Genomic DNA, 72089 nt, shown 5'->3' on the forward strand with positions numbered 1-72089 from the left:
TGAAAACAGATGGGGCTTTGACCAAAGCAATAGTTAAGAATGTGGTGAAAAATGGTAATAATTGGTTTGTTGTTGTTGTTGTTGTTTTGTGTTTGTAAAGACAGCATGGAGTTGAACATCCATAAGATTAATGAGCGTGGGGCCTGAAGAGATGGCTCAGAGGTTAAATGCACTGATTGCTCTTCCAGAGGTCCTGAGTTCAATTCCCAGCAACGACATGGTGGCTCACAGCCATCTATAATGAAATCTGGTGCCCTCTTCTGGCATGCAAGTGTAAAATGCAGGCAGAGCACTGTATACATAATAATAAATAAATAAATCTTTTTTAAAAAAGATTAATCAGAGGTACACAAGATGTGGGAGAAGAGACAGGAGGTTATAGATACCAGGTCAAAATTCCAACCACAGAAGCTTAATGTCTATCTTATAGGCAACAGGGAATTACAGAATTCTGAGCATAGGGGGGATTATGTCATATTGGATATCAGAACTGCCCCCCAAGAGCTAATATGGAGAACAGGCTGCATATCTAAGTCACAGATAAAATATATAGCCCAAGGTGGTTGGGATATATGAGTGTAAAGGAATTTTAATTTAGAACATGGCTGCTCTGGCAAGAGATCACGTTCAAAGACCTTCTAGGTCTATTTGATCCTGCTCAATACAGACATGCCTTTAATCCCAGGAGACAGAGGCAAGCAGATCTGAGTTCAAGGCCAGCCTGGTACAGAGCAAATTTCAGTTAAAGAAAAGCTTAGGGGCTGGAGAGATGGCTCAGAGGTTAAGAGCACTGTCTGTTCTTCCAAAGGTTCTGAGTTCAATTCCAAGAAACCATATGGTGGCTCAGAACCATCCATAATGAGATCTGGTGCCCTCTTCTGGCATGCAGGTGTACAGGCAGGCAGATACTATATAAATAAATAAATCTTTAAAAAAAAAAAGAAAAAGAAAGGAAGGAAGGAAGGAAGAAAAGCTTAGCTTAAAAAGACAAAGAAGAAGAAGAAGAAGAAGAAGAAGAAGAAGAAGAAGAAGAAGAAGAAGAAGAAGAAGAAGAAGAAGAAGAAGAAGAAGAAGAAGAAGCCGGGCATGGTGGCACATGCCTGTAATCCCAGCACTTGGGAAGCAGAGGCAGGTGGATCGCTGTGAGTTCGAGGCCAGCCTAGTCTACAAAGCAAGTCCAGGACAGCCAAGGCTACACAGAGAGACCCTGTTTCGGAAAGAAAAGAAGAGAAAAGCTTAGATCTAGATGTGGTGGTACACACTTTTAATCCAGCACTCAGGAGACAGAGGCAGGCTAATCTCTCAGTTCTAGTCGGTTCTGTTCAGGCAGTTCAGTGGAGTCAGTGAGCTGAGGGCAGTGCAGTGGAGTTGAATTTGTGGCACTTCAGTTCATGGAATTCAGAGGCAGTTTTACCAGGAGAGTTTTACAGAGAGAGATGGAAGAGAGAACAAGCTAGACACTGGTGAAGACAGAATGAGCCAGAGTGAGAAGGAGCCAGAGGATTATAACAAATTTCTAGTCAGTTTGAGGCCAAGCAGAGCAATTCCATGAGAAGTCTAGAGACTCCAGATTTAATCCGTCAGCTTGGAGAGGAGTTGAGCCAGAACAACAGAGTTGAACCAGCCAGCCAGAGCTCAGAAAAAGCTATAAATGGTGAGTTTATTCAGCAGTAAGTCTCAGAGGCTAAAAACATTCTAGGCCTGGATTAGATTGTAAGGAGGCTAGAAGTTTCCAGGACTAGGCCTAGTTTGTTAGCAGATGGAGGCAGTAAGCCTCGGAGATGACAATTAGATCAGGTGAATAAAAGTTACCTTTACATACAGGGATAAATGAAAAGGATACAATTTGCAAGCTCTTAAATAGACAAAATGGACCATATTTGGTGAGACTATATGAGATGAAGATTTAGTAATCTTTTATTCATTCAACACATTCCAGCCTTCAAATACTCAAGTTAAAATAGTATACATTTTCTGTTCTTCTTACCCTGCTTTATTTTTTCCATAGTATTCATGACTGTCTTATGCAATATTATCAAGTCAGGCCTCTATAGTTGCAATTTTCTGTATTCACAGGTTCACCCAACCACAGATTGAGAACATTTGAAGAAATGTATAAGTGCTACACATGTATAGATCTTTCATCCTAAACAATACTGCTATTTATATAGTATTTGTATTGTGTTAACTAGCATAAGTAAATTTAAAATGATTTGAAGTATACCCAATAGCTGAGAAGGACGGCACACACTTGTAGCCCTAGAAGCCTAGAAGGGTGAAGCACGAAGATCACTTGAGGCCATGACTTTGAGAGTGTCCTGGGAAACATAGCAAGACCTTGTCTCAAAACTAAATTCATGGGGCCTGGTAACTCAGACCTTCAATCTCAGCAACTTAGGAAGTTGAGGCAGAAGAATCCCAGATTCAAAGCTTACCTGGGCTACAGTGAGTTCAAGGTTAGCCTGGGAACTTCCCTGAGACCCTGCCTCAATATAAAATGTCAAAAGGAGGCATTTGTATAGCACGGGCAAGGAAATAGAATAAAAACAATGAGTGTCATGCTTTATATGTGAAGCTTGGTTTATATGACATGGAAATAGAAGAGGAACTATTTGGATGGAAGAAAGAGAGAACAAAATAGGGCAATGGGGGCAGATATGAGGAAAGTATAGTTAATTGTATACATGTATGAAGAGATCATAATTGAATCCATGGCTGGACGTGGTGGTGCACGCCTTTAATCCCAGCACTCAGGAGGCAGAGGCAGGTGAGTCGCTGTGAGTTCGAGGCCAACCTGGTCCACAAGGATAGCCTTGGCTGTTACAGAGAGAAACCCTGTCTCAAAAAACCAGGAAAAAAATTGAATCCATTGTTTTGTATCCCAATTAAAATAATAATAAGTACACAGGAGAATATGCAAAATCTATATGCATATACTATCCACTTTTATAAAACGGCCTTGAGCATGTATAGAATTTTATATCTGTGCCTTTAATTCCAGCACTCAGGGAGGCAGAGGCAGGCAGATCCCTGTGAGTTCGAGGCCAGCCTGGTCTACAAAGTGAGTCCAGGACAGCGAAGGCTAACACAGAGAAACCCTGTCTCGAAAAGTTAAAAAAAACAAAAGAATTTTATATTTGTGAGAAGCTCTGGAATTAATTCCCCATGGATTCCAAGGGACAACTGTATTGTATTAATGACTATTGTCAATTTTTGTCAACCTGTGCAGATCTTGTCTTCTGGGCCGGGGATCTGAGGACCTGAAAGAATGGGTGGGCTACCGTCTAATACTGCAGACAACCTTCCTTCAGTTTTAGTGCACTATTACACAGGAGTGTAATGAAGAAAGCAATGATCCACAGGAGCTTGTCTAAGTTCAGAAAAACATGATCAGAAAACACGGAAATGAATGCTAGTAAGCACATACGAAATATTAACAGAGCAGCCCCTTCCCAGGACTGTCTCAGGACAGACCAACTTAAACACAATTGTCTGGCACGAACTATAGATTATATCTGGGAAAGCAGGAAAGCAAGGCAGGAGGAGGCCACGTCCAGATTCAGAGCGACTGACCAGATTGGGTTATGTAGCTCTCTTCTGACAGCCAACAGGAACAAACATACCTTATAAGTTGAAGGTAGGTGTTTAACACAGGATGCATGAAATCACGTCCAAGAAAAGCCAGGGAACAAAATGCACCCGAGGTAAAAGGCCCTCTGCTTTTTCTCCTGGAGCCTCTCTCACAGTTCCCCAAGGCACTGCTCACCATGCGTCATTCTTTTGACTCTGTTCTGACATCTCCCACTTTTTTTTAAACATTTTTTTTTTAAATCTTAGCCTATTTATCCTTTTTTGGAGCCACTAAAATCCTAAGAGAAATACGAAAAGACATATGATGAGTGTGACACTTGATGCAAGAGCCCCTTGCATGACGCTTTACCACCAGGAACGAGGGCCCACGCCTTCTGTAAGACGTCAGCATCCTTTCTGTTATTGCTTGTCCTGAAATTGCAGGCAACTGTTTAGAAAATGTCTGAAAAATTTCATCCTGGTACCCAGTGGTCTAGTTACTTATACCATATGGGACAGGACAATGGCTGCCTGGCTGAGCATCCTGAAAATGCAGAGGAGCTCAAGTAATAGATAGCCCTTGGGGCATAAAAAGAAATAAAGTAAATAAGCTAATAGCAAGGGGAATATCTTGGGGAGTAGTTCCCTCCCTTTTTTAAACTTTCTTTTTCTTCTTCTTTTTTTTTTTTCCTAGAAAGGGTTTCTCTGTGTAGCCTTGGCTGTCCTGGACTCACTTTTGTAGACCAGGCTGGCCTCAAACGCACAGAGATCCGCCTGCCTCTGCCTCCCGAGTGCTGGGATTAAAGGTGTGCGCCACCACCCCCGGCTAAAAGTTGTGTCTTAGGGGTGGAATGTGTAAAGTCTACAAATCTTTGACCTTGTACATTATAAGGGATTCCAGTGATGTGTTGATTTTTCGATTCTTCATAGAATTGTTTTTTTAAAAATCCTACTAGTAAAAAGCTGGACCATTATCATTTTTAACTGTGTGGGAATATCTATAATACCCTTAACACAAAATGTCTGCAATAAGGTGGAAATAAGAGCATTGGAGGAGGGCAATTTATGTAACTTCGAATGTTGAATAGTTAATATTTTATCATGTAAGGCTTGACCATCAATACTTAAATTGTCAGTGACCATCTTTTCTTGGGGAACAATAAGATGAGCAGAGGGGGCACCCAAGATCTCACAGTCATTGACACAAACAGAAATGGCATTCTCTTCCCAATTAACAAAGGGAATCACAGAAGGATCAGGCACCCATGCCTCATATAGACATACCTCAGCAGTAACAGATGAATTCAACAGAGACAGGAGAGGACAGCAAAAACAGCAATTCATCAGTCACACCCTTCCCCTGAGATTTCACCAATTCTTGTTCTTGTTCTTGTTGTTGTTGTTTTATGAGGCAGGGTTTCCCTGTGTCGCCTTGGCTATCCTGGACTTTCTTTGTAGACCAGGTCGGCCTTGAACTCTCAAAGATCTGCCTGCCCATGCCTCCCTGAGTGCTGGGATTACAGACGTGCGCCACCGTGGCCATCTTTCACCAACTCTTTTCCCTCAGTCACAAGGTTCTCCATCTGAGTCATTTTTGGTAGGCAGGCTCTGCTTTTCGTTTGATGACTCCTGTCACTCACTGTTTCTTTTCTTCAGGTATAGCCTCTTGTTAATGCTTTGAAACCTCTTTGCCCATCTTCCATAGGTCGAGCCAGTCTTTCAGATACTCACACTAGCTTTACAGTACCCTGAGAAAAAAACATAAAGACAGCCTCGGCCCCAGTGAATTCCTGGGGCCATTCGATTGGCCAGACATAGCATCTCTCCAAAGGGCCCTGAATGTTTTTCCAGATGGACCCCAAAACATTCTATAGCAGTAAGGCCATCTTTGCCCATTCTTTTTTTTTTTTAATATTTATTTATTTATCATATATACATGGTGTTTTGCCTGCATATACACCAGAAGAGGGCACCAGATCTCATTATAGATGGTTGTGAGCCACCATGTGGCTGCTGGGAATTGAACTCAGGACCTTTGGAAGAGCAGGCAGCACTCTTAACCTCTGAGCCACCTCTCCAGCCCCGCCCATTCTTTTTTAATTTAAATATATAAAATAGAAGACAAACTACTTTGAGGAGTAGTCCTACTACCCTATTCCCCATACTTTATTTTTAAATAACAGCTAAGTTATCCATTAGTTCTTCCACAAAAGATTGACCCTGAGGAATATCAGTGATGTGAGTTACAGCATACTGCTGAAAAGGCATGGCAATGTATGTTGGAGCATTGTTAGTTTTTAAATATCTTACAGGGGCATAAAATAGCAGAGGCCAGTGTTAAGTCACCCAAATTATTTAACAAAATCTTTATTTTTTATGAGGAATGCAAAAGTAAAGGGCTAATCTAATTTTTATTTAGTTAAGTTTTATTTACTTTTTTGGGTTTTTGTTGTTTTTTTGTTGTTGTTGCTTTGTTTGTTTGTTTTTTGTTTTGTTTGGTTTTTGGTTTTTCAAGACAGGGTTTCTCTGTGTAATAGTGCTGGCTGTCCTGGACTTGCTTTGTAGACCAGGCTGGCCTCAAACTTTTGTAGACCATGCCTACCTCTGCCTCCCAAGTGCTAGGATTAAAGGTGTGTGCCACCACACCTGGCCTAGTTTTTATTTTTGAAAACATATTTCTTAGAATTTTATTTTTTGTAGAAATCAGAATATCATCCATATAATGTATAGTAAAAGCAAGAGGAAAGACCCCTTTAGGTCTTTTCAAGCAGTAGCAAGAGATTTTGCACATAAAGTTTAGCCATTTGTCATCATTCTTTTTTTTTTTTTTTTTTTTTTTTTTTTGGCCTTTTCTCCTGGAGCTTCTCTCACAGTTCCCCAAGGCATTGCTCACCATGCATCATCCTTTTCACCAGGTCCCAACAACTATGGCCCCATTAGACTGTACATTCCACAAGGACAGACTGGGCTTCTATCTGGTCCACCATTTTATCCTCAATTCACAGCCGAGTATCTAAAGTGTAGGAAAGTCCAGAGAGGGCCTTTGGAAAATTGGAAAGCCACATGAGGAGCTCAAGCTTATTTCTGACATCCCTGAATCTCTACATGATCAGTTGTCACATAACACAACCACATGATTAACACAAGCCAACAAGTCACTCTGTTTAGATTTTGGTTTTGCTTTTTGGAAACAGGATCTCACATAAGCCAGGCTAACCTCAAACTTGCTATTTAGCTGAAACTGGCCTTGAACTCGTGATCCTCCTACCACCACCTCCCAAGTGCTGGGATTCCGGACATGTGAAGCCACACCCAGCATCATCCAGCATCATTTCATTCTGAACATAGGGAAGCATTCCGAGAGCAAGTTGGAGTGCAAATCTCAAGGCAGGTGTGGGGGTAGCTCACACCCAGCACTTACACGGCGGAGGCAGGAGGATCACTGAAACTTTGAGGCCAGCCTGGTGAGCACGGTGAGATCCAGGCCAGCTATAGAGAAGATACAGTCATAACAGGACAAAGAAAATGAGTCATTTTGACCACCCACCAAAAAATATAACCAAAATGAAAGGGATCGGTGTGTTTCTTTAAACAGTTCAAGGTGCTGCAGTCCTCAGCCATTACGTAACTATGTAAGATGTTATTTGAACAACTATTTCTCACTGATGGCTCTCTTCTTCATAAAAATATGTATGGCCTAAATATAGGATAAGACCTTGGCTCAATTCAGCACTGCAGTGTCTATCTGCAGCCGAGAAAAACAGGGCTATCTTCTCAAATACTAACACCAAATCTAAAAGAAAACAAAACCAAAAAAGTAAGAAAAAAAACCCCTGCATTTACCAACAATGGAACAAGGAACACTATCACGTTCTGGAAGAGCATTTCTCACAGCTGTAATGTGTCCTTCTGCACCCTAAGCACCCATGTTCCCTGATTAAATGGGGATCCAGATACTCTGTTGTCCAACTCACAGTTTTGGGGAAATTATTCAGGATATGCTAGTGGAATCCCTGAGACATTACTGAGAAATCCTATAAAGAAAAAAAAAAGACCTAATAGGATTATATTTTCTTTTAAGTTGCCAGTTCGATGCTGGTGACCTCAACAAATGGAATCTGGGTTTCACTCAGGTTTGGCCCATAGTGTCCACTCCCACTGGACACTCCCGTCTGTGCACAGACAGAGGCTCTTGCTGAGAAGGAACAATTACCTTAATTTATCTTACTAAGCATGGTAGTTTGAACAGGTATGGCTGCCATAGACTCCTGTGTTTGAGTGATTGGCCCATAGGGAGTGGTACTATTAGGAGGTGTGGCCTTAGTGGAGTAGGTGTGGTCTTGTTGGAGGAAGTGTGTCATTGTGGAGACTTTGAGGTCTCCTATGCTCATACTCCACCCAGTGTGGCACACAGTCCCCTTCTGCTGCTTATAGATCAAGATGTAGAATCTCAGCTTCTCCAGCACCATGTCTGCCTGCACACTGCCATGCTTCCTGCCATGATGAAAATGGACTAAACTTCTAAAAGTGTAAGCCAGCCCTAATTAACTGCTTTGCTTTATTAGAGTTGCCATGGTCACGGTGTCTCTTCAGAGCACTGAAGCCCTAACTAAGACACCCAGTTCCCAGGCACCTACTCCTTATATGGGAGTCTGCTATAGCAGTTGATTGCACAGTTACACTTTGATGAGTTAAAAACAACTTACATCAATGTAGATTAAAGAGAAAAGCATTTCTCTGACCTTATCCTTCTATAGGGCTCTGGTACACAGAATAGCAAGCTGTGCAATTATACTTCACCTTCCTAAACAGGAATCACTGAAGAATTCTCATCATTAGTGTTTTCTGTTCATGTTACCCATGAGGCTGTAGTCAAGGAGACCCGATGGCTGACTTCTGAACTTACACTAGCCAGTAAAAAGTATCTTGAGCTCTCATTTCAAACCAATGGCCTACTCCATGGTGTACTACATCCTGTAGTGCACAGTGGTGACAAAAAAAAAAAATCATCAGTCTTGCAAATGCCTATGACAAAGCCTGCCAAGATGTCTTTGGATGGTTTCATTGCCTGTTCTCTTCCTCTAATAAGTGAAAATCTGCCCCAACCTTCTTTTCTATGAATTATATAGTGGTAGTAACTGTGTCACTCTTGCATGTTACAGTGCTAACACATGCACATATCCCATGCTAAGGATGCATGCTACCATCACACAGCTTTCTTACCTTCCGGCTCTTTGTTATCTGTAACGTTTTGCCATGGCCTCTTAGACTGACCCTTTTCTCAGGCACTGAAACTACTCTCTTCTACATTGTCCCTTCTGTGGGTTCAAAAGCAGTTAGGAGTCTGTGCCCCAAACCCCTACCACCAGTTAGGGTGACTCCTAAGAGGGGATAGTGAGGGACTAGGAGTCAGACAGTCTCCCTGGCAGGCAGACAGATGGGAGCAGGTCATGGCTAGGTAATAAAGGTGCTGCGCTTCTAATTGGCTGCTCCGTCTGTTTAACAGTACTTATCTGTATGGTTTTGGGGCTGACCATTTGGTATTGGATAACCAAGTGGTGTGCTCTTCCTAGGGAAAGCTGTTTCTCCCACTCTCTGCACTCTTTTGTTGCCTCTAGTTCTTCGTGTAGGATTGAGGCCTCCTGGGCTTTATCCCCCTGTCCATGTTAGCAAGTCTATTGCTATGGTCCTTGTTCATCTCAAAGCCACAAACCACAGTGTAAGAGACCTTCCTAATGAACTTTATATGGCTGGGTGTTTCGTTGGGAATAAGGCAGGACAGAGAAGAGACAAGTGGGAGCTATCCAGAAAGTCTCTAAGGGAAATTGTTTGTATGGAAATTTCTTCATGCTATGCAAAGTGCCAAGGGAGGAAAGCAATCAATAATCTTACTCAGCTATAAAGCCTATGAACCATAACAAAAACAGCATGGCAAGATCCTCAAGAGTACAATAGTGGCACTTATGTCTTGGGATAATTAACAGTCATCTAATTGGACTTAAGACCCACTCAATAGGAGGGAGTTCATGCCTGGTACTGAAAACCTAGTCAGCTGCCTGTGCTTGTCAACTCAGGGACCTAGGGTGGAACTGACTACTGCCACTCTCCTAAATCAGTATAAACCCCAGTGCTCCAAATGCTTACCTTTACACACACACACACACACACACACACACACACACACACGTCTCGCCCTTCATCAAAGATGCTTCCTTTGCAGCAGAATGGAGGCCATTATAGATTCAGAGAACTGACTGTAAGGTACCCAACCCAATTGATACATCTACAATACAATCTGTATGTGTGTGTGTGCATGTGTGTGTGTGTGTGCGTGCACACACATATGTATAGGTAATAAAGAAGAGGTCATGATTTTGGGATGGAGTAGGGGCATTTGAGGAGTTGGAGGGAGAAAAAGGATGGAGATGAGAAGAAAAAATGTCATGTTTGTGAAATTCTAAGAGAACAAACTGCTTCTCTCTGGCTTGTCCCATCTCTTGAGCTTCATGTATAGCAGATCATTTTTGGCTAGGTCTGCTGGCATAAGGGTCTCGTATGAAGACAATACCACAAAACCATGAAGCTTTGCTTCCTGTCTTAAAATATTAAAGGCTTATTGCTTAGCTTCCTAATTTGAAGGTTTGGTCAAGAGCAATGGCATCATTTTACTGAAATAGTACCCCACACTGAAAGTTCTGGATACTTTCTGAAAAAAAAAAAATCTGAAGATTGTTGCATTCATGTGGTTTTCCCGTTCTAATGTATTTGAGCATACTTCATGGTTCTTGCCATCAGTTGAGAAAAGTCTGTCCTTAAGCCCTGGGTTTAGGAGTATGGTATTTGCAATAAAAAAAAATATGATCGGGCATAGTACATGCTTATAGACTCAGCACTCAGGAAATGGAGTAAGGAGGGCCCGGGGTGGGAGGTGTTTAAGGTTATCTCTGGCCACATAGTAAACTTGAGTTCTGGGCCAGGCTGGGCTACATGAAACAGTCTCAACTAGCACTTCTTCCAGAACATTGTAGGGAATTTATCTGTGAACTTCCATCCACATAACAGGTCCTATCATGTGTACATTGATTCCACAGACTACCCTGGGGAGAGATGACTCGGATCTTGTAGGACATTCTTGTCTGGTTTCTTTTCCAGCACTTTCTATTGTGAGTGTACATATGTATTTATACTTCAAATGGTGGAATATTAATAAATGAAATGTAAAATAAATGAGGGCTGGGTGGAGAGATGGCTCAGTGGCTAAGATCACTTGTTGCTCTTACAGAGGACCAGGTTTGCTTCCCAGTAGCCATATGGCAGCTGTCAACTACCCATAACTCCAGTTTCAGGAGATCTGAAACCCCCTTTGGACTTTTGATGGCATCAGGCATGTGCATGGCAGGAAAAATACTCATAGATGTGAAGTAAAATTAAGAACAACAAAAAAAATGAGTTCTGGGAGTGTAGCCTAGTGCTAGCACACTGGGTTAGCATGTTTAGTGGCCTGGATTTCACCCCCAGCACCACCATTATAATTTACAAACTTTTTGTTTTGTTTTGAGACAGTGTATTTTTCCCCAAGCAGTCAAGAAAAGCTTTAATCAGGCACGAGGAAACACGCATGAGCACACAGAAAAGACCTTTGACAAAGCGGTGGGGGTGGGGAGGTGGGGGGCGCATCTTAGGGAGCTAAAGCTTCACTTCTCCTTGGACCGGGCTTTTTTTTTTTTCCAAGCCTCAGAAGGGTCTTTCTCGTTTGTGTCGGTTTAAAAAAGGCAGGATGGCTGATTGTCCTGACTATTGTAGAAACATGTCCTGATCTGGCCTTGACTGTGTAGAGCCAGTCCATCAGCAGGCGCAATACTGGCAGGAAGAAAAGCCCACAAGGCCTTTGTTTTAAGCTGTCAGGCTTTTGTCTCAGGTCAGGAGGTTAGGTCGGAATGTATCTGTATCTCTACATACATATGTGTGTATAATAACAATTAATGAAAAAAAGAGGCCATAAATTTGAGAAAGAGCAAGGATAGGTATATGCCAGGATTTAGAGAGAGGAAGGGAAGGGCAAATGATGGCATTATATTACAATCTCAAAAAAAGAAAGGAATTTTTAGATTTGGGGGGGGGCTTTTTGGTTTTGTTTTTTGTTTGTTTTTGTTTTTGTTTCTTTGAGACAGGGTTTCTCTGTGTGGCCTTGGCTGTCCTGGACTCACTCTATGGATTAGGCTGGCCTGGGACTCTCTGTCTGCCTCTGCCTCCCAAGGGCTGCAATTAAAGGCATGTGCCACCAAGCCAAACCTTGCCCACCCTCTGCCCTAGTCTGAGTTTCTATGTGTCACCTTGGCTATCTCAATTTGTAGATCAGGCTGTCCTTGAACTCAGAGATCTGCCTGCCTCTGCCTCCCAAGGGCTGGGATTAAAGGTGTGTGCCACTGTCACTTGGCTGTGTTAGAATTGAAATTTAGATTAAAAATTTTCTGTTTGAGTTGATGGCCTGAGTTTCCTTTAAAATAAGAGCTCCATGTACCCTAAGATCCCAGGCTCTTTTTCCATCAGCTGTAGCTGCAGTCTTCCGTGGCCACCAGCAACACCCTAAGGTTGTACCATGTGTATCAAAGGTGGTAGTATATCCCAGAGCCTCTTTCTCCTGGGGCTGCACAACAGGAAGGCACATGGATGGGGAAAGGAATCAAGATAGTTTGCAATGGTATCAGCCCATTCTACTAGCACCTGTTGGGTAGAATAGAAAACAAGTGGTCAGACTATCAATGGCCAACGAAGGGGATGTCAAGCTGGGCTCTGATAGGCACATGGTACCATTTGTCTTAGCCTCAACTTTCTTGTCTCTTCATGAGAAAATATGGGTAAAGTACTAAGCCTCTGGCCTGATGCCAGCAGCAAGCAGCTCAGTTAGCACTGGGGACGCTATGCATTGGAGCAACATAGGCTGACAGTGGTCAAGAGTGTGTTCTGGGTGCAAGAGCTACATATGCTCCCTGGATACATGTAGCTCTAACCCCTCATCTTCTCTTCCCTCAGTTTCTCTTTACAGAAAACTACAAGTGACCCAAGGCAGCGATCAAAGGAATGCGGAGACCCCCGCTCCTATGAATGCATCTACATCATAACTCCTGTATCCTTGGCTCAGGGAACATTGTGCAAGACAGGGCAAAGACTGTAAGTGCCAGAGTACCAGGAGCAGAAATGGTTGCATAAACAAGACTGAAATCATCATGTCAATAGACATGCTAACACTGATGGGGGGAATCTCACTTGGTTCTGTCACTCTACAAGGAACCATAGGCAACTCACTAATGGCTACTGAAGAAGGCAGAATTATCCTCTCCCAGGAATGAGCCCCTTCATTGGTTATCTGACACCAAGTGGTCAGCCTTGAAACCACATACACAATCAACAAAAACAGATTCAACTGTCTCTGTCTTTCTCTCCCTAAGAAAACCTACTGAATACATATATTTTCACATATACATATATGTATATAATAGATATAATAAAAGAAAAAGAGGCTATCAACTTGAGAGGGAGCACAGGAGGGGTTTGAGGGAAAGTAACTGGGAGATGGAGAGAGGAAAGAAAGGTGAAGTTATGTAGTACTGTTTAAATTAAAAATATTTTAAAGTAATTTTATCTAAAGAACATGATTAGTCAGCCAGGTGTGGTGGCACATGCCTTTAGTCCCAGCACTCAGGAGGCAGAGGCAGGCGGAGCTCTGTGAGTTCGAGGCCAGCCTGGTCTACAAAAGCAGCTCCAGGACAACCAGGCTACACAGAGAAACCCTGTCACAAAAAAATGAAAAAATTAAATTAAATTAAAACTGTATGTTCTTTGAATAGATGTATCATATATTATCTTTTTTTTTTTTTTTTTTTTTGGTTTTTCAAGAAGGTACCTTAAGACCTTCTGTGAGACCTCTGAAAACCTGGTGAGTAAGGCACGTCTAGACATCAGTGCATCTCTAAAGGAAATGAAACCTTTAATTTGGGGAGGAAGTTTTACCTGGTAGGGGATGAAGTGTTCCATTCTACCTGGCTTATCAGCTATTTTTGACATTATCTTGGAAAATGTCATCTGTACATTTCCTACCAGACCTCAGGCCCATTGTACTCTGTGTCATGTCACTGTGTATGACATCATTGAGCTGCTATGGATACAGATCACTCATTTTCCTGTGGGAGAGGGGAAAGGGTACAAGACAGGCAGGACTCTGTATCCCAGACAAAAGGCAACAACTGGAGCTCAGTGTTCTTTTACGTAAGTAAGTGAGGATGCGAGTGTGCCCGTCTCCTCGTGGCCTGCTCCACCAGGCCTTCTGCACCAGTTGCTCACAATCCACCATCTTCCCAGAATAAATTAGGCTAAAGGAGGCAGGCAGACGGGCAGGAAGGCTTTGCAAGAACTAACCTACAAAACAAGCAGCTGAGGCTGTGTAAAGAAGGTGGCTTTGGCCATGAGTCTTAAAAAGGCAACTACCTAAAATGAATACATTTGTTAAGGGTTATTTCTACCCAAACCTGAAATCTCTAATAAGATTTAAAGGAAGCAAGTAAGCTGATTCCAAAATGTAGGTGAAAATATTGAGAAATGAGATGTCCATGGAGTCATCAAAAATTCCAGCATATTTCTAGAAATCTAGACTGTTCCATGCTTCACAGGGCCATTTTCACACATAGGGATGTGCACACTCATGAAAACCCTCAGCTGTGACTAAGACAAAAGGCAGCATAACCTGAGACAGAGCTGTGAAGTGCATTACAAGGCGGAAGGTATACCCCAACAAAAGAGAGGCACACTGAGAAATGACAGTCACTGATTCGGCCATTGAAGGAAACCTAGGAGCAGCCATTAGTTGACCATTTTGCTCACCAAGGAGAAACTTCAGTGCCACACATGACAAATAATGAGAAGGTTACAAAATGAGTTCAAAAGCCAGGTAGTGGTGGTACATGCCTGTAACCCCAAACACTTGGGAGGCAGATGCAGGAGGACCTTTGAGTTCGAGGCCAGCATGGACTAAAGAGTGAGTTCCAGGACAGCCAGGGCTCTACAGAGGGACCCTGTTTCAGAAGCTCCCCAAAACAGTTTATTAAAGGCAGTAAACAAAAGATCAACAATAGGGGGCTGGAGAGATGGCTCAACACTTAAAAGCATTGGCTGCTCTTCCAGGAATTCTGAGTCCAATTCCCAGCAACCACATAACAGCTCACAACCATCTATAATGTGATCTGATGCCTTTTTCTGCCATGCAGAAAATAAATAAATAAATCTTTTTAAAAGGAAAAACAATAATATAGCAGAAAGAGAAAAATCAGATTATCAGAGCTGTCACATATTTTGTTTTTAAAAAAAGAGGTTTTTGTGTGACAGGGTCTAACTATGTAGCCATGACTATCCTAGAACCTGCTATGTAGACAAGGCAGGCCTCTCACATAAATTAGCTTGCTTCTGCCTTCCGAGTGCTGGGATTAAACTCATACACCACCATGGCCAGCATGAGGATTTTTATCTATTACACTTCAAATGCTAAAAAACAAACAGCACCTTAAAAAGGAAATTATAGGCCAGGTGTGGTAGCACATGCATGCCTTTAGTCCCAGCACTTGGGAGGCAAAGGTAGGCCGATCACTATGAATTTGAAGCTAGACTAGCCTAGGGAGTTCTAGGCCAGCCAAGGCTACATAGGGAGACACTGTCTCAAAAAGAAACAAATTTTACAGACATTTGCACACAACATGGATAAATCTTAAAGACAGTATGCTAAATGAAATAAAAACAGGCAAGTCACATAAGCACCAATGTTGTTACATAGAGAGACCCTGTCTGGAAAAAACAAAACAAAACAACAACAACAAAGACCCACTGTTTATAAAGAATGAAAAGATAAACCACATACTCAAATTTTTTCTTTACAAAGCATGCATCTGCTAAATTGTATCCAGCATAAAATCTTCCAGTAATAAAACAAATACAAGATGTGCAAGGGAGGTGTGGAGTGTGGCTAATGGTAGACCACTTGCGTAGCATGCAAGAATACCCTAGATGTGATATTCAGTCAGCACTGCAAATAAATCATCAAACAACAAATGCTGGCAAATGAACTGCATTCCCATAAGGACACCAACAAGAGAACTAGAGATGCCAGCTCAAGTGGCAAAGCATTTGCCTAGCACGTGTCAGGTCTCTGGTCCTATGCAGAGCTGAGAGTGGTGGGGACCAGTCAAGTGCTAGAGGATGCTGACCTGAACCTTTCATGTCCTGATGGGAATGTTAGTGCCATGCTGGGAATGGTTTAGAAAAGATACACAGACAAATGGAACAGAACAGAGAATCCAGAAAAAGAAAAAAACTCACACAGCTACAGCTAACTAATCTTTGACACTGGAGAAAACACGGTTTCTTGAAACTATGGTGCTGATGAGAGCCTGTAGAAGAATGAAACAAGAGCCTTCTCTTTTACCCTGCACAAAAACCAATTCAAAATGGATCAAAGTCTTTACCATCATACCTGAAACTGAAACTGCTAGAGATACGTGTAGGAGGGGAAACGCTTAAGGTAGAGGGCACAGACAAAGACTTTCTGGAAAGGACTCCTAGAGAACAGGAAATAAGCCCCCCCAAGACTGACAGACGGGATTGCACAGAATTAAAAGGTTTCTGTACAGCGAAGGAAACCATCAAAAGAGACAGCCCACAAAATGAGGATCTTTGCCAAGCACACATCTGACATTACGGCATTCTCAAACAACTAATGAAAATATTTTTTAAAAATAGAAATTGCCAATCATTTTTTAAGGTTCATGATCCTTAGTCAACAGGGAAAATGCCCCTTAAAACTGCTTTGAGACTCCATCTTACCCCAGCCAGAATGGCAGTCATCAAGAAAACAAATGACAATAAATACTGGTAAGGATGTGGGGAAAGAGAAGCCAGTGTAGGCCCCATGGAAAGCAGTATGGAGATTCCTCAAAAAGTTCAAAGTTCGACGTCTGGCACTGGAAAGGTGGCTCAGTAAGTACAAACATTGGCTGCTCTTCCAGGACTACAGTTTCATTCCTAGCACTGCTAGCGCAACCTTTGACTCCAGTTCCAAGGAGTTTGATGCTTTCTGGCTTCCTCAGGCACCCCCACACATATGGTATTCCCTCTCACACACATAAATAATAAGATAAGCTTTTCAAAAGTACCAACCGCCATATAAAACAGCTATACATTTGGATATATACCTGAAGGAATTCAAGTCATCACAGCGCAGGGGCAGCTGCATATTCATGTTTATTGTTATACAGTTTACAATAGACAAGCTAGGGGAACAGCCTAGAGGTCCAGAAACGATGGCTAACGTGTATGTATATAGACATAAATATGTATGTGTGCCCATGTGTGCATAATGTTAAAATGAAAACCAATGTTTTGTACATGAAGTTAACTCAAAGTGTACATTAGGGGTCAGAGAGATGGCTCAGCAGTTAAGAGCACTTGCTGCTTTTGCAGAGGACCCAGGTTCAGTTCCCAGCATCCATGCAGTGGCTCACAACCATCTATAATTTCAGTCCCATGGAATCTGACACCTTTTCTGGCCTCTGTGGGCACCAAGCCATGCACATGGTCCACAGACATACATGCAGTCAAAATAATAATAGAGTTTATTTTTAATGTACACTAAATGAGCAAGAAGTTTAGGCATTTCTTAGAATGGCAATCATATGCTTAGCATATATTCCAGCAATCCAACTCTAGGGAGTAATGCCAAAGAAATGAAAACAGTCACACACAGTTTTTATAGCAGCTTTATTCAGTTTTCTCCTCAACTGTAAAGAATGTCCTCCAACTTGGGATAGAATAAGCAGTAAGACATCCACACAATAAAGTATGAGACAGAAATCAGAACTATTGATACACCCAGTGACACGGGTCTCAAGTCTATAATTTATAGCAAGTTATTCTCAAAAGTTACACAAAAGTTAAATTCCACTTACAATTCTTTTCAAAAGACAAGCCAGAGAGTAAAAGCACAAGTCACTGATTGCCATGGGCTGGGTCTAGAGAAATGGTGGAGGAAAGGCTAATGGAATCCATCTGTTCTTGTGTGGATGACGAGTCATCCTTATCCATTTATCAGAGCTTATACACCTGTATTTTACTCAGATGTAAAGTTTAAAGGTAACAAGGTAAAAGCTTCATGCCACAAGACCAGCCCCTGGGTGGCTTATGACATTCATCCTAAGGAACAGGAAGGAGCCTGGTGCTTGCTGGAATCTGAGGATGGGGCAGGACTATACTATAAGGAGACACAGTAAACTTGGGGGAAATGCCACAAAAAAACCTCTGTACCTTGATTATAGTCGCAGACCATCCCTGTTGACAGGTGTTCAAACTTACAGAACTGAAAATTATAAAGGATGAGATTTATTGTATAAATATTCTTAAGAAGAAAGACCCAAGAAATTCTTTTAAGAATTAAGAAATAGCCAGGCACGATGGCAAACATCTGTAACCCTAGCAGTTAGGAAGATGAGCAGGAGGATCAGAGTCCAAGGGCTACATGGGGAGACCTTTGGTGCATGCCCATGCCCTACCTCCACCTACATTCGAGGTAGGCTACCTGGAGTCCCACACTATTTTGTTTTGCTTTGAGCCTCTTACTCTGCAGCCTAGGCTGGACTCAGATTCACAGCTAGCTTCCTGCTTCAGCATTCTGAGCACTGGAATTAACCTGTGTCACCTGCCCACCTGGTCAGAGCCCTAAATCTTTATCCCAACATGACTGTCTTAGTTCTATTTTATTTTGGCTAGATTATATTCTCAAGGATCTAGATGCTTTTTTTTTTCTAATTCATTATTATCTACCAAAACTTTGATGAGATCGGTGAATTAAGTCGCACACCATTTAGAAAGACCTGGAAAGTATAGTTTTCATAAAAAGCTACCAGTATTTAAAATCAGTGTAGAGGAAACATATTTTAAAGGTGTGACAACAGAAAACACCACAAAGTAGTGCTCCTTTGTTGATAAGGCAATACAATACAAAACAAAAGGCTAGCATAAGATTTTAATTACACTCAAGTTTTAACATTGTAAGAAGCACATTCTGTCAGCTTTCTAAGCCTTACCCCTGCCTGGTAGGGATATACTGAAGTTAAAGGAAATAACTGATTCAGAGTTTGGTAGTTTATGCTCAGCCAGTACCTAACTCTGTCCAGAAAAAATAGGTATGGTCTCCATTTCCTGAATACCCTGCAGCCAATGGCTTTCCAACTTACTACGATAGGTATACCCTGTCTAGAATCATCATCCCTCTACCCTATCCCCAGACTCTTCCAGAGACAGAAGACACCACTGGCCTTCTCTACGCCTACCTATGCAGATGACGACCTACCTATAGAGTTGGAAAATGCATTGGCAAGAGGCTAAGGAATGCCTTGGCACTGAGACCTTGTGGGCTGATAAGAACAAAATGGATGACCCGTCCAGGGACATCCCTGTTCCATTGCCACCACCGCCAGGTTTCTCAGCAGTCTAACCTTTAGAATATTCACCTGTCCAAGAGGTCAATTCTTACCAGCTTAACTCACAGAGTGGGACACAGGAATTGAGAGTGCAGGCTACACTGTCAGCACTTAGACTCTGTCTACGTGCATTTTTAATAATTACAACTTATTTTTCAGCTGCGTAGCCTTGGCTGTGAGGAACTCATTCTATAGACCAAGGTGACCTTGAATTTAGAGTTCGGCTTGCCTCTGCATCTTGAATGCTGAGATTAAAGGTGTGCACCACCACGCCTGGCCCTTTTTTCTTTTTGTTTGTTTTTGTTTTTGTTTTTCAAGTCAGGGTTTCTCTGTGTAGCCTTGGCTGTCATAGACACGCTTTGTAGACCAGGCTGGCCTCGAACTCACAGAGATCCACCTGCCCCTGCCTCCCGAATGCTGGGATTAAAGGTGTGGACCACCAAAGCCTGGACTCTGCTTATTTGTTCTGGGTTGTTTGTTTTGTTGAGAAAGGGTCTTGCCAGATAGTTCAAGATGGCTTATAACTTGCAATCCTCCTAGCTTTAGTCTTCTATGTGTCAGGATTACAAGTATGTTGCCACCATGCCAAGACTCTGATGATATTCTATTTACCTTGTAAAACACAGTGGGAGCTGGCAGTGGTGGCAATAGCCTATAATACCAGGACCCGGGAAGCTGAGTAAACAGACTCTTTCTCCAGTGAAAATAATGGGCGGTAAAGATTACACTAATACAGCTGAGCAGTAGAATGCTTGTCTAACATGTGTGAGGACCTATTAGGTTCAATCCCTGGCACCACAAAAACAAGCACAAAGTCATTTTCAAAGACAATAATAAGTAAGTAGAGGGTCCTGGAGTTTGACAGCTCCAGACCATTGAGGCTTGTAACTGATGAGAATGAGGGCACTGTGGCAGTAGAGACATGGTACGGGAGGTGTTTTGCTATGTAGGTACATCAGGGAGAGTGGAACACCATCTGGATTCTCCCATCCCACAGGAAGCAGTGTCTGCAGTATGAGGGGAAGTTTGACTCATCAGTCACCAGCACAGTCGTCGGAGTTGCCAGAGAGGTCCAGCATAGACATCATGGAGTCAGACAACTTACTGGCGATTTTATCTGTAGATACAGAAAACACAGGCAATCTCTAGGTGGCTAGCTTGGCCAACAGGAGGCCTGTCACAGCCAGTTTATCACTAGCTTGGCCTGTATCAATCTCCCACCTGGCTCAGTTAGCCACCTAATCATTCAACAAAATGAATGGGCCATTAAAACTCTCAACTGTCACAGGGGAATCCATTCACCTGTATGTGAGCACACAGCATAGTTTCTGTCTCACAGTTTCAGGCTCACGGGATTCCAAGTAGTTTTGTGTCTTCTAATTACCAAAAGAGTAACTCCCTTCTACTGTATGAACTTAGTACTCCTCCATTACCCCTACCCACCCCCAACAAGTGCTCACAGCAAAGGGGTACACACTAGTACTAGCTTTGAACTTGACTGCTTACCACTCCCAGCTCTCACCCCCCGAGATACTCTTGTTCCTCAGGATTCCCTGAGACTTTACCAGGAACCCTCTGCTGGTTACCTCTATCTCCAATCTAGGCTAAGCTCCCTCAAAGTGCTCGCCATATGTGCCCTCAGAGTGACCAAGCTGCACTGTCAGTGTCTGCTTTGTGTCCTGTCTACTCCCTAGCAAGACTTGGAGTTTAAGGGCAATTCACACCTGGATTTCCAGGACTCTGTAGAGCCAGATCCACATGGCGGTAAAATGTGGCTTAGTTAAAAAGAACAGACATCACAATCAAGCAACCCTACCTACATCTTTATTTGGTAATCATAGACACTGAGGCGCGAGCAAAGTTACCTTTATTAACACTCTGAGTAAGTGTTCTCTCACTCCTCAGTATCCATAGGGGATAACAAAGCCATGACCTTACTACAAATGCTGTAGCACCTTTCATATAACCTACATATCCTCCTGTGTATCAAGACTTCTTGCCATACCCAATACAATACAAATACTGTGAAACACCTGCTGCACTGTGTCATTTAAAAAACAGTGACTGGCTGGAGACATGGCTCAGTGCTTAGGAGCACTAGCTGCTCTTCTAGAGGACCTGGGTTCAATTCCCAGCACCCACATGGCAGTTACTGGCTGTAATTCCAGTTCCAGGGGATCCAACACCCTCATACAAACATACATGCAAGCAAAACACCAATGAACATTTTTAAAAATTAAGTAATCAAAAAAAAAAAAAGAAATAGCGATGAGAAACAGCCTGCACCTATTTTAACTTTAAAATTGTATTTAGCCAAGTGGTGATGGTGCACACCTTTAATTCCAGCACTTGGGAAGCAGAATCAGGCAGATCTCTGTGAGTTACAGACTAGCCTGGGCTCAGACTGAGTTCCAGGCCAGCCAAGGCAATGGGGTTGGGAAGCAGAATCAGGCAGATCTCTGTGAGTTAGAGGCCAGCCTGGTCTCAGAGTGAGTTCCAGGCCAGCCAGAGCTACAGAGTAAAACCCTGTCTCAAAAAAATTGTATGTGTATATATGTGTGCAAGACTATGTATATGCATCACATGCATGCTAAGTGTCTGCAGAGATGAGTTGGATGGCCTGAAACTGGAGTTAGAGACAGTTGTGAGTCATTATGTGAGGGCCAGGAACTAAATCTGGGTCCTCTGCAAGAGCAATGAGGTTCTTAAGAACTGAGCCATCTTTCCAGCCCCTAGAGATGTAAGTTCTTTCAAATATTTTTTATTTCCACTTAACAATCTGTAGCACAGAAGCCAGAGATATGGAGGGCTATGTCTATCCTGAAAACCTGAATGGGTCAACTACACAAAGGACCACCATTAATACAAAGAAAAGAAATTCTTTTGTGTACTGATGTGGAAATATTTCTAAGACACAGAGTGGAAAAATTATAAAGCAAAAACTGTATGCTCGGTGACAAACATTCATGTGGAAAAGAGGACACAGAATGTGTGACTTCGGCATATATCTATCTTAAGAAGGGCAAGAAATTAAACAGCTACCTGTTGGCATAACGTTCTTGTGGACTGTGTACAGTTTATCCTTGCTCATTCAAATGGTGAGTTCTCTACCCCACTCTCTGGTTTCAATCTGGACATGACTTTGTGACATATAGTCTAAGTATCTCCTGTCTCAAGTTCATGTAAACATGTTACCATTTGTTCTCTGTTCTGCCAATCAAACCCAACTAGCCAATGCTGAGCAATACACAGAATAGGGTGGGACATCCAGGTCCTGCAAAGGGAGGAGAAAGAGAGAGGAAGTAGGAGATGGAGCCATGAGGAGAGGACTGGGAAACATCAGGAGAAATGAATTGGACCTAGGAGATGAGTAAAAAGCAAGTATGATGTGGGAAATCTGAACGGGAGGAAGCTAGACTAGCGGAGAGGGTTTGGATGGAGTGATTATTGCTCAGTATTGTGCTGTAGGCTAACAAGTCCTAGACTTTCTGTGGTTATTTGGGTAAATAGCTGGCTAAAGAGTAACCACTGCATTACTAATAATATGAACCAATATTAAATATTAATAATCATTCAACAGCTGCATATGGCAAAAAGCCTTAAGAGATTTTACTGCGTATCCTCTGGGGTTTTTGGATTCACTGCCTATTGATAAGAGTACAATGATAATATGCATTCAACCTAATAGACAGAAAGCACTCAAGAAACCTGGGACATGATACACAGATAAGGTCACTGGTTCTACAAGCATGGGTCCCAGAAACCTGCCTTAACAAACCCCTTGGGTGGCATTGATGTAAGCTTAAATTTTGAGAACCATTTCCCAGTCCATGAGCTTCCTAACCTCATCTCTCCAACCCTTCCATGGAGGCAGACACATGTGGAGATGCTTATTCAAAGCCCCTAATCCTGGCCCCAATGAGGCATTTTTCAGAGCATAGGAATGGTCAAGTACCCCTACCTGAACGCTTCTGCAATTTTTTCTTATTCTTCAAGGCAGATGCCAGAGCCTGGCCTTGTTGAAGTGGGTCTGTCTCCAGGATCCTCTGCAACATTGGGCGGCGGTCCACTGAAGTGACATCCACCGTCCGGTTGTTTTGGGGGCAATGGTGGTCCACATTGCGCTTAGCCCACCCCATCTGATGGCGGTTTGGATTGGTACAATACCCAGTGAGATTTCCAATCTGGGGAATTGGGGAGAGAAAAGGTAGGGTCTTGATCTCCAAACACTCCTACAGAGAAGCCAAGTATAGACTTGAGTATGAAGAAAATCTGGAGCCAGTTATGGCTCCACCGTATCTTAACTGGTGTTTAGTGAGCCTATGAGCCTCAATTTGTTCGTCCATCAAACAGGGGTGAAGCCTGGGTATGGTAGTTTGCAAGGCATTTTGGTTTGGTTTTTCAAGACAGGGTTTCTTTGTGTATCCTTGGCTGTCCTGGACTCTCTTTATAGACCAGGCTGGCCTCAAACCCAGAGGTCCGCCTGCCTCTGCCTCCCGAGTGCTGGGATTAAAGATATGTGCTGCTCCCCACTACCACCTAGCTACAAAGAAGAATTTGAAAAAGGAAAGGAAGCAGTGGTGATTTACACCTGTTATCTTAGCAGCCAAGAGACTGAGGCATAAGGTCAGCCTGGACTAGATGGCTGAATTCTAGGTTAGTTTGTGCTACAGAGTAACACTGTTTCAAAAGAAGGGGGAAAAAACCCAGAAAATAGTATTTACTTAGTGACCGCTGATATTATAATGATCCTTTGTTGAAGTAACCCTTCAAGGCCTTACTCAGCTAGTACTTTTAACTTTGTATCCAGCCATGTCGGACAATCCTGGCAACTAAAAAATGTCAGACGTAGTTCCACCTTCAGTGAGTAACCAGGCTAACCCTAACCTAAATAAAGCATGTTGTCTACCCATGGGGGTATTACAAAGAACAGTCTGTGTGGTAGGTGAGCAGTAAAGGCAAACATTGCCATGCGATGCCAGCCTCCCTTAAGCATCTTAGCTTATGGAAGCACACTCTAGGATATGCCCGTAATGAAGATCCTGTCAAGGCAGGCATGGTAGCATACTTGTGATCTCAGCACTCAGACAGGAGAGGCAGGGAGAACAGAAGTGCAAAGCCAGTCTCAGCGACATGCTGAGTTTGGATCTAGCTAAGCTTAAGACTGTCTCAAAAACCCTACACCACGGTACATCTTAGAACATAGCCTTGCTTTTAAGTAGCACCATGTGGCTCTATTAACTCCTTTTCTATGTATTAACTGACTTAATTCTTATAAGACTACACCTGAAGTCACAGAGCTAGCGAGTAAACAGCAGAGTAAATTAAGAGCCTCACAGCCTGGCTTCATAGCTTATGACTATAACCAGCCACCACCCTTTAGTAGGGAGAAGGGAAGATGGGGTGGGTTTGAGCAAAGCTACCATTCACTACACAGTATGTCCATGCAATATTTCTTGAGCGTTGTGCAATAGGGTGGCCTGCTGAGGACCCTGGATAGGCTCTGGAACTTGTAACACAAGGATGGGAAACTACAGTCAGTTTCTAAGAAATACACTATATCGAGGGGTCATGGCTCAGTGAAAACTTTTATTTGGGAAGGCAGCCCTAAACAGGCAAGTTTATAGATTTTTTTTTCATTAGAAACAGGAAACTTCTAGCACTATGTGAAGATGGGAATAGTGTGGTTCTTGTCACTGCACAAATTCAGACCTTTCCTTCTATGACATATCAATCAGAGGTGACTTTCCTCCCTGGCCATCCTGAACCCCTTTCTTTCTGAAGGACTATTCTCACTCACTAGCACGGCAACAAGACATGTTTGATAATATTTCCAGATATTATGTCACCATGAAAAACAAAGGAGAGCTCTTGAAGTAATCATGTGACATACTCTCTAAGCAAATTTGTAAATGAAATAAAGTACATCACAATAGGAAAAGTACCCTCTACTTTAATTAAAATAGTTACGTGAGGCTGGATGTGGCTTAGTGACAAAGGGTTTGCCCAGCATATATGAGACCCTGGGTTCAATCCCCAGCACTGACAAAAATTATCTCAGCCAGGCACCGTGGTATACACCTTTAATCCCAGCATCTGGGAGACAGACACAGGTAGTGGCTGTGAGTTCAAGGCTAGCTTATTCTAAAGAGTGAGTTCCAGGACAGCCAGAAGTACATAAGGAGACCCTGTCTCAAAACCAAACCCAAAGTTATCTCAAACTAATTTATATCTACATGTATATGTGTAAATAAATACAGGATAGTTCTGAAAGGACATTCCAAAATCTGGTAATAGTTTCTGTCTCCAAAGAGAGAACAGAGTGACTGGGGGACAGAAATAAGAAACTTGCTTTTCATTGTGCGGCCTTCAATGCTTTTCAATGTTAAGCAATGTGTACATATTAATTACCTAAACATTTATTATTTCAATAAGCAAAACTGGAGAGGAAATTTGGCCCAGAAATGAAAGCAGCCAACCATCAATGCTTTCCTGTTGCCTTCAGGGTCACAGTCATACTTAAGGCATTCTGTGGTCAGAGTCCACATTCATCTTTTTCAACCTGTATTCCAGTCACCTAGTGGCACCAGCAATTTCCTCCAAACACCATAGTCTTTGAGCCCTTTTATGAACACGGACTAAGCCGGAGAACCAGCCTTCAAGATACAGTTTAAGCGTTTCCTGACCAACTAAGAAGTAGTATAGTTTAGGGCACTTAGACATATAGTGTCACCCACCCCTGATCACTCCATCTATGTGTCTGAAACTTTGGAGGAACAGAGATGGGTGACTAAAAAAGAAGATGCTGGGAAAAAACCCAGAGTCGCTGGGTGGTGGTGGCATGTGCCTTTAATCCCAGTACTTAGGAAGCAGGAGCAGGTGGATTTCTTGTGAGTTCAAGCCCAGCCTGGTCTACGCAGAGGAAACCCTATCTCAAAACAAACAAACAAACAAACAACAACAATAAAAAGTCATATGTGAAGGTCTTGTATAGCCATCCATGGAAAGTGACAGGGTCAGACTGGAACCACAGAGTAGCCAGGCACAATGATGCATACCTGTAATCTCAGCACTGGGGAGTTGGGAGGCAGGAGGATTAGGTGTTCAAAGCCAGCCTTAACTACATGAGACCCCATCTCAAACGGCAACAAAGAAACCATGGAGCATGTATTCAGGTACGTTGAAGGTTAGAAGCATGTTCTAGGATTACAGAAATCATACAAATGAGAAATTCTGATCACATCTCAAGAAATATGGTAAGAGCTGGGTGTGGTGGCACACACCTTTCCTACCAGCACTCAGGAAGCAGAGGCAGGTGGATTCTGAGTTCAGGACAGCCTGGTCTACAGAGTGAGTTCCAAAACCACACAGAGAAAAACCCTATCTTGAAAAAAAAGAAAAAGAAAAAAGAAAAAGAAAAAGAATGTGGCTAGGACTAGCCAAGGGATTTGGTGACTAACAGTGTATGAGATCCTGGATACGAGTCAAGGCAAGGAGAGTCATGTGCTATTTGAATAACTGGGTGAGTAAGATGGTGATGCCTCATCTATGGACTGGAACCAGGGCTGGCAAAGCTGCTTGAAGGAGCTCCTTGGATGTGTCACTGCCTGGCAAAGAGCACACCAGGTCAAGCATCCACAAGTCCACAGAAGTGTGAACTACTCATACCTCACCACCCCGGGGAGATATGCAGAAGACACTGACTGCTTCTCAGAACCCTGTGTAGGAGACAGCTGCCAGGAAGCTGTGGAGAGGTACCTTATATACGGTGGTTTTGTTTTCAATGGCATCTGCTATTTTCACCAGTGGAGAATGAAGCCACTTGACCTCCATTTCTTGTGGGTCCGTGTCACCCAACAGCTCATCGGATTCTCCCACGGCCAAGCCTTTAAAATAAACACCACTGTTAGGGTCCCTCTGGTCAGGTCCTGTCAGAAAGGACAGGAAGGTACCACCAGGGGAGCGAGGGGTGGGTGAGGCTGTTCCTGCTGCAAGGCTATGTAACAAGGATGTAAACGCATGACTACTAATCCAGGTAGTACATACCTGTAACTGCAGCACTCAGGAGGGTAAAGCAGGAGGATTGTGAGTTTCAAGGCTAGCCTGGGCTACATGGCGAGACCCTGTCTCAAAATAAAAAACCAAAACAAGCACATGCTAATACTATGGGACACTTGCCTGCTGGGAGTTAAGCTTCAGCATGCTCAGGTAAGAAGTGGGAACTCCACAGCTCTTACTCACAGGATTAAGGTACAACCATGCAGAGGGTACCCACTATACTCTGGCTCAAATGTGATGAAGGCAACCCTTCCTAGGACCAGGCCTCTCTCTTCTTCTCTCTTAGCTCATGTCTAGAATTGGCCCCCATTGCAACTCTCAGACATTCCTATTGCTTTGTGCCTCACTACCCTCATATCTTACTTCTACCAACTTTATCCCACCTATGTCACTAAATGTCTTAATTCCTACTCAGTCTTAAGGATCCCCGTCGAGGACCAACTCCTGCAAAGGTTCTTTACCCCTAACCTCTTCCCCACCTCCGCCCTAATTGCCTGCCGTGGTGACACTCCTCTTGCCCTTATAAATCCGGGGTCGAGCATCACCATTAGAACACGATTCCAAATCCCTCTCAACTGCCCACTTGACAGAAGCAGAAATTAAAGTTCAGCAAGGAGACTGACTTGCCTGAAGCCACCCACATATGGAATAAACTAGAAAGCAGGTAAGTCTTCTTGCCCTCATTTGTAACCCAGCACTTCAGAGGACCCAGAGAAGGAAATGACTGGCCCTCAAGAGAAAACAGAAATAAGACTTCAGGTCAAACGGGGCTGTCTCAACTCTTCCCAAGTGTATGATCAGAGAGCCTTGGGCGGAGCAGAGAATGAAGTAGGAACCACAGGCCAGGGCTACAAATAATAGTGTTTAAGAGCAGGAACCTACTCCCCAGTTTTAGAAAGCCACACCTCCATACACCCCAGATAGCATCTACAGAGCACTGACTTACTATACTGCAGACTCTATTGTTCTATACCTTTTACTCTTTTTTGGTGCTGAGGGTCAAGCCAGGGCCTTGTGAATGCTAAGCATGAGCTGTACCACCGAATTATACCCCTGGCCCTCTTTTGCAAATGAAGTGAATCTACACAACACCCTTATGGAATGGATGCTGCTGTTCTTATTTTATGAATGGTATCACAGGGACAGAGTGAACAGATTTGTTCAGTATCACAGCTAAGGAGGAATCGAACTTAGGTTTAGTTCAATGCAAGCAGTCCACACTTACAACCACCCCACTACTCTGAGCTGAGAGATGTTAGGCAATAGAACAGGAGAGCTGGTGCCAAGACCACTACTACCATCATCTATGTGCCCTTTAGATCACTCTTTTTGACACAGGGTCTCACTATGTAGCTCTGGCTGGCTTGGGTACTGGCATTAAAGACATGTTGCACCACACCCAGTAAATATAATCTTTTCTCACTGGAATATCTTACTAGCCAATAAATATAAGAAAGAAAATCTAAGAATGCTGAGAAGACCACTAGGGCAGTAAGGTACAGTGACATATACCAGTTCTCCGGATCCTGATGGGACAGAATTACCTGAAGTTCAAAGCCAGCCTGGGCTATACAGTAAGCACCAGGTTAGTCAAGGCTACATAATAAAAGCCTATCTAAAAAAGCCTAGAGCACCTGTGGGTGCAGCTCAGTGATGGAGTGCTAGTCTAGAGCAAGCACAAGGCTCTGGGTTTTATCCTCAACATTTTTAAGTGTATGGCAATAGGAGGAAGAAAAATACAGAGAAGGACCATTTGGTCGTTTGGCTGGGAATACAGGTACATGGAAACATACACAACCATTTTTGAACCTTTAATGCCAGCACTCAGAAGGCGGAGGTAGTCATATCTCTGAGTTCATGGTCAGCCTGGTAGACATAATGTGCTATAGGCCAGCCAAGGGCTATAGTGAGACCTTGTCTCAAGAACACCCCCCCACACACACACACAGAGGCTTTCTAAAGGGATGTTTCAACCCAAAAGAAATGGAGCCTGACTTTCAGAGAACCTGAAGGGATACCAGTTAGCCTGCCAATCTGTCAAAAGTTGACAATCACCCTACCCTCATGGCCTAAACCAGATTTTTTTCTATCTTGCAGGACAATGAATAAAATTTAATACCAAACCACAAGGAGCCCCAGGGAAGGGGGAGATCGAATGCATGCCCTGGCATCAGGTCGGGGCTCTATGAGGACGACCCCAGCTGGCCCACCCACGCACACTTACATTCCATGGTGTCTTCATTGGCATGCTCAGTATCTTCAATGTCAAAGACCTCAGTCATCTCCTTCACAATCTCAGCACTGAGATGGGAGGGCAGAGTGTGAGTAGGTGGTGGTGGAATATAGAAGCTGATCTTCCCACTGTATTGGGAGAGAAGAAGAGGTCGGTGGCGATGGCACTGAGAACAAATAACCTATCAAAAGAAGACGCAGGACAGCAAAGTCCAGACAGTAGCTTTTGAACAATGTGTTGGGCTGCTCAAAAAACTACTAGGCACGAGTACTGAGCAAAGGCATGACTAGTTCTTTGGCTGTCTCCTACCTTGGGAACCGGGAAGTCAGGCTGTCCCACTGGCATCAGTGACCACCGCCTCCTTCCTACTCGGAGCCCTTCCTCACCTCACCCAGTCGGCCAGCACAGCTTTGGCAGCCTGCTCTCGACTATATACGCCTCCCTTCTTCTTCTTTCCCAGGCGATGGGCCACTGCAGTCAAAAAGTGCTCAGTGGTCTGGAATCCCGAGACACCGTAATAGTTGGAAATCTAGCAAAATGAAGGAAAAAGGTCATGAGAAGGAGGGAGGGACCTTTGAAGTAATAGGATAGGGCATCCACTGGGATCCCTGCTCTTATACCTCTTCCAGGTTGCAGCGCTGAAGGATGGTCTCCACCGGGGTCACAGGGTCGGCCAGCTGCTGCACATGGATGCAATTACGCAGGATGGTGCCCACTTCTGAATTGGGTCCTGGGACAATGCCTGGAGCATCCAACAGCCTGATGAACTTGTCTAAGTAGACCTCCTGCATGAATCTAGAGAGAAAAACAACGCCCGGCTATACTTGATATGCAGTCAACAATGGCAGGCCTGGGGAGGTTGGAGGGAGGTAAAAGAAGGGAAGGAAAGGTGTATCTTAGGTGAAATGGGAAGACGTACGACCTGAGGTATCTGAGGTGCTACAGACCTGGGACTGATTCTAGAATTCATCTCTTTCATCACTGGGGTCTTAGCTGCAGGATCTCAGGCAAGTTTCTGACTCTCTGGGTCTCAGCTGCTTCATCTAAGCAACAGAGCTATTTGCAGTTGTTAGGAAGGACCCATCAGGGCACCAAGGCCACACCTGGGATGGGCCAGGTGAATGAGGGCTATCAGTGGGATTTCTAAACCCAGGGTGTGAGTCCCAGGATGGTCCACAATTAGGAAAGGGGCAGGGGCTGAAGGCATGGGAGCTATGACAGAATGATTACATCAAGGATTTGGGAAGTGGGAAAGTGGTCAAACCATACTTTGTGACACCAGGAACGGCTCCCACACTACACGCACGGCTGCGCTTCAGGCTGTTGATCAGACTGCTCTTCCCCACATTGGGAAGGCCTACAAAGTAGGAGCGAAATAGTCAGGGCAGGAAGTGCTCACAGGAACCCAGGCCAGCCTGTTTAAGAAAAGGCCTGGCAGAGGCAGTAACGAGGTCATGGAGAAGCCAAAAGCAGAGTCTGGACCCTGTCTTCCAAGCCCAGACCCTGGCCAAGCCTCTACGGTTCTTCCTAGTTTTCTCCTCCCTTTTGTCAGCAAGCCAGGGACACATGACCCTCTCTCTAGGTGCACGGTCCCACCACAGCCAGCCCGAAGAGGCGCTCCATATAAAGTCTCACAACAGAAAGTGGGTATCAAGTGTTGACACAGACCCACCTGTTCTGACACGGAATTCCCCTGGGAAGAAGGGGCTCCTCTCCAGATGCCCCCTCTCTTACACAGCTGTCTTTGCCTGTGGGATTTTTGTAGCTGAGCACCTGTGTACCACTCTCAGTCTGGGGCTATCCTCCTGGGTTTCTCCCTGGATGTCACTCACATGGTCCTCTATGGATCCTAGTATGCACCGCTCTCTTTCATGTGTGCCTGGGAAGGCCTGTGGTACGTACTTCTGCATGTCTCCTGGTCATTTTCAATTCAAATGTGACTACTTTTCCCTTCGTTGGTCCCTTCACTGCGTCTATTGTTCTCCCAGCTCTGTTTCTACGAGAGTATCGAAAAAGCTCTTTCTCGTTCTCGACACTATCTTTCTATCTTTTCTAATTCTCTCCACCCTGTCAATTCCACATCTGACCACATGGTCACTGCATTCCTTCTCTCTGGGCTTTTACCTATAGATATGTCCCCGTTCGTGTTTCATTGCGGCCCTGTTTTTGTGTGTGTGCCTCCTTAACCATGTCTTTAATTCACACTATACAAACATTTGTGTCTCATCACAAGCATGCCTGTCTGCCTTTCCATGATTCTAGGCTGCTTCAGAGAGTTACAGTGTATCTGGGCACATGTGGCATCCTTGTGGCTTTATTCACTTTGGGGAGGCAGAGAGAGTGTGAGCATGGAAAAACTTGGTCTGCACATGGAGTCTCTGAGTCTGTCTGTGCCTGCAGATGTGTCCCTTCTGGGCCTATACATGACTCTATGCATGGAGATTTATATGATCTCTCTCTTTTTCTCTGTGTATGTCTCTGTCTGTCTGTCTGTCTCTGTCTCTGTCTGTCTGTCTGTCTGTCTGTCTGTCTCTCTCTCTCTCTTTCTCTCTCTCTCTCTCTCTCTCTCTCTCTCTCTGTGTGTGTGTGTGTGTGTGTGTGTGTGTGTAGGCCCATGTTGTATGTTCCTCTGTGAGTATATCTATCTCTGTCTTTCAAACTATCTACATTCCTGAATGCTCATTTTTGGATATGCCTATCTACACAATTACATCCCCTGAGTGTCTCTCCTTCACCATCCCCTTTATAGGTCTCTGGACATGCTCTATCTGTTTCCTGTGGGGACTAAACCCAGGGTTTCACACGTACCAGAGAAAACCCTCCAAAGCAGCTGGCACACAGGTCTGGGTCACCAGGCCTAGCCACATAATTTCTAATGTCCCTTTTAGCATGTTTTGGGGGTGATATCTCCTTTGTCTTTTTCATTAGCCATCAACTTGGCCATCTGGCCTCCCTGTTCTTCTGTCTTCCATTGTCTACTCAAGAGCGTGGTGTACACATACACATTCTCTGTACAGCTGCTGTCTTCAGTGTCTCAAGCTGAGACCTTTCCCTCCCTGATGATCTTTGCCTGCCTCTCAATTTCCCGTTCCCTTTCATCTCCTACAGTACTTAGGTTTCAGAAAGACCCAGGTTTAAGCCTCAGCTCTGCCTCGTTTCCTTCTGTGGGTCTCACTGCTCCCATCCGAAAGAGGCGGGTGCATCGCACTTCCCTCCCACAGTCCTGACAGCCTGTAGTGTTTGGCACCAATTATTTGGTCCTAACAGTGGTAAATCTGAATATGCCTTCCCATGTTCCACTAGCCAAATAGTGAATGCAAAACCACTCCTGAACCTCTCCTATCTTCCCCAAAGAGGCAACACAAATTTCCAAACCCTTTCCCTCAGTGAAGTCATTGCCCAAGGAAAGAGCCTGGGCCCCATACCTATCCTCAGCCTTACCTACAACACCTACACGAATGTGGGTACGCACTTCCCCCAGGCGGCAATAGTTCCCCAGGACCCTCATGAGGTTTTCAGCTCCAAAGCAGGCTTTGCTTTTCAACAGCAACTCAGAGGCCTGGTCCACTGGAACTTTACACCGAGTCTGAAAATGAGGGATATTACAAAAGGCAAACAGGTAGGAGATGGAGCCCAAATTTCCAACCTGCAGTGGAATATACAGAACCACCCTGGCATCGCTAATCTCGCTGGCTCTTCCTTGTTTCCAGCTGCTGTCTTTGTCTCCAATTTTCTCTGTCCCTCCTTCTGCCTCAACATACATGGCCTTTGCCTCCCAGAGCAGAGGTGGGAAGATATCCCAGCTCAAGGCAAGACATGTTTCATTTCTACCTCTCTCACCCACAGGCCTATTTCCCTTCCTGGAGCCTTAGTGTCTCGTATGCACAAAGGGGAGGCCTGACCTTTCTACCTGTGCAGAAAGAGAGAGGGTGCCCGGCCCAAAGCTGATCTTCCCTTGACCCCTCACACAGGACAAGGTCTTCTCAGCCTCCCTAATTTTATTTTGATGCCAGAGGAGAAAGGAGCCCCAAAATTGTAAGTTAAACAAATATACTATGTAGGCGAGAATGTAGGGAAAGAGCTTCTCTTCACACAGCCGCAGTGAGACGACTAATTGGCATGCTATTAGAAAGGACAGTTTGATGGTGTCGAAGAACATATCTAAAGCATAAGGCCAACATATGACCCAGCCACACCATTGCTCAGTACTTAGTCCACACTAATACTTGTCTACATGCCAAGCAGATACACGCAAGTGGATGAATAAAAACACGCTTAAATAATAATGGAAAACTGAAAATAGGGGCTGAGTGGTAGAGTATTTGTCTACATAGCAAGATGTTTTGGGTTCCAGACTTAGCACTGTAAAAAACAGTGCAAAATTAAAACACTTGTTCTCCAATGACCAATTTACCTCCCCATAAACAACCAATGCTACTGTGATACTTTAATATTCTACAAGTATTCCTATACTGACTGACATCAGCAGAAAGTACTATGTCTTCTTTGAGGTTTTTTGTTTTGTTTGTTTTTCAAGACAAGCTTTCTCTGTGTAGCCCTGGCTGTCCTAGAACTCACTCTGTAGATCAGGCTTGGCCTCAAACTCAGAGATCTGCCTGCCTCTACCACCAGAGATCTGCCTGCCTCTGCCACCAGAGTGCTGGGATTACAGGTGTGTGCCCTACCACCCAGCTTTGTTTTTTGTTTTTTGCTTTTTGTTTTTTAAGATTTATTTACTGCCAGGCGTGGTAGCATACTCCTTTAATCCCAGCACTCAGGAGGCAGAGGCAGGCAGATCTCTGTGTGTTCAAAGCCAGCCTGATTTACAGAGTGAGTCCAGGACAGCCAGGGCTACACAGAGAAACCCTGTATTGAAAAACAGACAAAAATAGATGTATTTATTTAAGATTCATTTTATTGATCTCAGTACTCAGGAGGCAGAGGCAGGAAGATGTCTGAGTTCAAGGCCAGCTTGGTCTATAGACAGAGTTCCAGGACAGCCAGGACTACATAGAGAAATCCTGCTTCAGAAAAACAAAACAAAACAAAACAAAAGATTGGTTTATTTTTATGTGTATGAGTGTTTTGCCTGTATGTATACCTGCGCACCACATACAAGCCTATTGTCTGAAAAGATCAGAAGAGGGTGTCAAATCCTCTGGAACTGGAGTCACAGATGGTTGTAAACCTCCATGTGGGTGCTGGGTACTGAACCCAGGTCCTCTGGAAAAACAGCAAATATTTCTTAATCACTGAGCCATCATTCCTCCAGCCTCCTGTGCCTCATTTTAAAGAGGGGGGAAAAAGAATATTTTTAAAAGAGTTAACAAGTAGTTAACTCTATTTTTCAGATCTCTTATAGATAATATGTATTGTTATATCCTCACAGCTGGGGAAAATCATGCTTTCTGAAAAGCAATATTATAGGAAGAAGTAAAATAAAAATTAACAAGTCACCCACTGGAGAAAATGCCTCAAAGTTGAAAGCCCAATCTAAATCTTTTTGCTGTTGACTTGGGGGTTTTGGTGTGTGTGTGTGTGTGTGTGTGTGTGTGTGTGTGTATTTGTGTGTTTGTTTGTTTGTTTGTTTTTTCTGAAAACAGGATTTCACTGTGTAGCCCTGACTGTTCTGGAACTCACTCTGTAGCCCAAGCTGGCCTCCAACTCAAGAGTCACATGACTCTGCTTCCCAAATGTGGGGATTAAAGGTGTGCACCACCACTGAGTCCAGCCCAATCCAAATCTTTTTTGTTTGTTTCTTTGTTTTTCAAGACAGGGTTTCTCTGGATAGCTCTGGCTGTCCTAGCACTCACTCTGTAGACCAGGCTGGCCTCGAACTCATGGAGATCCCCAATCCAAATTTTAACCCCTCCAACACTGGCCCCAACCCTCAACATATGAGGCTAGCTACCCCCACTCAAAGCTTACCAGGTTTTTGACCTGATGCTGTGTGCTAGCCTTGAAAGCCACAGTTGGTAGCTCATTGCGAAGGTAATCTAGCCACTTTTCCACAATCTCCTTGGGAACCAGATCTAGGAAAAACAGAGACAGACACAATTTGTAAGAACATTATTTCCCATGGCTTCCCCCAAGCCACACACTCATGTCTAGGCCCACTTCCTACTAAGATCTCTCCTCCTGTCCTAACTGTCCTTGCCTAGTCCTCGGAATGGAGTTACAAAGGACAATTTGATCCATGAATGAGTTGGCCACTGAGAAGGCTTACTCTCTTAAAGAATACACATAAAGAAGTAGTTTTGCCCCAGATACCCCCTTCAAGGTACCCAAATATTTGATTTCCATTCCCTCTTCCAGTCATTCTATGCTTGGCTAAGTGTCAAGAAAAGCCATGATGGAAAAGGACTACAAGCTCTGCATCAATTTTCAAAACAAAGCTAAGAGATGGAAGTGTTTGTGACCCTGCTTACTGCTGGAGAAATGGAAGTTCTCATCAGTGATATGACCTATCTGATGCCACAAAGAAAATAGCAAAAGTAGGATAAGACTAAGCCTTCAGTGAGTCCCAAGCCATGTGCTCTCTCTTGCCCCAATCTTTGAGTTCCAGTCTGTGGGGACAGGTCTCTAAGAATGACCAGCCACTGAACTGGCTCAAAATTTCAAGGAAAAGGGGCTGAAAGGCAAACAGGCTCAGACTCTACTCCCAACCCATGCTACCTTCTGTATGCATCTGTGTATATCAGAGAATATGTCTGGCTTTGGGAATTTGGACAATTCCTACTACAAATGACTATTCTGAACTGCACTGAGTTGCTGGGTCTCAGCACCTAATGTGAATGAGCATTAGCTTAACCCCTTCCCTGCCTTACCAAATCCTTCCAAAACCTACCAATCTTATTCAAGACCAAGACCAGCTTCTTGTTGCCTTCTGCCCGAAGGACGGTCTCCTCCATCTGGAAACAGCGGCAGCCCAATGGGTCTCTGGCATCCAGGACTTCCAGAATCACATCAGAGTACTCAACCACCTGCAGGACACCGAATATAGGGGAAGAAGGTTGAGAACAGACTGGGAGTAGTGTCCATCTCAGTCAGAAAAAAAAAATAACCAGAAATGAGGACATAAAAATGCATGGCATTCCCACCAAAGGGCTTTAAGAAATGAAAACTTGTTATGTAGCTCAAGTCTGTAAGCAGCACTCATGAGGATGAGGCAGGAGGACTGCAAGGAGTTCAAGGACACTTTGGGACATACAGTGAGATATATGTTAGCCCAGACTAAAGGATAAGACCTTTAAAAGCAAAGAAAAAAGAAGAAATGCATCCTCCGACCTTACGGAATTCCTTGTAATAGGCCTTCCTTGTAGCCTCATCGTCCAACTGAGGAAACATATTTAATTCCTGCAAAACTTCCTCCTGAAAGAGAAAACAAATGAGAATATCCTGGGGGGAGTAAGGGAGCAAGTAGAAGCAAAAGGGGGGGGAGAAGGGAAAATAAGGAAGGAGGGAGGAAACAGAAGAACCAACAAGGCTTTTGAAAACCATAGGAAGCTGGAGGGTATATGTGAGTCCCAGAGCACTAAAAATAGCACTGACTGGACCAACACTGCAGCTCAGTGTCTTAGCACTCGCTGTTTCATCTGCTGATCTGAGTTCAATACCTGGGACCAGTGGAAGGATAGAACTGACTGCACAAAGGTGTTCAGTCACCTCCATACACATGTTGTGACACATGCATTCTCTCTCTCTCTCTCTCTCTCTCTCTCTCTCTCTCTCTCTCTCACACACACACACACACACACACACACACACACACACACACACAGTAATAAATAAGTTTTAATTTTTTTAAAAGTAGCACTGCCTAGAACCAAAAATGCTGGGAAACCAGAACAAAAGTAGACAGAGCTATATGGCCTGTGCGCATTCCTGTGTGTGCATTCCTGTGTGTGCATTCCTATGTGTGCATGTGCATTTGAGCATCAGCCAGAGGCTTACTTGGTCACAAGAGTATGTAAAAGGCAAAATACAAGAGGAAGGTGTAAAAAGAATCATCTGTGAGGTACATGGGACCAGGAAAGCAAACCTTTACAGGAAGTCAGCGAGGGCATTGGAGCTACACGTGCGCATTGTGCTTATGAGACAAGAAACGGCAGAACAAGAAAAAAGAAGGCCCACAAGGAAAGTGAGGTACTATGCATCCACTCCTGACTCACAACCCTCCTTCCCTCTGCTCCCTCCCGCCATGCTCCCTAGTCACAATTCGGGTCCCTAGCCCCACACTCACGCTATCTTTAGGTTCAAGCTTGGGAGAGGCATTCTCCTGCTCCCCTGTCTTACAATCCTTTCTTCAGATTCTGCTTCCTGCCACATCCCCTAGTCATACCCCTCCTGGTGCCTAGTCGAACTGCCATTATGTCTTTGGGCTCAAACCTTTAGAGGCATTGTCCACAGATGCGGAGTCAGAGGCATGCTGCAAAAACGGCCCCCTTTTCTCCCTCTTCTTACCTCTCTCTCTATTCATCCCTTTCCTCTGCTGACATTATGCATAACCTTTCTTCTTTTTTAAATCTTTCTATTCTTCTGTCATATATTACATCCTGACTGCAGTTTTCTCTCTCCTGTCCCCTCCCACTGTATCTCCCCTCTCCCTCCAGGTCCACACCCCCCTCCCCTCAGAGAAGAGCCAGCCTCCCAGGGACATAAACCCAGCCTTCTTTCTCTCTGTTTTCCTTGAGACAGAGTCTCATTATGTAGCTCTTTCTTCCTTTACAGCACAACAACAAATCCATTCCAATTGCTCGCAGCAGCAAGAGCTGCTTTCTTACCTTGTGTTCAAACTCCTGCTGACGTTTCAGGACGTCCTGGCAATAGCTCTCCATAGTCCTGTGTCTTTGTCTCTCTTGCTCCCGGGCAACCTGCTGCTTCTCCCTCATCTCCTCAACCTAACAAACACACACTGTGATGAGAACTGTGTACTGGATGTCTGCAGTACACGGGAGGAGAGAAGTGGGGACATCCCAGGCATGGTGGCACACATCTTTAATCTCAGCACCCAGGAGGCAGAGGCAGGAAGATCTTTGTGAGTTTGAGGCCAGTCTGGACCATGGTGTGAGTTCCAAGAGAGCCAGAGCTGTTACACAGAGAAACCCTGTCTCAAAAAGCCAAAAAAAAAAAAAAAAAAAAAAAAGTGAGGATATAGGAAAAAGGCAGATAGAAGAGCAAGAATATGTGAAAAGAAAAAATGCAGAGAGACAGAAGGAAGAAAAGTGGGAGAGAAAAAAATTAAGAGTAGGGCATAGTGTCACACAACTGTAAACGTAGCAATTTGAGAGGTTATGGCAGAACTGCCATTAGAGCAAGGTCATTCGGGACCACATAGTGATCTCTAGGCCACCAGGCCAGCCAGAGCCAGTCTCAAAACTTAAAAAGTGGGTAGCGGGGGGTGGGGGGGGGACGACTGGCAAGGTGGCTCCCTGAGTAGAAAAGGCTTGCTATGCAAGCCTGACAAGCCGAGTTCAATCCCTGGGATCGCTGGTGGATGGCGAGAGCTAATTGCCATTCGCTGTCCTCTAACCCCCACATATGTGCCATGGCGTGTGTGGGCCTGCACCTGCCCCCTCCCACCACCACCTTCACCACAAAAAATTTTTAAGTATATTTTAAAAGGTACTAAAAATTAAAAAGAAGAAAATTAAGAGTACCTGGGAAACAGAGGGAGAAGCATTGTAAGAGGGAAACACTGAAGTCCAAACAAGGACAAGCAGAAAAAGGGAGCGGCCACATCGGCACACATCTGTAACCCCAACTACTCAGGGTTTGAGGTAGAAGGATTTCATGAGCCCAAGCATTCAAGACCAGCCTGGGTACCAAAATGAGATCATGCCTCAACACACAAACAGGAAAAAGGCACCAAAGACTGCAAAGAGCTAGTCACAGGAAGGAGACATCCAGGAACAGGAAATGACAAGGTCAAAATCAGAATGCTTTTTAAGGAAATCGGTGGTCTCAAGTGTGACACAGCGGGTGGAGAGGGGAGGCCAGCAGCAGAGATTTTAGTGGGACATTGGAAACATAAGCCAGACAGCAATGAACTGGGAGGGTAGAAGAAGGTGAGCAAATTCAACGTGCCTCACTCTCCCCACCCTCGACCACAAAGAGCACCAGGAATCCCTGCCCTTCTACCCAACACTGATGCAGATCCATCATTCAAATGAGGCCAGCGCTCCCAAAGACAGAAGGCTCACCCTTTTCTTCTTTAATTCAGCCTCCCGACTGGCATGGTCATTGCCATGAACAAACTGGGGAGCAGATGATGGTCTGGAGGTAACTTTCTTCCCATTTTGCCTTGCAGGCTGGTTACCAAGTGAGAAAAGAAAAAGTTAAACACCACTGAGGAATCCATGGAAACCACCTCACACCCAGAGGGGTAGGGAAGAGAGTCTAGAGGAGGGTTCTGCCCAGAAATCTGCTTGTCTGGCTAGGGTGAGGCCCTTCTCTACTCACCAGGCAGGGAGTGACAGGAAAGTGGTGGGGACCAAGGCAGTCAGGAAGGTTTCCCAAGGCCAAAGGGAAACCTTTCCTGACAAACAGCTCCCAATATGAAATCTTGGGACCCACAGCAACAAGACCTGAGAACTTGTCAAAAATACGAACTTGGGGGCTGGGGGTGCGTGGCTCAGTGGTAGAGCACTTACCCGGTATGCTCAAGGCCCTGAACTGGATACCTAGCAATAATCCCTAACAAGTAAACCAGGCAGAAAGCAGGAGGCAGCTTTTGGAAAGAATGTCATAGACGCAGCCAGGAGAACTGGGAGAAAAGCTAGGTCTGTTCATCCCAATGAGGTTCTTTACCCAGAAGCACCCCATGACTACTGGCCTGACCCCCAACAATGCACATGCCTCACCTGAAGGTAAGGTCCACTTACCTTCTTGCAGCCTTTGGAACCTTTACCTGGTTTCTTGTTTTCTGCAAAAAGAGAGAGAGAGAGACAAGAGCTATCATCTTCCTACCCGATGCCTGTTAATGCTTTAATCACAAGGCTAGGCCACCTAGGAAATTTAGAAGCCTCAGAAGCCATGTCTGGCTAGATCCAGAATAACATAGGGCTGCAGATAGCAAAGACGGTGTCGAGAGGAAGTAGCTAGGTATAAGACAAGAATTATCTCAGTGCAAACCCCATAAATTCTTAATAAAATTCTATTGAGTGGCCTAAATGGGTGTCTGTTTTTACCTCTCCTCATCACACCAAAGGGCCAGCTTAGGACACCTGAACCCCTCTGTGCAGGTCTCTAGGGCTGCTTCCAGAAAGGCTGGAATGTGGGTAGCATCATCCCACGTTTGAATCAAAGGGTGAAAAGACAGCAGACCAAGCACCAGCAAGCAGTCATCTCTCTCCACTTTGTAACCACAGTTGCAATGTGACCAGCTGCCTCTGCTTTCCCCTCCCCACCTTCCCCGAAGATGTAACCCCTTGAATAATGAGTCAAAATAACCCTTCAAGGACTCCAGCAACAACTAAATTCATAGGCTAGAAGACCAAAGGAGGTTATTTGGAATAAAAACTCAAAGAAATGACAAATGTGGATAAAACTGCAAAAATGTAAAAACTAATCTTCAAAAACAGAATTTTTGAAAAAGAAAAGGTACAAATAGAGGATCAAACATTTTTTTTTTTTTTTTTTTTTTTTTTTTTTTTTGTGTTTTTTGTTTTGTTTTGTTTTTTCCAGACAGGGTTTCTCTGTGTAGCCCTGGCTGTCCTGGACTCCCTTTGTAAACCAGGTTGGCCTGGAACTCACAGCAATCCACCTGCCTCTGCCTCCCTGAGTGCTGGGATTAAAGGTGTGCACCACCACACCCAGCTCAAACAATTTTTTAAATAATAAATGAAAACCCTTTACCTTGCAGACGGGCTTAAGGCTTCAGATTAGAAAGGTACACAGAACATAAGGTTACAACATGAGTGCACTGGTTGATTTTCTGGTCAAACTGAGACAAGCTGAAGAAGAAGGGACTACAACTGACAGAGCTCCTCCCAAGACCGGCCTGCAGGGCATTTTCTTTCTTTTTTTTTTTTTAAGATTTATATATTTATTACTACTATGTGCACAGTGCCCTGAATGCATGTACACCTGCAGGCCAGAAGAGGGCACCAGATCACATTATAGATGTCTGTGAGTCACCATGTGGCTGCTGGGAATTGAAGTCAGGACCTCTGGAAGAGCAGTCAGTGCTCTTAACCTCTGAGCCATCTCTCCTGTTTTGTAGGGCACTTTCTAAGTGGTTGATTGGGGAGGGCCTAGCCCATGTGGGTGGTGCCATCCCTGCACTTGTGGTCCTGGGTTCTATAAGAAAACAGGCTAGGGCTGGAGAGATGGCTTAGAGGTTAAGAGCAGCATCTGTTCTTCCAGAGGTCCTGAGTTCAATTCCCAGAAACCACATGGTGGCTCACAGCCATCTATAATATGCTCTGATGCCCTCTTCTGCAGATAAAGCACTTGTACAAATAAATAAAATAAATAAATCTTAAAAAGAAACCAGGCCAGGTTCTCTACAACCAGCACCACCTCTCAATCGCCAAGCTCTAGCCAAAGGAGACATAAGTAACGTATCCATACTATGGCTCCTACAGAGCACACTGCCCACAAATCTGTCAGTAGCAAAGTGCCCAGGAAATAACGGGCTACAAAAGCACTCGCAAGAATGCGCCTGCTACTGGAAGAGTGAAGAAACCTCATGGCTACAGGCCTGGGCTGTGCTAACAGAAGTCTACTGAGCTTTTGACTCACAAGCTCCTCTTCCAGCATCTGGTGCAAAAAAAATGCTCAGGACTTCAAAATGGACCTGAGCTTCCAGAGCACAGCTATTGGTATTTTGCAAGAGGCAAGTGAGACCTATCTGGTTGTCTTCTTTTTTTTTTTTTTTTTAAGTTCAAAATATCTCCTAGTAACTTTATTGAAAATATGAGCCGGTCGGTGGTGGTACACACCTATAATCCCAGCACTCGGGAGGCAGAGGCAGGCAGCTCTCTGTGAATTCAAGGCTAGCCTGATCTACAAAGTGAGTCTAGGATAGCCAGGGCTACACAGAGAAACCCTGTCTCAAAAAAATTATATATATATATATAATCTCACATCCAAAGCACTTTGCATCAGAAGTGTCTCATTTGGATCTTTCTAGTTTACATATAAACAGTGAGATATCAAGGGGAAGAGCTGAAGATGTGGCTCAGTTATTACAGCACGTGCACAAAGCCCTGGGTTCTTTATTAACCACAACAGGTGGTGCAAATCTGTTAATATCTGCGCTCAGGAGGTAGAGGCAAGAGAACTAGACATTCAACTCCTTAGCTATGTAGTGAGTTCAAGGCCAGTCTGGGCCACCTAAGTCACTGTCTACAAAAAAATGAAATGTCTTGGGGACACATAATACCTGTGTGTGCAAGAAAATGTTGCAGTATAGAATTTTTTACTTGTGACATCCTATGGGTGCACAAAAAGCTTCACGGTCAAAGCATTAGATTAGGATGTTCATTAAATCCTGAAGAACGGGACTGACTGTGTTCCAACCCAAATTCCTCTACCTGATCACTCTTATGTAAAAATATTTCCTTTCTGGCAAAACAACTGCTAAAAATAAAAATTAAGGGCCATGGTAGAAAATGTATTCAACATGTTCAAGGTCCAAGTGAGGGTGGAGTAGGAAGAAGAGGAAAAGGGGAGGAGTGGGAGATAGAAATCAAAGCTAAATCAGAATAAAGGCTGCAAAGTAAATATAACAAAGTAGGGTGAAGCAGGAAATCAAGCAAAACTTACCAAGAGCCGTAAAAAAAATTGGTGATATTGCTGAGAACTGTAACTTAAAACCCCAAAAGAAAGTAGCTCATAACTAAGATATCAATTTCAACAAATCCCGAGAATCAAGAGATGAACACTGGAAAAATGAAATGTACAAAATGTGCCCCAGGTCTCACTCTGAATGGATAGGATCAAAAGAGGTATTATTTAAAGTTGGTAACACAACAGAGGAAGACAAGTTTAATTGTGCTATCAGTTTTGCAAAAAGTGAGGAGCAAGAGGAAACAATAAATGTATAATGAAATGGTAGAAATCTGACTACAATATTAGTTGCCACAACAAATGTGAATGTGTCAAATTTTCCTGGGGCACGGAAGGATGATAACACAGAGTCTCAAAATGTAGTTCAGGCTGGTCTTGAACTTGCAGCAATGTTCCTGCCTCAGCCTCCCACGTACTGGGAACATAGGTGTGAGCCAATTTCCCTGCTTCAAAACAGTAACACAATAGACCTCATGTGTTCTTTACTTCCAAAGTACTTAGGTGCAACAAAAGGAATGTGAGGGCTAGAATCAACTAGGTCTTGGTATTTTCACTCACCAACTGTCATCTCCCTAGCTTCCTTGGCAACAGAGCCCTAGTGCTGGATACAGAAATGCAATGAAAGAAAAGACATCATTCAAAGAAAACCATCTACTTCAAAGAGAAGAGAGGGCGGACAAAGGGAGAAAGAGGATACAGTCAGTCACCACTCAGCACTCAGGATCCTCATTGGCTTTACTACGGTTTCTTTCTTTCTCTTCTGGTTTTCCGAGACAGGGTTTCTCTGTGTAGCCTTGGCTGTCCTGGACTCACTTTATAGACCAGGCTGGCCTTGAATTCACAAAGATCGCCTGCCTAAGCCTTCTTGAGTGCTGAGATTAAAGGCATGAGCCACTGTGCCTGGCTGTAATATTTTTTAAAAACTATCTATACTGGATATTATTTGTCATCCTTCCCTAAACAAGTCTAACAAGTCTATATATAATCTACATTGTAATAGATTATTATAAGCAAGCTAGAAATGTTTTGAAATACAGGGGAAAACATGTGCAGACTATATGCAAATACTATGCTGTTTTACAGAAGGGACTTGAACATTCACTGACTTTGTATCTGCCAGAGATCTTGAAAATAAGCCTACTGTGAAAATGCAAAAACTGACTGTACTTATAGAAAGTGCTTACAAAGTACTGTCTTTCTCTGTCTCTCTCTCTCTCTCTCTCTCTCTCTCTCTCTCTCTCTCTCTCTCTCTCTCTCGCTCTCTTCTCGCTTGTTCTTGTTTTTTCTTGGTTTTTTTTGGTTGTTTTTTTTTTCAAGACAGGTGGCTGTCCTGAGCTCCCTTTGTAGATCAGGCCAGCCTCGAACTCACAGCAATCCACCTGCCTCTGCCTCCCAAGTGCTAGGATTAAAGGCGTGCGCCACCACACCAGGCTCATTTCATCTCTCTAAATGCATTAATTCTTCATAATTCCAGATACTCAGGAGACTAGGGTGAGAGGATGTCTTGTGCCCAGCATTTGAAGGCCAGTCTGAGAAAATCCTGCAAGGTACAATCTTAAAATCTCTCCTGGGGTAGGCAAGATGGCTCAGTGGTAAATAAAAGAGTGCTTGCTGTCAAGCCCAATAACCTGGGTTCAGTCCCCTTGGCCCACATGGTAGAGGGAGAGAACAGACTCCATCCAACAAGTTGTCTCTGACCTCCAAACATGTACCATGCCATGTAGTACACACATACACATACACACATGTATACACACACACACACACACACACACACACACACACACACAAATAAATAGGTTTTAATCCCATACTGAGCATGGTTTTCATAAGCTTGTAACCCTAGGACTAAGGAGATGGAAACATGAGAATTAGCAGTTCAAGGTCATCTTCAACTACATCATGACTTCAAGGCCACCTTGGACTACAGGAGACATCGACTCAGAAAGAAATTCCTTGCCAGGTAATGGTAGTGCACACCTTTAATCCCAGCACTCTGAGACAGAGGCAGGTGGATCTCTATGAGTTTGAGGACAGCCTGGTCTATAGAGTGAGTTCAGGACAGCCAAGGCTATACAGAGAAATCCTGTCTTGGGAAAAAATTCCTCTTGACAGATGTGGTACCTCCTGACACCTGTAATGCCAGCAGTCAGGGATAGAGTGAGGCAGAAAGATGACAAGTTCAAAGCTAGCATAGGCCACCTAGAAAGACCCTCTGTCAAAGCAAACAGAAACAACAAAATCCTCAGCACAATACAAATAGATTAGGCATTTTAATTAATGCCTTCTGTGTTGTAAGTAAGGAAAATGGAGTTAAGTGACTTGGCCAAGGCTACATAGCTAATGAGAGAGAGAGAGAGAGAGAGAGAGAGAGAGAGAGAGAGAGAGAGAGAGAGAGAGAAGATGAATCAATGTGGCTCCAGCATAGAACCAGTAAACTTATGGTATCATCAGAAAGGTATAAGCTACAAAGACCAATGTTAGGGCTCATTAAAGCAGCATCTCAGGATATTTACTGCTATTTACCTCAAATGCAGTCACTTAATTAACCTTGCTGAGGTTCCATTTTTCTCATCTATAAAATGAGAATGAGGAGAAAGAACTACCTTACCAAAGACATCAGCTGGAAAAGACCCAGACTGACAGAACAGGAGCATACTGAGTAACTTTTATGCTGTGAGGTGAGCACAGTAACACAATCCTATAATGCCAATACTTGAGACACTGAAGCAGGATCCTAAGGGAGTTTGAGGCTACAATGGACTACTTAAAGAGCTCGAAGGTAGTCTCACAAAAAAAAAAGAGTAGCCACATGTGGTAGAACATACCTGTAACCCCCACACTTAGGAGGCAGAGGCAGAGGCAGGCAGGGCTGTGTGAGTATGGAGGCCAGCCTGGTCTATACAGTAAGATCCAGAACAGCCAGGGCCACACAGAGATTGTGTCTTGGGAAGAAAAAAAAAAAAGAGTTCAAGTCCAGCCTCAGCTACACAATAAGTTCAAGGCCAACCTCGAAATAAATATACAAACCAGCAAAGTTGTTGTAAAATGCATATTGAGTTACAAGATTGAGAGAGGCAGAGGGAACTCACTGTGCCTAAGCTTCATCATGATGACCGCACAAGTTTGGAATGGGAGATGCTCCAATCAGCCCACTTTCTTCCTGTTGGAATAGAAGCAGGAATTTGAAGAGAGGCCTGGGAACCACAAGTCCCTTATAAGCCCCCTAAAGGCAAAATAAAATGTCTCAGAATAGGATCAGGAAACCAGAACAATTGGGGAATTAGGAGGATGGGCTATCCTGGCCTTAGGGCCTGATATGGCTGAGCAGATGAAAGGAAAGGAGGATTTTATCACTCAAAGGCAGAAGTAGATAAGAGCCTCCCTCCTGGATGGAGTTCACTCCCCCAGTACCTGGCATGGGTACTTGCAGTGTCACCTCCCAGGTGAAAGACTACTACTAAATGCCTCCACACTTGGGGGGGCGTAGAGCAGGGGATCTATTTCTTCATCAAGTGGAGTGACGGCGTGTTTTTTCAAAGGGGACTTCTGATGTCATCTACTTTTAGAGAGGTGGAAGGGAACAAATCCCATGAGTCTACCTTGGAGAAATAGGGTCTCAGAATTCTTACTTATGTCTGCATACATTGAAGTCAATGCCAAATCTGCTGAGGGAAAGGAGGAATCTCCCCTGCATATGTTGCTAAGGTCTGTACCCTGGCAATAGGAGAAAGGATGTGTCATTTGTCCCTCTGTTCTTGGGTCACTGACTGTGGCTGTGTGTCTATGTGTGTGTCTGCTACGTGGGAGAGCACTAGTCCAGGCACTTCTTCATTGTTGGGGAAGGTGGAGCCTAAGTCTCTTTGCTCATCCACCAATGAGGTGCAAGGCTGCTGTGTACATTTCCATGATGAGGAGGTAGCGTGAAGGAAAGTGCGCAGCTTTGACTGAGTAGGATCCACACCTTTGCCTGACAGATTCTTTTCTGAAGCTTTCCACAGGTGGTGGACTGGATTGCTGTGTGTAGATTTCATGTGGGTTGGAGTCCACAGCACATTGGTATTAAAGGGAATCGGGCCCCTGGTTCTCTATATGGATGAGTAAGGCAGGGGAAGTCATTAAGCCATGCAATTATAAACACAATGAATCTGCTCCTACCTTGGGAGGTGTGCATCTACCATTTTACCCTAGGTGAGAAGAAATCTGCCCAGCAGTGGTGGTACACAACTTTAATCCCAGCCCTCTTCCAGCAACCACATAGAGATAAGCATCTATAATGGAATCTGACGTCCTCTTCTGCCATACAGGCATACATGCAAATACATAGAGTACTCATATACATAAATAAATAATTTTTTGAAAGAGAGAAGAACTCTGCGCTCCTATACTATGGATAAGGAGTGAGTTCGAATGCACTGCATTGTAGGGTGACCAGTGACATCACCAGCATTCAGAGCTAAATGGGGGAGGGGTGATCTGCATCTCTACTGCTCACAGGCCTCTCTCTTGATCAATCTGGTGATTGTAAATCATTTGGAGGGCAGAGTCTGCATCTACCTCAAAAAGGGAAGAGAATAAAGCTCAGTCTCTCTACCCTGAGGTCTCCTTGAGAGGCATAACTTTCTCTCAATGGTCTAAAGTCTGTTCCCATGTACTGTAAGCCAGTTTGGGGTGGGTCTTTACAAAGTCGGTAAAACAGCCATTCTTTGGGGGGTGAGTCTGGGCTTTAACTTTCCACAGTGAAGTCTCTAGTGCAGGAGGGATAAATCTGTGTGGTTGCCCATAAGCACGTGTCTCTAATCATTCTGAAGGCTGATATGCAGGCTGAAGGTGTAGACTGGTTACTCTACAGAAGAGTAGACATGGGAAGGGCAGATCTTTCCTCTAGATACTCCGTATTTCTCAGTTCCTCCATAGCAGTGTGGAGATGAACAAGAAGAAACCCCGATGAAGATCTGTACCTTACTAAGCCAGAAGTCTGCACTGCACAGCCTTGTATTGGAAATTGTTTTCTTATAGGGCAGGGATGATGTCACCCTCGCCATCTGATGGGTTGACACCTGTCTCCATTGGGCAATGCAAGTATAAACTTAACATCTGCTCACATGGACGGGGGTGGGGGGACGTCTGTCTACAGGAGAGTAATGACTGTACTGAGAAATGACGCCTAAATATTCTGAACGGCAGAAGGCATCCGACATTTTGTCTCACACGTATAGTCTGTGCCTCTCTCTACATAACCAGGGTGCACGTTAATAGCCGCTCTCTCCCTGAGGCCGCCAGAATGCAGTTCAGCGCATCTCCACGTGTGGAGCTATCAGTATCCCTCTCCAGGCCCTTCTACCCCACAAGCTAGCCAGCTCTTCACCTGTCTATTCCAGGATGGCAAACATCTCTGGTTTCACCTTTTATAAACAATCCTCACTCCACTGCTGGCCAGGTGAGCGCTCACGACGGAAAAAAAAGAGGAGAGTAGTCTCTTACCTACACTTCCGGCAGGGACCTCCGAGAGCGGTCAGAAGCACAATCGCGCTGGGTAAGGAGCGCGCAGCTAGGCTCCGCCCGGACTTCCGGATCCCACCCCAGCCAGTTGTTCCGCCTGTTTTGCGTACTGCGAGAGGGAGGAGTTTCTAGATAATTGCTCCGCCTAGCAGTCCTGTCCCCAATCCCACGCTGGCCCCGCCTCCCGGCTGCCAGGAGTAAAGACAGAAGAGGAGAGGGATGGGAGCCTGGCGATGATGAGGTCGTCATGTGTGTCTGTGTGTACTCGTGTGGCCACAAAAGCTATTTGTAAAACGAGCTCTTTTGTGCGGTCTCCTGCCTAGAGTTAAAGATGCATTTTCTCTAGTCTCAGGCACCAAAGTAATCACTGGCAGCGTTAAACCAGGGTAGGGGGTATGGTTTTCCCAGGAAGATGGCGATGGCAAAGACCGGGTGCGAGAAAATGGCCGCCGGGATCACGTGTCTGTCTGGAGGAGTTATTTCCCACCTGAAGTGAGTTAGTTAGCTTTTTTCAGCAGCCTTCCAGTCTCACAGAGCCCTAAAACATAGCAAGGCTCACCCGGAGCAGGAACCAAAACTACTGGGATTGTCACTCACCGGTTTACCCTCCCTTCTCCCTCGTGTGTGATTTCTGTGTCTACAAAAAAAAAGTTTCTAAAGCGAGGGTACGTAAGGGTGTCTTTAAAAAGCATTTCAAGAGGCTCCTGACTTGACTGGGGAGTCAGCTAACCCTCCAAACAATGTAACTTTTTTTTTGAGACAAGGTTTCTCTGTGTAGCCCTGGCTGTCCTGGAACTCCACCTGCCTTCTGCCTCTCTAGTGCTGGGATTACAGGTGAGCACCACCACCGCCCGGCAACAATGTAACTATTAAATTAAATCCTTCCTGGTCACTTAATTCCAATCCTTTCTCCCTCCTCACGCCTAAACATTGAGGATGGTGTTGGGCTAGGTAGGCATCACTCAGAACGAGTGTTTCTTCTCTTTCAATCCATCCCTGCCGAAAATAACCCCTTTTGCTCTCCTTCCACTTAAAGTACAGGTTCACAGATACCTTTCACCCTAGACACTAGATTCCTCTGGACCCACAATATTTACAGGTTCTATTTCCCTAAATCCTAATTCCTATCACTTCTATGAAGTTTCTAATACAATTTTTTTTTTAAGTTTTTCGAGACCGGGTTTCTCTGTGTAGCCTTGGCTGTCCTGGACTCACTTTTGTAGACCAGGCTGGCCTCGAACTCACAGCGATCCGCCTGCCTCTACCTCCCGAGTGCTGACTCCCAGTTGAGTAAGAATCACAGCCTTCCTTGCCTATACTTGTCTGAGGCTTATCACAATACCACACTGTAGTCATTTTTTATTAATATTTTTGATAGATTTGTTCTATTTTATGCGTGTGTGTTGCTTTTATGTGTGCCACATACGTGCCTGATGCCTGAGGAGATCAGGAAAAAGGCATTGGATCCCTTGAAGCTGCAGTTGCAAATGATTGTGAGCCATCATGTGAATGCTTGCACTTGAACCCAGGTCCTCAGTAGGACCAACATGCACTCCTAATCACCGAGCCATCCCTCCAGTCCCTATACTATATAGTTCTTAACCTGGCTTCATGGCCACAAGAAAGAGACCTCCTCAGAGCAGGGGCAATTCATCTTTCAACTCTCAAGGAGACCCCGTACAATATTGGCTTCAATCGGATTTGTTAAGTGAAATTAAGACCTTCACCACAAATCAATAGGGCTTGAACAGTGAGTTTAGTAGATAGCATTGGAAATTTTAGTTCAGAATAAAGAGAAAATAAGTGCAAGGTATGGTAGGGAGTACTCGAAATCCTCGGGAGTACAGACTCGGAAGCAGGAGGATCAGGAAGTCAAGGTCAGCTTGCTTTATACAGCCAGAGTGTCTTAAAAGAGGAAATTCTTGGTTTTGAGACAGAATGTCTTATAGCCCAGGATGGCCTCGGAAATTCTGTGTAGCAAGGATGACCTTGAGCTCCTGAAACGTCTCCGTGCATCTCTGGAATAGTAAGTTCATAACCATGCACCTCCACAACCAATTTTTTTTTCGAGACAGAGTTTCTCTGTGTAGCTTTGGCTGTCCTGGACTCCCTTTGTAGACGAGGCTGGCCTCGAACTCACAAAGATCCACTTGCCTCTGCCTCCCAGTGCTGGGGATAAAGGCATGTGCCACCACGCCCAGCCCTATGTATGTGTGTGTGTGTGTGTGTGTGTGTGTGTGTGTGTGTGTGTATACACACACACACATTTTTTTAACGAAAAGAAGGCTAGTTTTGGGGTTTTTGTTTTGTTTTGTTTTGTTTTTGTTTTTCGAGACAGAGTTCCTGTGTGTTAGCCGTGGCTGTCCTGGACTGGCTTTGTAGACCAAACTGGCCTGGAATTTACAGCGATCCACCTGCCTCTACCTCCCAAGTGCTGGGATTAAAGGCGTGCACTACCACGCCCAGCAAGGCTAGATTTTTTAACTATACATTCCACCAGGAGTATTGGCACACAGCTGTAATCACAGCCTTCATGGAGGCAGAGGCAGGTAGATCTCTGTGAGTTCGAGGCCAGCCTGGTCTGAAAAGCACTTGTCTAGCATATGCAAGGCCTAGATTTCAATCCCTACTCCTACAGAAAACCCCAGTAATTTAATAAGGCGGTTAAATATGGTCTAGGTCTGGGGCTGTTGCTTAGTGGCAGAATATTTTCCTAGCATGCATAGGGTTTTGTGTTCCATTTCCAATGATGCCAAAAGAGTGAATGCAGATTATATATATATATATTCCATGAACACATCTTCTGTATACAAATATGTGCATGTCACATTCTCAAATTACCCAATTATCCTCAAAATGTTTTTAAAGCTACTTCTATTTTTTGATCCCAGAATCTCATCAACATGCATACATTACATTGAACCTGTTTTAATGTACAATTGTACTCCTACATTTTGTGGGGGTTTGTTTGTTTTTCTTTTGATTCTTATACCTCTTATTATTTTTTGTGCGTTTCAAATAATATTGTTGTTTGAGACGGGATCTCATGTAGGCCAGGCTGGGCTCAAGCTGACTATGTATCGGAGGGTGACCTTGAACTCCTGATTCTTCTGCCCCCATCTCCTAATTACTTTTAAATAAAGTAGCTTCCTTGTAGGTTGCAAAAATAGTCTCCTTTCTTGCTGTTAATATGGTTCTAATGGTTAAATTTAAATTCCTGTCTATATAGGATCCACATTGTTTGGTTTGTTTTGAGACACAGTCAGACTGGCTTGGAACTCACAACGCCTGCCTCTGCCTCCCAAGTGCTGGGATTAAAGACAGACAGCTCCATGCCTTGTGTATCAGAATCCACTCACTTTTTTTAAGAGATACAGTATTCTTTCTTTTTCTGTAATGAGCCAGACTTCCTGCCATCAAATACAAAACAATTTCCCCTTTGTTCAATTAACTTATCATGCCACCTTTATCACACACACACACACACACACACACACACACACACACACACACACCTATATACTATGTTACATATATAGAGTCTGTTTTGTTGTTACATTAATATCACTTTGACTGTAATGTATTGTAGTGTAACTTAGTATCTGATATGGCACTTCCTTCTCTAGTCTTTTAAGGTGGTTTAATATATTATCACATAAATTTCAAAATTCCAATTGGGATTTTTAGGGGAGTTTTGCTGGATCTTTGAATTACTTTAAGAGGATTGAGGGCTGGAAAAATGAATCCATTGTTTCTGTCTAAGTATAAAGACCTGGATCCAGATCCCCAGCATGCATGTGAAAGCTAGATATGTCGGGCCAGGCATAGTGGCACACACCTTTAATCCCAGCACTTGGGAGGCAGAGGCAGGCAGATCGCTGTGACTTTGAGGCCAGCCTGGTCTACAAAGTGACTCTAGGACAGCCAAGGCTACACAGAGAAACCCTTTCTTGAAAAACCTAAAAAAAAAAAAAAAGCTAGGTATGTCTAGAATCCCTCTGGGACTCAGTGGCCTGCCAGTCTAGCTGAATCTCTGAGCTCCAGATTCAGTGAGAGGCCCTATCTCCAAAACCAAAACAAGTGGGGAGCAATAAAGGAACTTTCCTCATTGGCCTCAGGCACAGACACACAGAGCTAAAAACTAGTTGGCAACTTGTAACAACTCACTCCATCCAAGAGCAGTGACTGAACTGCTCAATATGCCTTTTCCTAACTCTGCTCTTTACTAGACTTTAATCTTTTTTTTTCTTCTTTTTTTTTTGAGACAGGGTTTCTCTGTTTAGCCTTGGTTGTCCTGGACTCACTTTGTATACCAGAATGGCCTTGAACTCACAGCGATCTGCCTGCCTCTGCCTCCTGAGCGCTGGGATTAAAGGCGTGTGCCACCACCCGGCTAGACTTTAATCTTTTTATAAATTAGTCCAGCCATTAATTTATATGAGAACCAGTATGGAGTAGGATGAGGTGACATACATCTGTAATCCCAGCACTCAGGGAGACAGAGGCAGGTGGATATCTGTGAATTTGAGGCCAGGCTGGTCTATAGAGTAAGTTCAGGACAGCCAAGGATACCTGTCTCGGAAAACCAAAAATAGAAAGGAAGGAAGAAAGGGAAGAGAGAGAGAATCAAACAAACAAAACCAGTAAAGAACAAAATGAAATTGATATGAGAGTTCATCAAAAACTAAAACAAAAAATTCAACTACTATAAAGTCCAGCTATACCACTCCTGGAAATCTACCAATGGAATCTAAGGCGGCACTGTACAGAGATATCTGTGCATCTGTGTTTAGCACAGCAATAGTTATAGCCGGCTTGGACCACAGACTGAAACCTTTCTTAGAAAAAAAAAAATGAACTGTTGTATAACGATTTATAGCTGAATTAAAGTTGTCATTATTGTTATATTTTGTTTTTAATGTATAATGCACATATTTTGAACAGCAAAGCTATTTTTAAATTTTACTTTGGGGGAAAATCCCTGTGTGTTCAAGGCTGCCCTGGGCTACATAGTGAGAGCTTGCCTTAAAACATAACCAAACAAAAAAGAAGCATTGGATGAACACAAATTATGTTTTCTTCTTTCATGTGGCCCCCTTTTTCATTAATTGTTATTGCAGGCATTTATGTGTATATACACACATATATAACCCTAAATGCATCCCGCATAGTCTGTATAATGTTACTTATATGTATGTATGTTTTCAGGACTGACCATTTGGTATTGGACAACCAATCAGTATGCTCTTCTTTGGGAAGACTGTTTCTCCTCCTCAGTATTCCTTCGTTATCTGTAGTTCTTTGCCTAAGGTTGAGGCCATATGGGCTTTCCGGGTCCACTTTAGCATGTCTATTGCTGTTTTCCTTATTCAGCTCAAATTTAAGCAATCATGTTGGCGATAAAAATTCATTTTTTAAGATTGCATTATGCTGGCCACACTGGTCTTAAACTGCAGGATTCAAGGAATGTTAGCTCAGCCTCCAGACTATCTGGGACTACAGATGTATACTCCTGAGCTTGGCTTTTATATTAATTCATAATTTTAGTATAAGTCCTTTAGAAATACCAACTAGGGGCTGGTGAGAGAGCTTAGCAGGCCTGGTGACATGAGCTGGGTCCCCAGAACCCACATAAAGATAGAAGGAGAGGAATGACTCCACAAAATTGTTCTGATTCCGTACATTTGCCACACATTCCTTAAACTTTCTCTCTCTCTCTCTCTCTCTCACACACACACACACACACACACACACACACACACACACACATTAATAATAATGAATCAAATTGTAATAATTTATCTTTTCAAAAGAGAGACACCAATCTTTTTCTGAAACTGGAAAGCTAACCCTAAATTCATATGGAAAACAAGAAAGTACAAGCAGGATAATTCCAAAAAGACTGATAGGTGATTCCTGCCATGAAACAAGGGTAGGAGACACGGTTCAGCTGTTAAGAGGGTATGCTCTAACTACAGAAGTTCAAGCTTCCATTCTCAGTACCCATATGAGATGTCCCAACAACAGCCCATAACTCCAACCCCAGGGGTGCAGATCCTGGCACTCATAGGCACATACCCCAAAAACAGAGACCCACATACACGTAACTAAAAATAAACCTTAAAAAATAAAAAAGAATGCCAGGTGTGGTGGCACAGGCCTGTAATCCCGGCACTGAGGAGGCACATACAGACAGATCTCTAAGAGTTCCAGGACAGCCAAGGTTATATGAGAAACCCTGTCTCAAAAAAAAAAAAAAAAACCCTAATTAAGTGGGGTGTGGTAGCTCAGGTCTTTAATCCTAGCATTCAGGAGGCAGAGGCAGGCAGATATCTGTGAGTTCAAGGCCAGCCTGGTCTACAAAGTGACTCCAGGACAGCCAAGGCTACACAGAGAAACCCTGTCTCGAAAACAACAACAACAAAAAACCCTAATTAATTAATTAAAAGGAAATGCCAGGCAGTGAGCACTCAGGAGGCAGAGGCAGGCACATCTCTAAGTTTGAGGCCAGCCTGGTCTACAAAACCAGTTCCAGGACAGCCAGAACTACACAGAGAAATTCTGACTCAAAACAAACAAACCAACAACAACCCAAAAATTTGAAATTAAATAAAAAGTAAAAGTAGGTTGAAATGAATATTTATGTATCAAAAGTTAGAGTTTTGTTTCGAGTCAGTGGAAAGTTTCTATGATTTGGATTGGGCTCTGTTCGTCTCAATTGGGATAACTCATGTGTCTGTGCTCCATTGAGTTTGTTGGAGCTTGGGTCCCCTTGAACATGTAAGCTGGATGACTACACTGATTTCTACAACCTCATAGTGGGCTAACCTGGGTGTATTCTCACAGCTTTGGCTGATGTTCAAAAGAGGAAGGAAAATATCCAAAATTTTTCTAAATGTCTGTTTCTATTAAGTTTGCTACTACTACGTCAATGGTATAGCAAATCACATGGCTAAACTCAGTCAGTTCTGGGGAAAGGTATTACCAAGCATTGTGAATACATAGATGAAAACTGGGGGTCATTTTATGAAAGCAAAAGAGGGGGTATCTTAGTTACTTTTCAATTGCTATGACAAAACACCACGACCAAGACAACTTCTAAAAGAAAGCATTTAGTAGGGGCTTAGAGTTTCAGAGGGGGAGTCCATGGCTGTCATGGCAGGGAACATGGCAGCAGGCAGCAGCCATGGCCCTGCGCCAGTAGTTGAGAAGTTATGTCCAATTCACAAGCATCAGGCAGAGAGAGTTAACTTTGAATGGCATGGGCTTTTGAGACCTGAAAGCCAAACCCCAGTGACTTACCTCCTCCACCAGTGTTACGCCTCCTAATCCTTCTGTAACAGTTCCACCAACTGAGGACTAAGTGTTCACACATATGCTACTGTGGGGCTATCTTTATTCAAACCATCATAGGGAAAAGGAAAGGCACTGGGCAAGATGATTGAGAAGGAGAGTAAGGGAGGAGAATCAATAAAAACAATGTATGAAAATGCCATAATACACTGGGCGTGTGGTGCTTTAATCCCAGTACGCCAGAAGCAGAGACTGGCACATCTCTGCGAGTTTGAGGCCAGCCTGGTCTACAAAGGAAGTTTCAGGACAGGCAAGGCTACACAGAGAGACCTTGTCTCAAAACACTAAATGAGTAAATAAAGATTTGCTGGTTGTGGTGGTATAGGCCTTTAATTTCAGTATTTGGGAGGCAGAGACAGCCATATCTCTGACTTTGAGGCAAGCATGGTCTATAGAGCGAATTCCAGGACAGGTAAAGCTACATAGAGGGGGAAAATGACATAGTGCAAACTTCTATTTTGTATGTAAATTTTAAAATTAATAAACATAGGATACCTGTACTTCCATGCACACATAAAAAATATAAGTAAATCTGGGGCTAGAGAGATGGCTCAGTAGTTTAGTGCACAAGTTGCTCTTGCAGAGGACCAGGCTTCGATTCACAGCACCTATGTGATAGTTTACAACCATTCATAACTCCAGTTCCAGGGAATCTGATATCTGTTGACCTCTGTGTGCACTAGGCATGCACACAGTACACATAAAATACACTCATATAAGCCAGGCGTGTAATCCCAGCACTTGGGGAAGCAGAGGCAGGTGGATCTCTGTGCATTCAAGGCCAGCCTGGTATACAAAGTGACTCCAGGACAGCCAAGGCTACACAGAGAAACCCTGTCTAAAAAAACAAAAACAATACACTTATACACATAAAGTAAATAAATAAAATTTAAAAGACAAGTCAAGTGGTGGTGGCACATACCTTTAATCCCAGCACTCAGGAGGCAGAGGCAGGTGTATCTCTGAGTTCAAGGCCAGCCTGGTCTACAAAGTGAGTCCAGGATATCCAAGGCTACACAGAGAAACTGTGTCTTGAAAAACCAAACCAGGAGCTGGAGAGATGGCTCAGAGGTTAGGAGCACTGACTGCTCTTCCAAAGGTCCTGAGTTCAATTCCCAGCAACCACATGGTGGCTCACAACCATCTATAATGTGATCTAATGCCCTCTTCTGGCATGTAGGCACACGTGCAGGCAAATGCTGTATAAATAAGTAAATAAATTATTTAATAAAAAAAAAATAAAAAAAAAAAAGAAAGAAAAACCAAACCAAAAACAAAACAAAACAAAAACTTAAGAAAATTAATTCCTAACAGCCATTAACAATCTAAAAAGCCCAAAATAAAACCAAAAAACTAGGTGCCAATAAACAGAACACTTGGGAAGTAAACTCGGGAGGGTGGGGAGTTCAAGGTCATCCTTAGTTATGCAGCAACCTGGAGTGCGCAAAACCCTGCCTCCAAAACCTGACAAGTATAATCATTGACAAGAGTTTTCTTTCTAGGTATTTAACAAGGTTCTAGAAGGAAAGGAAGAAAGGAAGGAAGGAAGGAAGAAAGAAGAAAGAAAGAAAGAAAATCCAACAACCTCAACAGCAGAAGAGATAGGTGATAGTTCATTCATGGATAAACACAGCTCCTAGAAACCGACAAGAAGAACGTTATGATGGGTGGATCTGGGCCCAGGGCTCCTGCTCAAACTATGGCACCAGCCAAGGACAATACGTGCAGTAAACTTCAAACGCCTACTCAGATCTAGCCAGTGGACAGGACAGTCTCCACAGTTGAGTGGAGAGTGGGGTCTGATTTTCACATGAACTCTGGTGTCCCATATTTGACCACGTCCCCTGGAGGGGAAAACATGGTGACACTCAGAGGAAGGATAGCAGGCTACCAAGAAGAGACTTTATATCCTATGAGCATATAGAGGGGGAGGAGGTCCCCTCAGTCACAGACATAGGGGCGGGGAGTAAGGGGAAAATGGGAGGGAGGGAGGAATGGGAGGATACAAGGGATGGAATAACTATTGAGATGTAATATGAATAAATTAATAAAATATTTATAAAAAATTTTTCAGACAGTCTATTTTGATCATTTTACTCTCCCTCAACTCAGTGAAGGGAGGGTCTGAAGAGGGAGAAATGATGTAATTATAATATCAAAAATAAAAGAAAAATTCAAAACTTAATGTGGAATATATGTGTAATTGTGAGTCTTCCTAAGAACATGTTTGTTCCTCTGGGGTGTTATGAATGTTTCTCATAAAGGCTTTGAGCATTTCTTTTTAAAGTCATTTTTGGGTATTTTATGTTTCTGTTGCCATAACAAATGGAGCCTTCTTAGCTAAGCAGTGGTAGCACATATTTTTTTTTTTTCCCGTTTTGACAGGGTTTCTCTGTGCAGACCTTGGTATCCTATAGACCAGGCTGGCATCAAACTCACAAAGATCCACCTGCCTCTGCCTCAGTGGTGCAAGTCTAATTCCAGCACCCGGGAAGATCTCTGTGTTCAAGGCCCTCTGGTCTACAGAGTGAATTACAGGACAGCCAGGACTGCAAAAAGAAACCCTGTTGCAAAAAACAAACAAACAAAGGCAGATGGAGCCTTCTCTTCTATATATCTCCAGACTGAATGATTAACATAACTTTTATATCATGATACTTACTGAGTTTTCTAATTGTAATTGTTTTTCTATTGATTTGGCCATATTTTCTAACCATATAGTCTTATAATCTATACATTGTGATAGCTTTACTTCCTATATTCCAATTTTAAGTTTTTCTTTTTATTTTTGGTTCTTTTTCTTTTTTTTTTTTTTTTGTTTTGTTTGTTTTTTGAGACAGGGTTTCTCTGTGTAGCCTTGACTGTCTTAGACTCACTCTATAGACCAGGTTGGCCTCCAACTCACAGCGATCTGCCTGCCTCTGCCTCCCAAGTGCTGGGATTAAAGGTGTGTGCCACCACACCCAGCTATTTTTGGTTCTTTTTAATACATACCTTTATTAGTTTTTAGTGTGTGAGTCTCTGTGTGTGTTGTAGGCTCAATTTTCTTAAATATATTTTATTACGACCTTATTAACTGAGAGTACCTCACTTATAACCAGACTAACCTAAACAATAGGAAAAGAAGATTAAAGAATATAATAATGAAACCATAAGGATCTCAGTTCTGAGGAATGATTCCCCTGGCATAATCAGAAGGATTTCTTCTGATGGAACCTGGAGCAACCAGAACTCGGAACCTCAGCCAAAGCCCAGAGCCCCAAAGCCTTCCCTTGAGCGGTTCTCTCTAGGAGCATCTCAAAGTGGAGCGATGAACAGCCAAAACTATCCCACATCTCCCTTGTATCCATGCCTCTTCTTTTTGACTCACATTTATACCTCCTCTCAGAATTTGTTCAAGGATGTTTTTCAGCTGGTTAACAACCAATCTCCCCCACATGGTGGTTCAACTTCTAAGGGGGTAAACATCACCTGCTGTCTCACAAGTCTTTTTCTCATCCCCCACTTGTGATCTAAACAAAAAACATGTTTTTCTCTCCTTCATCCTGTGTGTGTGTACATTCGTGCATGTACATGGATGTGTAGTTATGTGCAAATGAGTGGCAGGTTCTTCAGATAGATGCCAGAGACATGTATTCCTGGGAGCTGGAGTTACAGATGGTTGTAAGCAATCCAACATGGGTTCAGGGACTTGAAGCCCATTCCTCCACAAGAGCAACAGATGTTTTTATCTACTGAGTCATCTCTTCAGCCTCTACTTTTGCTTCTTACTCTATAGTTCAGGCTATGATGAAATATACCATGTAACCTAGATACCTCGAAGTCCTGGCAATTCTCCTGCATCAGCCACCTGAGCACTGGGATTATAAATTTGAATCACACACCACATATATTTTTGTTTGTGTTTTTGAGGCGTGGTCTCAACCTCTCACACAGGCTAGCCTAAGCTTACTGTGTAGTCCATGGTAGCCTTGAACTTACGGCAGTATTCCTGTCTCAGATCCCAGAGTACTGGGATTAAAGGTATAAGTAACCATGCCTGGCTTCTGATGTAATAGCAATGACTGCTATCTCCAATCAGATGGTACATTATAATGGAGAAAGTAGATACCTTTACCTTGTTTGTGATCTTTAACATTTGAGTGTTGTGTGCTATTTGGTATCTCCTGATTAAATGAAATGTAGGATTTGGATAATATATATATATATATCAAGCCCAGAGTAACCAATCTACCAGACTACAAAGATCATAACACAGCCCACAGCTATTTCACTCCAAGACATATACCCAGAGAACTACATACACTGCCATAGAGATATTTACATCCTCATATTTATTGCTCATTTAGTCACTTTTAGAATCAACCTACTTGTCCACCAACAGATGAGTGGATAAAGAGAATTTAGTATATGTATAAGATGGACTACTATTACTCAGGTCTAAAGAAAAAGATGAAATTTACAAATTTGCATTCCCCGCACTCAGGAGGCAGAGGCAGGCAGATCTCTGAGTTCAAGGCCAGCCTGGTCTACAGAGCAAGTTCCAGGACAGCTAAGGCTATGCAGAGAAACCTTGTCTTAAAAATAAATAAATAAATAAATAAAACAATTGTAAGAAAATAGAATGACTTAAAATGTATAATATCAGCCAAAGTTACACAGACTCAGAAAGAAAAAAAAAACCTGTATGTTCTCTTTTACTTGTGCAATTCAACCAATAGTGTAAGTGTGTGTGTGTAAACAAATGTTCATATGGGTACAGTATAACATGAAGAAGAAAGAGAACAAGACAGGCTAAATATTAGGGTATGAGGAAGACATGATGCAGGTAATGGACACAAGTTATGAAAGAGAATATAAAGCTGTTTACGCAGTTCTAATTCTGTTGTGGATGGTTTTTTATTTTAGTGGTGGATTAGTGTGTAAAATATATTTGATGCTGAAAGTGTAAAATTTTATGTGAAGCTCCACAACTTCTATTCCAAAATGCCTATTCTTAACTGGGCATGGTGGCGCACACCTTTAATCCCAGCACTCAGGAAGCAGAGGCAGGTGGATCTTTTTGAGTTCAAGGCCAACCTGGTCTACAGAGAGATTTTTAGGACAGCCAAAGTTACAAAGAGAAACTCTTCTTGAAAAACAAAAACAAAAATAAATAAACAAAAAGAGGTAACCAAATGTCTGTTCTAACTGTATATGAGGTCATTGAGTTGGGTCTGATTAAATTTTATGTTTTATATATTAGCAGGTTTTTAATAATAAAGTATTACTTGGTTTTGATTTGGTTTTTTGAGACAGGGTTTCTCTGTGTAGCCTTGGCTGTCCTGGACTCCCTTTGTAGGCCAAGCAGGCCTCAAACTCACAGTGATCCACCTGCCTCTGCCTCCTGAGTGCTGGGATTAAAGGCATGTGCCACCACACCCAGCTAATAATAAAGTTTCAAAAAGGAAGAAATCATATATTCCTCTTTTATTGAATTTTAAAAGGACTTATTTATTTTTATTTGTATATGTGTGTATGCCACATGCCTGCCTGGTACCCACAGAGGCTTTAGAGGGTGTCAGATCCTTTTAAATTGGAGCTAAAGATGGTTGCGAGCCATCATGAGGGTGCTGAGAACTGAACCCAGTTCCTCTTTGGGAACAGCAAGAGCTCTTGGCCACCTTCAAATCTCTCTAGCCTCTTTTATTGACTTTGTTATTGATTTTTTTTTCAGACAAGGCCTTATTGCATAACCAGATTCTTCCTTAAACTCACAGTCCACTAAACTCAGCCTCCAAGCTGTGGGATTACATGGTTTTGTGGTTGTTGTTTTTCAAATGACTGTGTACTCTGGAGGTGGTAATATAATTAAATAATACGTTAGCTTTTACCAGTAATATTCCTAGTAATGAAGTGATTCTTATATACCTGGAATAAAGCCCACACAATCACTGATTCTTTTATTTAGGGTTCTGCATCAGTAAGCATTTGTGAGCTTTGGTCTACTTGATTCCCTTTGCCTATGGCATCTTTGTCAGATCTTGATATCAGTGCTAAATTTACTTCATAAAAACCTTTTAAAATAGGCTAGGCATGATGGCACATGCCTTCAATCCCAGAATATGGGAGGCAAAGAAAGGACAGATTTTTCTAAGTTTGAGGCTAGCTTGGTCTACACAGCAAGTTCCAGGACAGCCAGGTATGTTTCACAGAGAAACAATGTCTTGATAAAACAAAAAAACAAACAAACAAACAAAAACAAAACAAAAGAGTTTGAGAAGTGCTCCTTGAACTGAGGGTGTAGCTTGACATGGCAGCAGAGGCAGGCATGGCAGCAGAAGCAGGCATGACAGAAGAGGCAGGCATGGCAGCAGAGGCAGGCATGGCAGCAGAGGCAGGCATGGCAGCAAGCAGCAGGCATGGCAGCAAGTAGCAGGCATGGCAACAGAGGCAGGCATGGCAGCAGAGGCAGGCATGGCAGCAGAGGCAGGCATGGCAGCAGAGGCAGGCATGGCAGCAAAGGCAGGCATGGCAGCAGAAGCAGGCATGGCAGGAAGCAGCAGGCATGGCAGCAGAAGCAGGCATGGCAGCAGAGGCAGGCATGGCAGCAGAAGCAAGCATGGCAGGAAGCAGCAGGCATTGCAGCAGAAGCAGGCATGGCAGCAAGCAGCAGGCATGGCAGCAGAAGCAGGCATGGCAGCAGAGGCAGGCATGGCAGGAAGCAGCAGGCATGGCAGGAAGCAGCAGGCATGGCAGCAGAGGCAGGCATGGCAGCAGAGGTAGGCATGGCAGCAGAGGCAGGCATGGCAGCAAAGGCAGGCATGGCAGCAGAAACAGGCATGGCAGGAAGCAGCAGGCATGGCAGCAGAAGCAGTCATGGCAGCAAGCAGCAGGCATGGCAGCAAGCAGCAGGCATGGCAGCAGAGGTAGGCATGGCAGCAGAGGCAGGCATGGCAGCAAAGGCAGGCATGGCAGCAGAAACAGGCATGGCAGGAAGCAGCAGGCATGGCAGCAGAAGCAGTCATGGCAGCAAGCAGCAGGCATGGCAGCAAGCAGCAGGCATGGCAGCAGAGGCAGGCATGGCAGCAAGCAGCAGGCATGGCAGCAGAGGCAGGCATGGCAGCAGAAGCAGGCATGGCAGCAGAGGCAGGCATGGCAGCAGAAGCAGGCATGGCACCAGAGGTAGGCATGGCAGCAGAGGCAAGAAACTGAGAATTCATATCTTCTGCTTAATGCAGATCTGGGGTGGGGGTGGGGGGCCGACTTGAAATAGGGCTTAGCAAGGCTTTAACCTCTCAAATCCAACTCCTGGAGACAAACTTCTTCCAGCAAAACCACACCTCCCAAACCTGCCAAAACTGTGCCACCAAATGGGGACTATGTATTCAAATACTGGAACCTGTGGGAGGATGTTTCTCATTCAAACCACCAATGAATGTTTCCCTATCGCTGCTGCCTAGAAATTCAGCCTTTTAGCTGGATTTCTTCTTTGGCCCAAGTATTGAGAATTTTTGCATATTCAGATGGAAGATACATTTAAAATCGACTGCTTGTTTTATCCAGTTGTAAGCAAAGAAAATTGTCTGTCTTTGTGTTGCTTTTTTGAACTCACTGAGATTTTCCTACTGGTTAGTATTCATTTGTCATTTAGGTTTTCTATATTGTTGCTGCCATGTGACATTCCCTGGAGAGACATGAACAATATCTGCTGTACACCAGGAAGGTGCCAAGAAGAAACAGCCGGTCAGTGGTGGCAGATGCCTTTAATCCCAACACCTGGAAGGCAGAGGCAGGCAGAATTGGAGGCCAGCCTGGTCTACAAAGTGAGTCCAGGACAGTCAGGTCTACACAGAGAAACTATCAAAAAACAAAAATAATGAAAGAAGTAAAGAGCGGGGGAGAGAAGAAGAGAACGAGAAAGAGAAAGAAAGAATTCCACTCAAGCCTAGCTTAGTAAACCAGCTAGTTTATCAAGGTTATTTACAGGAGCATGATGACTCAAAAGCAGCTGCCACACTGAAAAACTTGTGGCAGTAGCCACATAAAAGAGGACATATTTCTATCTTTAATTGACAGGCATAGGCCCTACCTTGTCCAACTGCACAGGGACAGGTTAATTTATGTGCTTGTCCCATCAGGGCCACCATCTGTCAAGACTCTAATCAGGATATGTTGTATATTTGGAGTCTATCATGGCAGGAAAGGTATGGCATAATATGAGAAACAGGAAGCCGGCCCATCACATTTTCATCCACGCACAGGAAATGGGGGGAGGGGGAGTTGGCCGAGACTCAGACCCTCAAAGCCTGCCCCCAGTGATATGTACTTCCTCTAGCAAGGCTCAACTTCCCAAAGGTTCCATAGCCCCTTCAAAAAGTACCACTAAGGGGGGGATCAGTGTTTAAATCCTGAGCCTATTCAAAACAAGTCTCATTCAAGCCGCCACAGCAACCCAGTCCTGTTAGTGCCCCAACTTACATCTATGAACAAGATAGAAATGTGTGATGTCCCTTCTAGAACTGTATCAGCCATCGCTGTTGGTTTATGATTAGAGAAGGACTGGTGGATTGAAATGACAATAGTCCCAACATAGTCTGAATGGCATTGATGACAGGGCTTGCAGACACCTTTCTAAGTTGCTGTCTTAGGGTCACTATTGCTGTGATGAAACATCAAAAGTAATTTGGGGGAGGAAAGGGTTTATCTCACTCACAGTTCCATATAACTATCCAGCACTGAAAGAAGTTGAGACAGGAACTCAAACAGGACAGGAACCTGGAGGCAGGAGCTGTTGCAGAGGCTATGGAGGGGTGCTGCTTGCTGGCTTTCTCTCCTTTGCTTGCTCAGCCTGCTTTCTTATAGAGCCCAGGACCACCAGCCCAATGATAGCACCACCTATAATTGACTGGCCCCTCCCTATCAATAACTAATTAAGAAAACACCCTCCAGGCTTGCCTGCAGCCCATTTTACAGAGGCATTTTCTCAATTGAGGCTTCCTTGACTCAGATGACTCTAGCTTTTCTCAAGTTGACAAAAACTAGCCAGCACACCACAACAGAAAGAGGCTTGCCTAAATGGCCTCCAATCCAGCCTTTAATTGGACGAGCTGGCTTTCCTGTTAGGAAGTGGAGCCAGCGAGGGACTTCACCGGCTGCAGTTCTCCTCTGCAGCTAACAATGCAGTTATGAAGTTATAAGCTAAGCTTCTGCCCATTTCCACAACTGCAACCAAACCCCCATTGGAACCATTTGCTCAGGTTGGTTTGTGGTTGTTCGGATTTTGTTTTGTTGGTTTTTCAAGACAGGGTTTCTCTGTGTAACAGCTCTGGCTGTCCTGGAACTCACTCTGTAGACCAGGCTGCCCTCAAACTCACAGAGATCCTCCTTCCTCTGCCTCCCTAGTGCTGGGATGAAAGGCGTGTGCCACCACTGCGCGGCTTTGGGTTTTGTTTTGTTTTGGGACAAGGTCTCATTATGTAACAATGTCTAGCTTAGAATTCATTATGTAGCCCAGGATGACCTCCAACTCACAGAGATCCACTTGCCCTGCTTCCTAAGAGATGGCTATGTGAATTCTATGGCCCACAGACACCCACATTCATGTACACACAATATACACATACACCATACACCCGCCCAGACATAGAGTACGTAATTAAAAATAAAGAGAATTGGCCGAGAGTACAGCACAGTGAGAAGATTATTGTCTAGTAGCCTAGTGGGCATGAGGCTCTGGGTTCAGAGTTTAGAGTCATTAAACAAACAAACAAAAAAACAACAAAACCAACCAAACAAACAAACAATAACGAACCAGTTCCTGAGAGTCTGGTGCAAAGCACCTATAAAACCAGCTGGGCCTGGGTTGACGGAGAAAGAAGGTTCCTGGCTACCAATTTCAGATCTGATTTCTTGAGCTAGTCTCTCACATAGCCTAGGCTGGCCTTAAACTCCCTATAGAGCTGGATGTCCTTGAACTTCTGATTCTCCCAAAGGCTAGGATCATAAGCATGAGCCACAAACCCAAAGCTTGTACGTGCTGGGCAAGGACTGTACCAACTGAGTTATATCCCCAGCTCATGAGTTACATTTCAACTTTGTTAATTATTTTGGTTTGGTTTGGTTTTAGGTTTTTGCTTTGTTTCAAGACAGGCTTTCTCTGTGTAGCCTCAGTTGTCCTAGAACTCACTCTGCAGACCAGGCTAGCCTCGAACTTAGAGATCCACCTGCTTCTGCCTCCCAAGTGATGGGATTAAAGGCATGCACTGTCCTGTCCCAAGAATTTTGTTAATTCTTGGTGATCTGCTCAAGTTATTTTATAATACTGTATAACATTGTTGTTATTTTATATTTTTCTATCTTATCCAAAATCTTAGATTATTTCTGTCCAGTTGCTAAACGTCAGGATGCTGGCTGGAGTGCCTGGCAGTGCCTTCACAAAGGCAGGATGAGGGCACCAGAGGGACAGCCTGCCTAGTATTTGGGGGCTGGAGGGAGATTGGCTCCCTTCCACTTCCCAAACTTGGCTATGTGTAATTCCCTGACTTTGAATATTTGTGACTCCATAATTGTGTATACTGGTCTATGAGTGTGTTTATACGTGATGCTCGCTGTCCTTCTGAGTAGACAGCAACAGAAGACTGAGAGGCGTTTTTGAAGAGCAGTCAGCGGGGTGACTCTGTAGCTATCCTTCCATACCTGTTTGCACAGGTCTTCAAGCTGGAAGGGGCAATGCCATGGATGCTAAATGGCCCTGTGTATTCCTGCACCTCTGCCAGAGAGTGATGGATTCTGTGTGCTTTGCCATGCCTGAGTATCTGTGTCTGTGAAAGTTAGTGGTTCTGAGTACTGGTAAGTCTCTGCACGTGTTGGGGGTCGCTAAAGGGGGGGCGAGTCTGAGTGGACCCCTGAGTCTCACTGTAGATATATATGTAAGGAGTGCACCGCTGCGTGGCAAGTTTAGACTCTCCACGTCTGGAAGAAACATTACAACAGGAAATACTCTAGATTCCAGCTTCCGGATGGAATTTCACTCTGAAAAATACCCCTTTCCCGGTCCTCTCAATAAATGCAGCATTCTTTGTCTTTCTTCAAGAGACTGAATTGAGGGGGTTTATGCTAACCTTGACCTCAGAGGCCATGCCTTTCAGGAGGCTTTGGCAGAATCATGAAATTCCACACCCTGCCACTCGCCTCTTGCCCAGCCGACTTCTGCCTCCTGAACCCTTTTATAGCCTCACATTATCTACCAGACTAATTCTAGCCTAAGCTGTTCAGAGTGGCCAGATGAAGACAAAGGGAAATGGGACAAATGAACAACACTAGGTTATGAGTTTTGTTTCTAGTAAATGCTTATAAATAGGGGACAAGGGACAGATATGAGACAGAGACTAAGAAATAGGGTTTTGAAAGATTGGAGCAGACAGGAATGGAAAGCAAAGCGACAGACAGGTGCAGGAAGATATACAGAGACAAAGTTGAGTTTGTGCAGAAAGAGGACCTAGCTTACACCTAATTCAAGAAGAGTCGCATTCAGGTGGGTGTGGTGGTGCACACCTTTAATCCCCAACACTCGGGAGGCAGAAGCAGATGCATTGCTGTGAGTTCGAGGCCAGCCTGGTCTACAAATCGAGTCCAGGACAGCCAAGGCTACACAGAGAAACCCTGTCCCAAATCCCCTCCCAAAAAAAAGAAGAGGAGGAGGAGGAGGAGACACATTCGGGTGGGTGTGGTGGTGCATGCCTTTAATTCCAGCACTTGGGAGGCAGAGGCAGGTGGATTTCTGAGTTCAATGTCATCCTCATCTACAGAGTGAGTTCCAGGGAAGCCATGGCTACAAGGAGGAGGAGAAGGAGGAGGAGGAGGAGCACATTCAGAGGGATGAACAAAGAAAAGGCAGGCAGGCGAGCAGCTACATTAAGATAAAAGTAGAATGGCCAGGCATGGTGGCGCACACCTTTAATCCCAGTGCTCTGGAGGTTCTCTGTGAATTTGGTGCCAGTCTGATCTACATAGCCATTCCAGGGCAGCCAGGGCTATAGAGTAAGACCTTGTATCAAAACAATAATAAAATGAAATGAGAGCAAAGGACAGAAGCAAAGGCCCACCCCTGTAATCCCAACACTCTGAAGGCTGAAACAGGAGGATTGGGAGTTTTGAGGGCAGCCTGGGCTACACAGTGATACCCTATCTTTAAAAAAAAAAAAAAGCTAACCATGCTGTCTTTTACCTATAATCCCAAAATTCAAGAGGCCGAGGCAGGATGATTATCACATATTTGAGGTCAACCTGGGCTACATACTGAGTTGCAGTACAGCCTGGGCTACAGTGTAAGGCCTTCTCTAAATGATAAATTAAAGAGGGCTGGAGAGCTGGCCTCGTGGTTAAAAGCACTTATTGCTCTTGCAGAGGACCCACGTTTGATTCCCAACACCCACATGATAGCTCACAACCATCTCTAACTCCAGTTTCAGGGTGATCTGGCATCATCTTTTAGGCCTTCTTGGGCACTGCAGGCATGTAGTACTCATGCGTACATGCAGACAAAACATACATACAAATAAAACTAAATCACTTCAGCCAGGTAGTGGTGCGTGCCTTTAATCCCAGCATTGGGGAGGCAGAGGCAAGTGGATCTCTGTGAGTTTGAAGCCAGCCTGGTCTACAGAGAGAGAGTTCCAGGATTACCAGGGCTGGTACACAGATAAAATAAATAAATAATACAAAGAAAAGAAATAAAGGGGAAGAAAGTAAGTTGGACAGGAATAAGTGGAATTAAACAAAGATGGATATAGATAGGGAGGTGACAATATGCAGAAGGGTGCTGATGTTGAAGGTGAAATTGTTGAGCATTTGCTCTTTCTGAGATATCTTTCTCCTGGTTATCCATATGTTAACTCATTAGCCCCCACAGTGATCTATGAAGCAGAAGTATTGTTATCATTTGTCTTCTTCAGATAAGGACACTGCAGCAAGACAGCGACACTGCTAAGATTGAATCCAAGCAACCTAGCACAGGGAACATGCGTTTTCCTGTTCTGTCATGTTCATGACATGAGCATGCCAATAGGAACAAAGAACGCGAATGGTGGAGGGTGGAGGTGAGGACACATGTGGACATTGAAAACTTAGAATCGAGAAAGCCAGTATGAAATCGGTGGGTGAATGCAGCAATACAATTAGGAAGATGAGTTGGAATAAGCAGAGAGAAGATAAATGAGAACAAAGTGTAGGGACAGGATGTGAAAGAAGCCAAGGAACCAATGAAAATTGAAAGAAACAAGACAGCAGTTCTGGAATACATATGAGGAAGAGCAAGGTGATCTGTGCGTCAGGGAGAGAGAGAGAGAGAGAGAGAGAGAGAGAGAGAGAGAGAGAGAGAGAGAGAGAGAGAGAGAGCGCTAGATGAAGACCTTGCATTAGGGACACGACATAGACAAGGTGGCCCAACACATAGGTAGAGAAAGAGAGATAAAACAAGATGGAGAGAGAATCTTAGAAAAAGAGCAGGAGGCCTGGAAAGATGGTTCGGTGGTTAAGGATACTGACTGCTCTTCCAGAGGACCAGGGCTTACTTCCCAGCACCCACACAGCAGCTCACAACAGTCTGTAACTGCAGCTCCAGAGCCTTTGATGCCCTCTTCTGACCTCCATGGGCAGCAAGCATGCCCATGGTACACAGATAAACATGTAGGCAAGACACCTGTACACAGAAAATAAAAAAAGAAATCTAAATTTGAAAAAAAAAGTAGAAAAAGAAAGAATAACGAAAGGGAGGGCTGGGGGGGGGGGTGGGGGCAGGAGAGGGATGTGGCTGCCGCTGAGTAGAGCACTTTTCCTAGCACCAGCAAAGTCATGGGCTCTATCTCCAGCACAGAGAGGGGGCGGCAAGGTGGGGAGAGGAAAAGGAAATAGAACAGGAGAGACATGTCAGACATAAACAGACAAAAAAAAAAAAAAAAAAAAAAAAAAAAAAAAAAAAAGAAAAAGAAAAAAAGAAAAAAAAAAGAAAAAAAAAAAAAAGCACACCAGAGATAGAAGTAGCACATTTGAGAGGTGGTGGCAATGGTGGTGAAACGGGAGGGTGAGATAGCAGAGGTCAAGGCCAGATCAAGAAATATAGGTAAGTGATTCTGGGTTTGGCTGATCCCTAGCATGTCATAAAACCGAGGACGGTTATGCACACCTATAATCCCAGTATTCAAGGGGAGGAGGCAGGAGCTTCAGAAGTTTATGTCATCCTGAGCTACATAGAGAATTTAGAACAAGGCTGGGCTCTATCAATTTTGTCTCCTCACACGCCCCCCCCCTCAAATCAAGCGGGGCATTTTATGGAACATACCTTTAATCCCAGCTCTCTAGAGACTAAAGCAGAATCCTAAACCAGTCTGGACTGCATAGCAAAATGCTGTCCACTGTTGTAGTTGTTTAAGATGGCAGGGGCCTGTACTCACTGTGGTGTCCTCCATCCATATAATACAACATAGCCTACCAGTTATGGGAAGAGTTCTCATATGCTGCAACTGGGGACTGTGAGTGCATTTATATTATGATGTCATCAAAACCTTATAACTGGTGTAGAAGTTATTATCATCATCTCCAGATGCAGAAACTAACACTCAAAACGATGAATAATTGGCCAAAGTCACAAGGTATAAAAAGTCAGATTCCAGCCAGCCTGCGTCTAAGGTCTACTTGTTTGACCAGTGCATTCTGCTTTGGTGAAGGCATGCAGGACGCTATCGGGCCTCCAGGACACATGGCCTTGGTCCCTGGAGCTTTGATCATCTCCCAGGAGAGACAGACCTAGTTATGTCAGAGTGGGAAAGCTCTATGAACTGCAGAAATAACCCACTGTGGGAGAATGCTGGCCTAGAGAAGGCAAAGAAAGCTTCCTGGAGTAGGATAGCTGAGGGGCAGGTTTTCCATGAAAGTTAAAAATCTTGTTTCCATGAGTCTCTTCAGGGCCTTGATTAGTGAACAGTGAAAACTCTAGAGCATTAACTTATCTTACTATAAGAAAAAGCGAAATCTCAGCTGGTCCTGGTAGCTCAGAGCTGTAATCTCAGCACCTGGGATACTGAAGGTAGAGGATCTCCACAAGTTCAAGGCCAGCCAAGGATACATAGCAAGCAAGACCCTGTCTGAAAAATAGATTGAAATCCTCCCAAGTCTTATACTTCATATGTAAATGAAACAAAACAAGTTCTATCAAATTTGACACCACTTCCAAAATGTACACATTGTTAATGTGAAACTGAAACTTTTTACTACTAAGTTAAAATACAAAATTTCAGGCCAGGCAGTGGTGGCCCACACCTTTAATCCCAGCACTCGGAGACAGAGGTAGGTGGACCCTTGAGTTTGAAGCCAGAGTGGTCTACAAAGTGAGTCCAGGACAGCCAGGGCTACACAGAGAAACTCTGTCTTGAAAAACTTAAATAAACCTGTCACATTAATGAACAAGTTTCTGGGGCCAGTGCCAGTGAGGGGGTTCAGTGGGTAGCATAGCAGTCACCAGGTCTCAGGATCCTAGGTCCCATATAATGGAAGGAAAGAACTGACTCCTGCGATTTGTTTCCTGACCTCTGGTCAGGCAACACCACACACACACACACACACACACACACACACACACACACACTTGGAAAATAAATTTTTAAAAAATTCTGTCAACCACAGTATTAAGGATTCAATTCCATTTTTATTCTCTCTATAGATGACATCATCTTATGCTTCAGGGGCTAAATAGAAAGCCGTCAGATCCTAAGAGCTGTTAAAGAGCTGGGACTGTGGCACTCCCCTTTAATCCCAGCACTTGGGGGGGGCAGAGGCAGACAGTTCTCTGAGTTCAAGACCAGCCCGCTCTACACAGTGAGTTCCAAGACAGCCAGGGTTACACAGAAAACCCCTGTCTTGAAATACAAAACAAAACAAAAGGAAGAAAACTGTTATAGGCCCCTCATCTTCCCACCATCTTCTATTTGTTTGAAACTATATCACCCTCATACTTATTGCTTGCATTAAATCTTTTTGTCCAATGTGAGTCTTTATGGGGACACTCATCTCATCCTCTTCACACC

At 43.9% G+C, this 72089-nt stretch overlaps 1 protein-coding gene across 1 annotated transcript; it reads right to left on the reverse strand.

Annotated features, from left to right (window-relative positions):
• Window positions 1–19407: 19407 nt before the first annotated feature.
• On the reverse strand, window positions 19408–46377 carry Gnl3l (G protein nucleolar 3 like). Its single transcript, XM_051141254.1, has 15 exons — window positions 46266–46377; window positions 40263–40303; window positions 39582–39689; window positions 38163–38279; window positions 36667–36750; window positions 36227–36362; window positions 35308–35411; window positions 32821–32965; window positions 30649–30736; window positions 30000–30174; window positions 29766–29908; window positions 29371–29507; window positions 26847–26974; window positions 23050–23272; window positions 19408–20205 (listed from the first exon to the last, which is right to left on the reverse strand). Exons 1-15 carry the CDS (start codon window positions 46282–46284, stop codon window positions 20123–20125), a joined length of 1731 nt encoding a protein of 576 aa, XP_050997211.1. The 5' UTR covers window positions 46285–46377; the 3' UTR covers window positions 19408–20122.
• Between the last annotated feature and the right edge of the window lie 25712 nt (window positions 46378–72089).

The sequence above is a fragment of the Acomys russatus genome, chromosome X (genome assembly GCF_903995435.1).
Source record: "Acomys russatus chromosome X, mAcoRus1.1, whole genome shotgun sequence".
Classification (NCBI taxonomy): Eukaryota; Metazoa; Chordata; class Mammalia; order Rodentia; family Muridae; genus Acomys; species Acomys russatus.

Bases quoted from the DNA above. Each gene is read 5' to 3' on its own strand.
- Gnl3l (XM_051141254.1), bottom strand. The intron at 39,690-40,262 runs GTAAGTGGACCT...CTTGGTAACCAG, and splicing joins GTTCCAAAGGCTGCAAGAAG to CCTGCAAGGCAAAATGGGAA. The intron at 23,273-26,846 runs GTACCTCTCCAC...CCAATTCCCCAG, and splicing joins ACAAAACCACCGTATATAAG to ATTGGAAATCTCACTGGGTA.